Below are 72,089 nucleotides of genomic sequence, written 5' to 3'. Positions count from 1 at the left end.
GAACATATAAAGTATGTCACTTCTCATCCCTTGGCAAGCTAGAAGGGATTTGCAGTATTTTCTGGTTGGTCTCTGGCCATCTCCAATGCTGGGGAAGTGCAATGTCTTTCTGGTGTTGCATTTATCTGGCCCTGTGTTTTGCTTCAAACAGCTTCTAGCAGCTGTTAAAGAAGAGGTCAGCGAGAAACTGTTGCATGACTTGGCAAAAACTAGCCAGGCAGTCAAGAAAAATGGGATTTCCTGCTGCTATGTTTGGTGGTGTTATTCCTGGGTGTATCTTCTGCACACAACTAGCAAGCTCCTAGCTCTGATTCCAGTAAAAAGCAAGAAATTGTAGTTTTGGGTATCAGGACAAAACGGTCAGATCCCCTGTGCTCATGTCTACATGCTTTTCCCCTTTCTTCTGCATCAGTAACTCAGCACAGCCGCCTTCTGTGATGATCATGGACACTTTAACTCACTGGAGAGCCAGACAAACAAGCTTGCAGCTTCTGATAACAGCTGCCTGCTCCCCTCATCTCCATATCCCTCATCTGTTCCCTGCTCATACCCATCTGGTGTTTGTCTACCTGCAGAAGAGTTGATATGTGCTAGTGGCCCCTTGGCTGCCTGGCCCACACAAGTCCCCCTTTCCCTCATTCCTGCTATAAGCAGCTGTGTTCTCAAGAGTGATTTGGACCAATATCTGCATTTTGCTTTACTCCTCACTCAAATCTTCATGCACAAGCCTGTGGGTAAAGGCATGTTACTTTATAAATCCTTTTGTTTGGAGAACAAAAATACTCCCCTCCTTTAGACACTCTAGTGCTGAAATTTCTGCTTATTGACTACCAAGGAACACAACTCCACGTCCTGAGTAGCTGAGACACTAGTTTGCATGCAGTTGATGAGATCCATTGGTGAGTTGAGGTATCTCTGCAAGATTATATATATATATATTTTTTCCCCTTGTATGTGTGTAAAATTCTAAGGCAGGCTCAGTCACTTGGGAAAGAAGTTACCATTCATTCCCCTTGGTTTCCTTAGGCACCTCACAAAATCACAGAATGATAGGAGTTGGAAGTGACCTCTGGAGATCATCTAGTCCAAACCCCATGCCAGAGCAGGTTGCGTAGGACAGCATCCTGGCAGGTGTGGATTCCACCACCTCTCTGGGCAGCCTGCTTCACAGCTATATCACCCTCTGTATATAGAATTTCCTCCTCATGTTTAGAAGGAACTTCCTATGTTCGAGATTGTGCCCATTACCTCTTGCCCTACCACTGGGCATCACTGAAAAAAGACCTCCTTCCTTTTGATTGCAGCAGAAAATGCCACACAATCTGGTCTGGAGAGTAAGTGTCTTTATTTTGTATTAAGACATGAAAGCAATAATAAGGTTGTCTGCTGAAAATGCAGAGTTGAATGAATGTTTATGAAGTGCTTGGCATTACATCTTATATTGGCTGGAATGAGTCAGTCTTTCCAGACAGCCACTGAAGAATTATCTCCTTCCCTTCCTCCTGTCTCCAGACATAAATATGTCAAAATCCCAGACCAGTCCAGGGGATTCATCAGAATTTGCTGAGAGGCAGAGTAGGAGGTCTGAGCTTGTCTGCAACCATTAATAGAGGATGGCACAGAGAGCCAACTTAGCCTTGGCTGTCCAGCAGTACTGTGCCCATGTCTGATCAAGGCTGCTGCTGAGCTGCTGAGGCTGGCAGAGAGGCAGCCAAAGTACTGTGCAGCTACTGTTTGAGCATGCCCTAGAGCTGAGGGCTGCCTACAGCCAGTTGGGGCTTTTCATGCCTCATTTTCTAACCCCCATGTCATCTAAATATCCCATTAAACATCACAACTGTCACCATTCACCAAGCTATCACTCAGCTTTCATTCATGATTCACTTATTCTAACAGGCCTCTATAAAACAACTGACCTAAAAACTTCCCAATCCTATGTAAAGTCCAGGAGTGCTTTGTTCATCCATGCTGGCCTCCTGGCACCCTTGCCCACCTTCTTCCTTCTTGGAATGCGCTGCTTCTGAGCTTGGAGGAGATGGTCCATGAATATTGCCCAGCTTGGAACAAGGTCCAGCATAGCAGCTGGAGGAAGAAATTGTCATCAGTGCATTCCAGGAAACTCTTAGATTGCTGGTGCTCTGCTGTGTTGTCCTTCCAACAGATTGCTCTGGTGAGACCTCACCTAGAGTACTGTGTACAGGGCTGGAGCCCTCAATATAGGAAGGACATGGAGTTGATGGAGAGGGTCCAGAGGGGGGCTACAAGAATGATCAGGGTGTTGAAGCACCTCTGGTACGAGGATAGGCTGAGGGAGCTGAGGGTGTTCAGCCTGGAGAAAAGAAGGCTCCAGGGAGACCTGATAGCAACCTTCCAGTACCTGAAGGGGGCCTACAGGAAGGATGGGGAGAGACTGTTTAAAAGAGCCTGCAGCGACAGGATGAGGGGCAATGGCTTTGAACTAGATTGGATATCAGGAAGAATTTCATCACTATGAGGGTGGTGGAAGAGTGGAACAGTGGAACAGGTTGCTTAGGGAGGTGGTTGAGGCTCTTTCCCTGGAGATATTCAAGGTGAGGCTTAAAAAGGCCCTGGGCAACCTGATGTATTTGGGGATGTTCCTGCTGACTGTGAGGAGGTTGGACTGGGTGACCTTTGGAGGTCCCTTCCAGCCTCAACCATTCTATGATTCTGTATCTGGGTTGTTGAAATCTCCGATGAGGACCAGGACTTGTGAAGACAAAGCTGCTTCTATCTGTTTATAGAGGTCCTCATCCACTTGGTCTTCTTGGTCAGGTGATCTGTGGCAGACCCCCACTACCATGTCAATTTCCCTTGCCTTCCCTTTAACTGGCACCCACAAATTTTCTGTCACCTCTTCTTCTACCCCTAGGTGGAGCTGGTCTTTGATTTCATAGAATCAATAAGATTAGAAAAGATCTCAAAAATCATCAAGTCCAGCCTGTCACCCAACATCTCATGACTACTAAACCATGGCTCCAAGTGCCATGTCCAATCCACTCTTGAACACCTCCAGGGACGGTGACTCCACCACCTCCCTGGGCAGCACATTCCAATGGCCAACAACTCTTTCTAAGTTTTACTCACATTACTGCTCCAGGGGAGAAATGACCCTGTTTACCGGTCCCTACAGCCATCCAATCTTTGGTTATGGATTTCAGTTGATCCTTGGAGGATGCCATTCAGCCCTGTATATATCTCACAGCAATCGTGCATCAGAAATTCTGCTCAACCCAATAAAGGCCCCAAAGGTGAGGGGTAGAGAAGAGGATTCAATTAATGTTCTAAAAAGAAACACAATAAGTTGAGGCCACACCACCCTCTCTTCCCTTGCCTGTCTGTCCTAAAGAGTCTATACCCATTTAACCCCACACTCCAGTTATGGGAGCCATGTCAGCATGTCTCAGTAATGCTGATGACATCATAGCCCTGCAAGCATGTGCATGCCTGTACAGGATCTTGGAGAGGCATTTAAGTTGGAGCTCTGTTGAAGCTGATTTACTGACTGGGCTTCCCTTAACCTGCTCTTCAGGTGCCCTGTTCACAGCCTGCAGTCCAGCTTCAGGCTCAGGGTGCTTATTAGTGTCATTGACTTTGATGTGATCACCCCTTCCCCCAGCAACTCTAGTTTAAAGTTCTTCTCACTAGATGGGAAAGCTTATGTCCAAAGATGTTCTTCCCCTTCTGTGAAACATGTACCAAGGCAGTTCCCAGAAGACCAGATTTCTGAAAGTAAGTTTCATGGCTTAGATAGCCAAAGCCCTGTCTGTGAGACCACTCCCTCAAACATTTATTGATTTTCCCTATTCTGTCATGACTTTCAAAACCCTTCCCCTTAACTGAGAGTAGTTAGAGAAGATAGAGATGTGGCTTGATGTAAGGTCTGGACTGCAAAAGCTAAATCCTTTTCTTTCTTTATATTTTTGCAAACCATTAATGTGGCTACTGAAGTCAATGGATAATTGAATTCATGCCACTATAATTAAGAACCAGATGTTGGCCTGTGATCTCTAATGCTCCATGTACAGCTAATGTGTCATAACTGATAATCACTGAGGAGTATCTCTGAAGAAAGCACACCATAACATTTTAGTGGAGGACACAGCAGTGAAATCAAATGACCTTTCAATCTGTTTATGAGACAGCTGGAACAATGAGCAAGAGAACTTAATCTATATCCCAGAGAGTCTTTACTTCAGTGAAATCCAAAAATACACACAGGCTCCTCAGCTGTCATGGTCCTGTTTGTTTTCCCTCTATGGGTCTGAGCACTTGAGTAGCTTATGTCTTTTACATGGTCAGGGTGGGATCTCATCAGTCCTTCCCCAGAGAAGGATTCATATGTAATACACTACAAGCAGTCCTTGAGCAAATATATAAAATGGAGTAGGATTATCATGATTAGAAAGAAGTTTCTTTGGTATTTTTCTGTTGTACTGCAAATAAAGCTCATAGATGGTTTGCATGCTTGGCTGCTTGCCCTAGTGCAACAAAATCCCACCACGATCTGCCATCCTGTCTTTCTGCAGTAACCAGCAGGTCACATCACTTTAAAATACCATCTCTAACTCTCCTACTCATACCTTGTCCTCACCAAGGTAAGATATCTCCTACATTTTAGCAATGTGACAGTGGTGGATTTGTGGGATGGCGGTTTTGGGCCTTAGGAACTCCTGACCAGATAGATCCTGTATAGAAAATGCAATCTTGTGGTCATAGAATCATAGACTCAACAAGGTTGGAAAAGACCTCAAATATCATCAAATCCAACCCATCACCCAAGACCTCATGACTACTAAACCATGGCACCAAGTGCCATGTGCAACCCCCTCTTAAACACCCCCAGTAATGACAGTTTGAGTGACATAGAGATGTTTCTTCCCCCTTAGGTTGGTGAGGGAAAGCTTGGGATCTACCAAGTCCTCAGATGCATTCAGAACCTTCATCAAGGTTAAGACAGCCGATCAGTGTGTGTGCTCTCTATGTGTGTTCCCTGTGTGTGCTCTTAAGCTGTGGGCCGTGCGACATGCTGTGTGCCAGTTTGACTGCCACTGGCAGATAAAGGCACTGCCACAGATGCTCACCAGATAATCTCAGTCATCCTGTTCACTGGACAATGTGTGCTAAATGTCAGTGTCTACCTTGTTCTGGCTCCCCAGCTGGTGTAACAGCACTGAGCCGAGGAAGCCAGACTCTGGGAGATCTTAAGCTGGCACAGATCCACTGAAACAGGTGGAGCCACCACAAGTCATCTTTCTCTAAGTTTTACTCAAATTACTGCTCCAGGGGAGAAATGACCCTGTTTTCCAGTCCCTACAGCCATCCAATCTTTGGTTATGGATTTCAGTTGTTCCTTGGAGGATGCTATTCAGCCCTGTACATATCTCATAGCAATCATGGGCACCAGAAATTCTGCTCAATCCAATAAAGGCCCCTAAGGAAAGGGGTAGAGAAGAGAGTCACACTCTGAGAGGATATAATTAATGTTCTAAAAAGAAACACAGTAAGTTGAGGCCAAGCTGTCAGCCTGTGGCTTGGACAGCAGCACTCTGTGCTGGGTTAGGAGCTGGCTGGAGGGCTGAGCTCAGAGAGTGGTGGTGAATGGTGCCACATACAGCTGGCGGCCAGGCAATAGTGGTGTCCCCCATGGATCAGTGCTGGGCCCCATACTCGTTAATATCTTCAACAATGATCTGGATGAGGGGATTGAGTCTATCATCAGTAAGTTTGCAGATGACAGCAAGTTGGGGGCAGGTGTTGGTCTGTCAGAGGGTAGGAGCGATCTGCAGGCTGGACAGATGGGCAGAGTCCAACAGCATGATAGGTGGGGGTACTGATTGACAGCTGGCTGAACATGAGCCAGCAGTTTGCCCAAGTGGCCAAGAAGGCCAATGGCATCCTGGCCTGGATCAGAAATAATGTGGCCAGCAGGAGCAGGGAAGTCATTGTGCCTCTGTACTGAGCACTGGTTAGGCCACACCTTGAGTCCTGTGTCCTGTTCTGGGCCCTTCAGTTAAAGAAGGACATTGAGACTCTTGAATGTGTCCAGAGAAGGGCAACGAGGCTGGGGAGAGGCCTTGAGCACAAGCCCCATGAGTAGAGTTGCTTAGAATTGCTGTGGTTGCTTAGCCTGGAGGAGGCTTTGGGGAGACCTTATTGCTCTCTACAGCTACCTGAAATGAGGTTGTAGCCAGGTGGGGCTTGGTCAGCAACCAGCACAAGAACCAGAGGACATAGTCTCAGTCTGTGCCAGGGGAGGTTTAGGCTCGAGGTGAGGAGAAAGTTCTTCACAGAGTCATTGGCCATTGGAATGTGTTGCCCAGGGAGGTGGTGGAGTCACCATCCCTGGAGGTGTTCAAGAGGGGATTGGACATGGCACTTGGTGCCATGGATTAGTAGTCATGAGGTGTTGGGTGACAGGTTGGACTTGATGATCTTTGAGGTCTTTTCCAACCTTAATGATTTTATGATTCTATGATTCTATGAAAGGAAAGCTCTGGTAGGGTCTTAATTTAGATAGTGATTTTGAATTATTGACTGTCAGTATTTTCCTAGCTGGGTGAAGTGTCTCACCACGTGCCTGCATGCCATGTTACATAAGTGTTGCACACTATACATTTCACACTATATGTTGCACACTATAAGTGGCATAATATGAAAAATGGTTTATATCAAATAGTACCACAATAGCACAGGTACACTAAATGCCTTCTCCTGATTCAACATTCAGATCCTTGTGTTTCTCTGTTGTTGCCAACTCTGAAGAAAGTGATGCTGTCAAAATGGTTATGAAAATTTGGAAAGACCAGGTCTATGACCTTGGTCCAGTATCAGAAGTGTGAAGCATTTCTACTGACTCCATCAGATGTAAAAATATTTCAGGTGGTGAAGGGAATTCCTAGGACAGTTTTCTTAACTAAGGCTCAGCCTACATTTTCCTATGCTTGCATTCACTAAATTCAGGTGCTCAACAATATTAGCAGATTCAGGGAATGTAATTCCTGTCCATAAATAGCTTCAATGGCATGAGATTCAACACATCTGAGTGCCAGGTTTTACACATTGGCCACAACAATCCCATGCAGTGCTACAGGCTGGGGTCAGAGTGGCTGAAGAGCAGCCAGGCAGAAAGGGACCTGAGGGTACTGGTTGATAGGAGGCTGAACATGATCCAGCAGTGTGCCCAGGTCTCGTCTCTTCTCTTCTCTTCTCTTCTCTTCTCTTCTCTTCTCTTCTCTTCTCTTCTCTTCTCTTCTCTTCTCTTCGCTTCTCTTCGCTTCTCTTCGCTTCTCTTCGCTTCTCTTCGCTTCTCTTCGCTTCTCTTCGCTTCTCTTCGCTTCTCTTCGCTTCTCTTCGCTTCTCTTCGCTTCTCTTCGCTTCTCTTCGCTTCTTAGGAAGCAGTTAAAAGGACTGTTTTTCTAAAGAGAAAAATTTTCCATTTATTAACTGCCTGAGACAGTGAAGTCACCAATAACAACATCAGTGGCTCGTGTTTTGAAGAAATGCCATAGAAAAACATACAGAGTTAACTTAGAAATAAGAGTTTCACAGCTCATGCAGGTTAAATTATTCATCAGGACAGAAAACTGTAACCATGAATTAGAATAGAATAGAATAGAATAGAATAGAATAGAATAGAATAGAATAGAATAGAATAGAATAGAATAGAATAGAATAGAATAGAATAGAATAAGCCAGGTTGGAAAGACCTTCAAGATCATTTTGCCCAACCTATCATCCAACACCATCTAATCAACTAAACTATGGCACCAAGCACCCCACCCACTCTCTTCCTAAACACCTCCAGTGATGGTGACTCCACCACCTCCCTAGGCAGCACATTCCAATGGCCAATCACTCTTTCTGTGAAGAACTTCTTCCTAACATCCAGCCTAAATAGAGGATAGGTTGGACTCGAACTCTTCCAACCTGGTTAATTCTATTCTATTCTATTCTATTCTATTCTATTCTATTCTATTCTATTCTATTCTATTCTATTCTATTCTATTCTATTCTATTCTATTCTAAACCTCCCCTGGCACAGCTTGAGACTGTGTCCTCTTGTACTGGTGCTGGTTGCCTGGGAGAAAAGACCAACCCCCACCTGGCTACAACCTCCCTTCAGGTAGTTGTAGAGAGCAAGAAGGTCTCCCCTGAGCCTTCTCTTCTTCAGGCTAAGCAACCCCAGCTCCCGCAGCCTCTCTTCATAGGGCTTGTGCTCCAAACCCTTCCCCAGCTTTGTTGCCCTTCTCTGGACGTGTTCCAGCAACTCAACATCTTTCCTAAACTGAAGGGCCCAGAACTGGACACAGGACTCAAGGTGTGGCCTGACCAGTGCAGTGTATAGGGGCAGAATGACCTCCCTGCTCCTGCTGGCCACACTGTTCCTGATCCAGGCCAGGATGCCATTGGCCTTCTTGGACACCTGGGCACACTGCAGGCTCATGTTTAGCCTACTATCAACCAGTACCCCCAGGTCCCTTTCTGTCTGGCCGCTTGATTGAGGATTTCTAACAGGCCCAATGCAAAAAAATAAACACTTTGTGAAACTGAACCAGTGTTGGACTAATTAAATATCTATTAAATGGTTCTAATATCTGACTCTGTTTTCCTTCATCTCTGCAGATGCCTTTGCAGGTTAACATGGGCTGCCCAAAGTGGTCAGGCTTGAGTTGATGTTCACTTCTATTGCTTATTAGTCAGAGCAAGACCAGAGAAGCCCTTTTAGGCAGAAGTTGCTTTCCCTTGGTACGATCAGTGGGCATGAGTTCTGGGTGGCTGGACTCAGGGTAATATAATCCCTGAGTCAACATCAGTGGTGCAGAGGTCTGCCTTAATGTGGGGTTGTAATGGGTTGGGGCAGACCCCCTCCCCACCACGTGCAGAAATAACGACTCAAACAAACAGATTGCAAAAGTGATGGAAAGTTTAAATAGAACAGTGAGTGCGTGCAGAGAACTAGAAATACAGTGACAAGAGAAAAGAACCCAAAACAGACCCAGAGAAATCCCATCCCTACCTGAGGGTACACCCGAGACCCCGAGGGCTCCCTCTTCCCCCTCCCATTGCTAGGCTAGTCTCAGCTGGCCAGATCTGAGACTGCCCATCCCCCCGTGGCCTTGGGCCTAGCAAGGCCCAAAGCCAGGAGATCTCTCCCCCCTGTTACCGACTGACGGAGGAGGAAGAAAAGAGGAAGTGCCAGACCCCGCCGCGAAACTTGTAGTGGTGCAAGGGATCATGGTAGGAAATAACCTAATTTCCTGTGTCCACCCACTGGGCTGGACTTCTGGACACAGGAAACACCCCTGTAGCAGAGGGCAGCCAGCCCAAACTACGACAGGATCCACCCCTTATTTCAAACCATGATGCCTGCACCCAAACACATCATCAAATCAGAAAACTGATGACATGTCCGGTGAAGTCCGTATCTTCATCTGGGCATCCACTCAAACAGTCTCTCAGTCAGGCTCTAGTGTCTGTCCATTCCAGTTCTTCTTCCTTCATCCAATGGAACCTCCCGGCGATGCAGAACTCATTCTCCTGCTGTGCAAGTTCTCCATGGATCCGTTGGGCATCCTGGTCACCTGGAACAGCCTCACGACTTCTCAGCCAAGCCTCTACTTTTCACAAATAATCACTCGGCGGCATATTCTCCACCCCTGGGGCAGGCCAGTCAAAACACTCCAACCCATGACTGCCTTTTTCAATCCATCCAGGGTGCCGCAACCAACCGCTTCCAACTGCGGTCCAACTACACGGATGCTTGTCCGAGGTACTCCGCCCCCCCACTAGGCGTACCCGTACCAAAGCAAGACAGCATCCGGCTGCACACCCCGCCCCCGAAAAGGGAGGGGCTGCACCACAGCTCACTGAGAAGAAGGGAGGTGGAGCCAGGTGCTCGGCGCCATTTTCGGAACTCGTCCGAAAAAGTCGGGGAAGAGACTAGGGCCGGCCCCGCCGCCGCCTGAGCGCACGGCCGGGTCCGCCGCCGCCGCTCGCCACGCAGCAGGGCTCTGCCCACCTCTGCCGCCACGGCACAGAATCAAAATCATCTCCATGCCTCAGACACTCAGACGGCTTCTCCAGCGAAAGCCATACGCGCGTTCTCAGAGCCCTTGAAAACGGCTTTCCAGCTGGAGTCCCCGTCGGCCCCCCGGGGCTTCGGGAGCTGGCTTGCCCGCTCGCAGCGGCTGGCTCTATCCCCGCAGCGAGAACGGACCTGACTCTGATCTGCTCACCACTGCCCCTCCCCCACTTCACTGCCCGCCGCGGAGGAGGGGCAGGTTCCGCGTTCTCAAGCGGTGCCCCTGTGCCGATGGTCGAGAACCACCCCTGCCTGAAATAGCAGGAGAGGGTCTGCGCCACCGGCAGCGCACCAGTTATCCCCCCACAGTCCACAAGAACTCACACGGTCGCCCCGGCAACATCACTTGAGCCCCCAACTGCCAAACCCAAACCGACGCCCAGAACTGAATTTAAACTCTCCATCCTTTGCAATCGATCTGCAGAGTGGGCACAACAGCCAGCCCCACGTTGGTGCGCCAAAAATGTAATGGGTTGGGGCAGACCCCCTCCCCACCACGCGCAGAAATAACAACTCAGACAAACAGATTGCAAAAGTGATGGAAAGTTTAAATAGAACAGTGAGTGCGTGCAGAGAACTAGAAATACAGTGACAAGAGAAAAGAACCCAAAACAGACCCAGAGAAATCCCATCCCTACCTGAGGGTACACCCGAGACCCCCAGGGCTCCCTCTTCCCCTTCCCATTGCTAGGCTAGTCTCAGCTGGCCAGATCTGAGACTGCCCATCCCCCCATGGCCTTGGGCCTAGCAAGGCCCAAAGCCAGGAGATCTCTCCCCCCTGTTACCGACTGACGGAGGAGGAAGAAAAGAGGAAGTGCCAGACCCCGCCGCGAAACTTATAGTGGTGCAAGGGATCATGGTAGGAAATAACCTAATTTCCTGTGTCCACCCACTGGGCTGGACTTCTGGACACAGGAAACACCCCTGTAGCAGAGGGCAGCCAGCCCAAACTACGACAGGGGTGAACCTCTGTAAGGACAACTTCTTATTCCATTGACTAAAATAGTAAAACCTCTCACACAGAGCTAGAACTGAGTCTTGGGGGAGAGGGAAATATTTCAAGTAGGAACAGCTCTCATGTGGCTGCCTAAGAGCAGAATTCCTACTTTCAGATCACTCAGGAAACAACCCTTAAATTCAAGAATACAGGGGCTGTTAGATTATAAAAGCTGTAGATTAAAGTGAAAAAAACCACAACCAACCAACGAACCATCCACAAACACAGAAAACTACAGTAAAGGACAAGACACAGAATTTGTGTAACAACTTCCAACCTGTTGGTTCCTGGAGATGGGGGATGCTGTGGAAAGGTCACAGTGACACACATGTCCAAGCTGCAGCCTGTAGACAGTCTAGCTGTGATAGCTGAGTACTGCACTTGAACTAACAAATCCCATTTCTTCAGCAGAGCCAAACAGTAGGGGTGCTGTTCTGTCCTAGGATGTTTAACAAGGCCTTGTCCCACATATTGGGGTAAGCCATGAGCCTGGGGTAAACATTGTGGGTACCAGGAGAACAGGGACAGTCCCAGACCCCTTAAAGTTGACACCCTACATGGCATGGCACTGAGAAACAGCTGATGGGAATCACTTGGCTCAGAGGACTCAGCCTGTTCTTTCATACTATGGTACATTCATGACTTGGACAATTTGGGGAGATGGGACCTCAGTGGTCTTCATGTAATTCCCTACTAAGGTTTGTATCTATACTCCTGAACATTAAATGAATGCAGCTTCTTAGAAAGTGGCAAGAGCATGCTCAAAATTTCTGGTAACTCTAACTTGATCAGGGGTTTGAGATGGAGGTGTTCATTTTACGTGTTCCATAAAGCAGACCAAAAAGCTTTAAATAAGAAGAAATATATAAAACCAAAGCAAACCAACCCAAAACATGAGAAAGAAAGAAATACAAACAAAAAACAAACACAACTAATCCATAAACAAAAAAAAAAAAACCACCCCACAAACCAAACACCCAAATAAACCCTAAAAAAACTTTAATTAAAATAAAGACTACAGTTGGTTATTCTATAAATAGATAAAATCTCCAAAATAAAACAGATGTAGAGAAGGCTTGTAAGACAACTTCTTGCTTTCATCCTGCTTTGGTTTCCACCATGACAGCAAACCTTTTGTAGTCCTGTTTTGGCCCCTGTCAGCCTGATGCTGTGATCTGCCATGGAGATATTTTTTTGTCCAGAAATTTCAGGCAGGAGGCACAGAATCACAGAATCACCAAGGTTGGAAGAGACCTCAAAGATCACCAAGTCCAACCTGTCACCATAGACCTCATGACTAAACGATGGCACCAAGTGCCATGTCTAATCTCCTCTTGAACACCGCCCTGGGCAGCACATTCCAATGGCCAATCACTCTTTCTGTGATGAACTTCTTCCTAACATCCAGCCTAAAACTCCCCTGGCACAGCCTGAGACTGTATCCTCTTGTTCTGGTGCTGGTTGCCTGGGAGAAGAGACCAACTCCCTCCTGGCTACAACCTCCCTTCAGGTAGTTGTAGACAGCAAGAAGGTCTCCCCTGAGCCTCCTCTTCTCCAAGCTAAACAACCCCAGCTCCATCAGCCTCTCCTCGTGGGGATTGTGCTCGAGGCCTCTCACACATCTATGGAAAGATGCTCATCAATGGAAGATGACTTTTGCACTCTTTTAATGCACTGTTCCTCTGAGGAAGCATGAGGACCGTTGCTGTTCCAAAGGCTGGTGAATGTGCTTGTAGGTAGGTTTCTCTTTTCCCAGACACCTAGAGCTTACACACAAGATGAACAGCTCACATCTTAAAAAGAATAATATCATAAATAAATAATCAAACAAAATGTGAGATGCTCTGAATCTGCCCATGCAGTGTTTTTCTGGGTATCTAAGCACTTTTATGCCATCTTGGGAAAGTTTGCTCCTCAAAAAGTGCTACAGTTTAAATGCTGGTATTTAACAAAGAGCCTGACCCACAGCTCTTTTATTTAATGAAGTAGATTGGTCTGTTTTGACTGCTGGCAGTTGGAAATTTGTGTTAATTACATCTAAGTGCAGGGTTGTACATATTGGCAACAACACCCCCAGGCAGTGCTACAGGCTGGGGTCAGAGTGACTGGGGAGCAGCCAGGCAGAAAGGGACCTGTAGGTACTGGTTGATGGTAGTATGAACACGAGCCTGCAGTGTGCCCAGGTGTCCAAGAAGGCCAATGGCATCCTGGCCTGGATCAGGAACAGTGTGGCCAGCAGGAGCAGGGAGGTCATTGTGCCCCTGGGCTCAGCACTGGTTAGGCCACACCTTGAGTCCTGTGTTCAGTTCTGGGTCCCTCAATTTAGGAAAAATGTAGAGTTGCTGGAAGGTGTCCAGAGAAGGGCAACAAAGCTGGGGAGGGGTTTAGAGCACAGCCCTGTGAGGAGAGGCTGGGGGAGCTGGGGTTGCTTAGCCTGGAGAAGAGGAGGCTCAGGGGAGACCTTCTTGCTCTCTACAACTCCCTGAAGGGAGGTTGTAGCCAGGAGGGGGTCAGTCTCCTCTCCCAGGCAACCAGCACCAGAACAAGAGAACACAGTCTCAAGCTGCTCCAGGGGAGGTTTAGGCTGGACGTTAGGAAGAAGTTTTTTATGGAAAGAGTGATTGGCCATTGGAATGTGCTGCCCAGGGAGGTGGTGGAGTCACCATCACTGGAGGTGTTTAGGAAGAGACTGGATGAGGCACTTGGTGCCATGGTTTAGTTGATTAGATGGAATTGGATGATAGGTTGGACTTGATGATCTTGAAGGTCTTTTCCAACCTGGTTAATTCTACTGTGCAAGATATAATGTGTCCCTCCTCTTTGGATATACAGTTTCTGTGTAGGGACGGGGGTGAGCACACAAGCCTGATGGACTGGGATGCTCTGACCTGACCTGCACTAGTGCTAATAAGTCCTCTGTGTTTGTAAGGAACCTGAATTAATGTTGTTGACAAGTGTGATAGTTTTAGGCTATGCCTTTGAAATTCAGTTACAGATTTTGAGTAGAAAAGTAGAAAAATATAAACCAATCACTATTGGGGGTAGAAGGAAAACAAAAGATTATTCTAAACAAATTCATTGGAGAAATGTCTGAGATAAGAGAAGCTGTATCATAACAGTTCTTACATTTCACTTCCATTCCCATTCACTTTCTGTTCTCTGATCTCAGCTGTTCTGCGTCTGGCTGACCTTGAGATAAGAACCAACACTGCTTTCTCCCAGCTCCTCTCTTTTCTCTCTCTGGTACAGGGCAGGTGGGGGAGGTTTGGGGGACAGTGGAGCAGCTTCCCTGCTCTTTTGGACCAGGCGGGCTTCCTTGTTATTTGCTAATTGTAAATACATGTATAATATTGTAAATCCTGTATAATTTGTACATATTCATTGCATTCCATTGTAGAGTGTAGTTTTTGCTTGTAAATACACCTTCATTTGCTTCTAACTGAGTTGGTCTGGCTTAAAAGTTAATGCTGCGGGGAAATTTCAACCATCCACAACATGTTATAGGCATTGTGATCTCAGATGAAATTAAAATAATAATTTGAGTGGATGATAAAATAGCTCTGGTGGTGGTAAAACGGGCACTTTGGGGAAGTGGAGGTTGTCTACTACGGTGGGTGTGTGGAAGGGCTGCAGCAGTCATCCCAGAGGAGCACCAGGAGGTGGCAGCCATGCTGCTGAGGAGCCTGAGAATTCGAATGAGTCCTTTGCTGTGTGAAAGCATGACTTTGACAAATGTTTAGGATGTGACTCTGGGGAAAACAGGGCAAAAGCAGTGGGGTTATGGAACATTAACCTTGAGTGTGTGAGACAGATCCTCAGGCCAGTTTATGGCAGTTGTGTCTTTAGAGCAGTCCGTGACTGCTCTAAGCAGCAGCTGGAGCAGAGCACATGTGGAAGGTCTATGGGACACTTTCTCAGTTCCTGGTGGATAACAGAGCATGAATTTGAGGCTGTGTGAGGCTGTTGATATGGGCTAATTACCAAGGAAAGAGTGAATTGTGGTCCTGGGGTCTTGCTCATGGCAGAGAGATGCTGGATCATAGGAGCCACTTAACAGGATAGTATGAGCCATGTCTGACGGCTGGGATATCTCTCTGTCACAGTATCACAATATCACAGTATAACTTAGGTTGGAAAGGACCTCGAGGACCATCGAGTCCAACCTATCAACACAGACCCCATGACTAGACCATGGCACCAAGTGCCATGTCCAATCTCCTCTTGAACGCCTCCAGGGACGATGACTCAACCACCTCCCTGGGCAACCCGTTCCAATGATGAATGACTCGCTCGGTGAAGAACTTCCTCCTCACCTCGAGCCTAAACCTCCCCTGGCGCAGCTTGAGACTCTGTCCCCTTGTTCTGGTGCTGGTTGCCTGGGAGAAGAGGCCAACCCCTTCCTGGCTACAACCACCTTTCAGGTAGTTGTAGAGGGCAATGAGGTCACCCCTGAGCCTCCTCTTCTCCAGGCTAAACAATCCCAGCTCCCTCAGCCTCTCCTCATAGGGCTTATGTTCAAGGACTCTCACCAGCCTTGTTGCCCTTCTCTGGACACATTCAAGTGTTTCGATGTCCTTCTTAAACTGAGGGGCCCAGAACTGGACACAGTACTCAAGGTGCAGCCTAACCAAAGCAGAGTACAGGGGCACTATGACCTCCCTGCTCCTGCTGGCCACACTATTCCTAATGCAGGCCAGGATGCCATTGGCCTTCTTGGACACCTGGACACACTGCTGGCTCACACTGCTGTCAGTAGAGTAGGGACTGAGCCAGATCTGCATGAGAAAACCTTACATTTTCAGATGTATCATTTTTTTATTAGAGGAAGGGAGGAGGAAGCAGCATGGAGCTTAATTCCCATTCACCCCATGTTTCTGTGTTAAAGACTGCCATCCTTAGTCCATAAATTTTCTAACTCCTTGACAACAGACAAAAAGTTATCTGCTGAATCAAGGCTTCTGCACTAAAACTTCCAGGAAAGAGAGGGAACAACATGCCATCTCTCACTGAAATGGCTTGCCAATTCTGAGCAGCCAATTGAAAAGGAAACATCAAGACAGAGACCTGCTAAGCCTAGAGCTGGATAGGAGTGGCTGAGAAAGTAATTTTCCCCAAAAGACTCTCTTCCCCAGGCTTGCTCTTGTGCTGGCTTTGTTCCAATATCTTCCTTTAATATTAATATAGAAAACGAAAGCTGGCAGACTAAAAAGACTCCTTTAATATACTACTTCAAGTACTCTCACAGTGTAGTACAGATGGTATTAATGTGGTTAATTGCTTTGCAGCTGCTGTTGGAGATGTTGACTTCTATATACCACAGAAAGTTCAGGTCAGCTCTGCTGAACCAGATGGTAATGTGAAATGGACTAATGCTGGCATCTGCTGCTCCTCCTACTTCTCAGACCCCATACTCAGAGGGCTAGGTTCTGGGGAGCTGTGGGTTAGTGCAGAACCAGGGACAGGGGAGCAGGAAAATCAGAACAACTTTAGGTCAGGGGAGGCTGATCTCTGGATCTGCTGGTATATAGAGTATTGGAAAAAGAGGGTTTGGGATGGTAGGAGTACAGGCAACCACTTCACTGCTGGAAGAGCATGAGAAAGCCTACTTCAGTGCTTAAATTATTCTATCCTGTTCCCATTCCCCCTCCTCTCACAGCAAGCCCATTCCTTTCTTAGTCTTTCTGTCACAGCCTTCCCATTCAGGTGAAACAAGAAGAAAGATTTTTCTCTTAAAATTCAGCAGAAGTGTCAAGGCTTAGCTCCTGGCAGAATAAAAAGTGCCAGACAGTGGCAGGGCAAACATATTAAAGAAATCATATTGTTTCTGGAACTGTAAAAGTGCTACAGACAGCTCTGTATAGAAAGAGCTAAAATGTATGTTCAGGAAAGGCACCAAAAAGGCTGTACCACAGCAGTGCATGCACATCACTACCTGATGCTGGATGGAGAAAGATGAGCCTATACTGCTACTGTGGCTACTTTTGTTCTCCTCTTGCCTGCTTCACAGGCCCTGATTCCTCTTTACATGGGAGAGATGGCATTGAAGGTCAACAAATAAGTGGATCTGGGTGCCATTTCTTTAGTAAAAATGCTGAGGATGTGAGTGATTCTTCAAGGATTCCCAGGTTTTATCACTGGAAGACTTCAGCTCTTACATAATGTTTTAAATGAACCTTCTGCACTTCAGGTGACACTTGAAATAAAATCCTTGCCTCCTGGAGCAATTCTGCATAGCACTGCCTTGTTCTCAGTGCAGGAGAGCTCTGATCTGAGTCACTGTAGGTAGATGGTGGAGATCACACAGGCTGGGAGCTAGGGCAACAGAGAGGAAGTTCAGGCTGCAGCTACAGATCATGGAACTTGCAGAATGTATCTAGGCATATGTGAGGTTAATGAAGAGCAAACCTCAATCCTCCGTCACTGCAAGCAGATTCTATTCTCCCAGACTCAAAGGCTTAAAAGTGGAGTAAATGAATGTGGTGTAAAAGTGAATTGAATTGCCTATATCCTGTGTTCAGGAAATGTATGGACATGGCACTTCAGGTTGGGGTTAATGGTTGTGGTAGTTGATGGTTGGACTCAATGGACTTAAAGGGCTTTTCCAACTGAAACAATCCCATGATTCTATCTTGTTGAGCCCTCCTCTTCCCAGAATTTCAGTTGGAATGAAGGAGAAGGATATAAACCAGTTTATATCCCTCTTGATTTGAAGGATCTCATTCTACTGTTATCTTTATTAGAACAACAACAAAATCAAGCAAGCAACCAACCAAAACCTAAACAAAAAAACCCAAATCTAGTTAGTTTTTTTTTTTTTTTATTGTGCTTTCTCATGAGGAAAATGTTTGTGAGACTGGGCTGAGTATATTCAGGATATGTGCTGGCAATATGCAGCACATACTATTCCCTCTCACCTCCTTGTTTCTGCTGGGAAAGCTCTGCCAAATGGTCTGATACTAAACATTCCTCTCATGAGTGATCCCGGTCTCACTGATTTGAGTCCATTACTTTAATAGGAGTTATTCATCAGTAATGAACCATGCAGTTAACTTGCCAGAGACAGTATTGCTAATTGAAGGTGAGGCAAGAGATCCTTTTAATAGTATTGTTTCTCTTCCACTTGCTTCCAATACCTCTTTTCGCCTCAATGAGATAGGAGTTTTAATTACCTCTGAGAATGATAATTTTATAAAGGCCCTACTTCTTTGTCTGCAGCAGTGTGCCTAAAGATGAGTGATGTTGTATGTCTAGGTCTCTGAGGGAAGCTGAGGTTGACAGGGACGGCGGATTCTTGTTACCCACTGAAACTTTGGAGTAGTAAATGTTTAAAAACATTTCCAGTCTGGCCACTCTGTCTCACTTTGCTTTCTACTGCAAACATTCCTCTGCCTGTTTTCTGTTTGTCACATGGAGAACAGTGTAAGTGGAAATACTAATATCCCTATGAGGAGAGGCTGAGGGAGCTGAGGTTGTTTGACCTGGAGAAGAGGAGGCTCAGGGGAGACCTTATTGATGTCTACAGCTACCTGAAGGGAGGTTGTAGCCAGGTGGGGCTTGGTCTCTTTTCCCAGGCAACCAGTGCCGGAGCAGGAAGACACATTCTCAAGCTGTGCCGGGGGAGGTTTGGGCTCGAGGTGAGGAGAAAGTCCTTCCCAGAAAGAGTTGTTGGCCATTGGAATGAGCTGCCCAGAGAGGTGGTGGAGTCACTATCCCTGGAGGTGTTCAAAAAAGCATTGGATGTGACAGTTGAAGCCATGGTTTAGTAGTTATGAGGTGTTGGGTGACAGGTTGGACTTGATGATTTTCAATTAAAAAAAAAAATGTGTTTCAATTAAAAAAAAAAAAAAAGCTACCTATCAATGAAAAACTTTAGCTTTTTACAAAAAACTTTAATTAATTCTGTTACATATTTGGGAACTGGCTTGGGTTGAAAAGCAGAATGACTTGTCCTCCCACCCCAAGCTTGACAGAATTTATGTAAGTTCAGAAATAATTTTTATAAAGGCTTTTTTTTTTCCCTCCCCACTTCTTGTCCTTTTTTAACCTTTGCCTTTCTGTCCAGAAAGACACTGTCTCTAGATCTTGAGATTTTCAGCTTCACCCAAGATGCCACAAATCTCAAGATGAATTTTATCCTCAGAAGACCTGTAGTCCATGCCTTGGCTTTTCAATTGCTATAACTCCTCAGCTTCCTGGAGGACTTAGGTGATCCCTTTCAATTGGAAATTCATGGGAGCTGAGTCTTCATGTCCCTTAAGTGTTTTTGTTTGTTTGTTTGTATGTTTGTGTGTTTGTTTGTTTGTTGTTTTAGTGCTGTGCATTATGCTAAGAGATGGCTGCAGAGAAATAAAGCTCTTTGCCAGCTTCTTGCAGACAGCAGGGAAGTTTCTATGGAGACATGGCTGCATGCAGTGGATTTCTGTTGCTAGCAGCTGGGGAGGACCAGGCTTGCTGGCAAGTATTAGCTCTTACCTTTTGTCAGGCACACAGATCCAAGCCGCAATGCCACATGGCCTGATATGTGGCTCTGGGTCATGTCTTTTCTAATTAACCTATCTCCATTTTGCCCCCTTGCCCCTCACTGTAATTTTGGTGTCAAGCAGAACTGCTCCAGGAGCTGGGAGCTGTTATTAACACACAGGGGTCAAGACAAATCCAAAAATTATCACCGAAAGGGTAAAGTTTAAAGTTCAGAGGTGAGAAACAGCATGCCAAAGAGCTAAACTCTGTTTAGTAAACTCAGCACTAAACTCTGGGGATACAGAGACATGGTTTAGTCATAAATGTGTGTTTGGGCAGTTCAAAATCTTTTGGAGAAAACATTTTCCTCTTTGTCAAGGACTGTTGCTCTGATGAAGCCAGGGAAGACAGACAGCTGGTGGCTGCCCATCTCTGCCTGTCAGCCTCAGCACGAGCACCATGCCTGCACCTCAGCTGCCTTTAAGGTAGGAGTTAGCTACCAGGCACATGAGAAGTCAGTGCAGGATATTTTTATAACAATTGTGTTTGGTTTCTCTCCAAATGAACTTTTTTTTCAGGAAAATGCCACCCTTATGAAACATAATTCACTGTTGCGTTTTCATATGGTTTTTGCTGCAGTGCATTTGGGGGAGCACAGGGAAATAAATAGCCTGGTGGGCAAAAGAAAGCAGATGTTGTAGTATCCTGGGAGGAAGGCAGCTGCAAACTTACAATGTCTCCCCAGAATCACAGCAAACAGTTTCTATCCCACCACGGAGACACCAGCCCTCAATGGATACACAGGCAACCTGCACAGGAACCATGCATAGTCAAAGGGGTCCTTCCTGGAGACACCATCCCACCTAAGAGCTATTCTGGGCTTCCTGAGTCAGGAATACTGTGTTTTGATGACTTCCACTTTTTCAGTGTTGGTAATGACTGCCTCTGGCAGGTAGTGCAGCAGTAATATGACAGGTCTCTGCAACACTATGATGAATTTTAGGGCAGTAATCAAAGGGTGATACTTTATCTGAGCTGGAGGTGAGAGTAAGCAGATAGTCAGAGTCTTTAAACCAAAATTCTGGCTAAGGTCAAAAGGAAGACTGTATGAACCATTCAGTAGTGATAATACATCATGAACAATCTGTGATGGAAACCTCAGTTTGACCCCTCAGCCAAAGAAGGGATTTTCTCAGCAGCTACAGGGCAGTCATTTTGTGGAGAGCACCTCAGCTCATTGACAGGTAAATGTGAGGGTTTTAATCACCAGATGCTATCTTCAGAATGACCTACAAAATAGTCTAAAAAACATTTGCCAAGCCTCTTCTCCCCACATCTCTGGAACAGCAATGAGTGTGACAGAAGAACAAAGCAAGATGTGATTGAATCATCATTTTTGAGAATGAGTTTTCCCTTACAAGTACTCTGCCATAGTGAGAAAATAACAGTCATGGCAGTGTGACATGTCTGCCCCTTTCCCAATTTTCCTGTCATATTATCTCAAGTTTATGAGCCAAAGAGGTTCATCAGTGTACATGGTCTTTAGGGCCAGCAGGCTTGAGACATGGCCAGTTGTATTTGTGTCTTGGTACTTGAAGGTACTGGACTTCAGCACATACACTTCAACTTAATGTAGGGCCAGCCCTCTAGCTGTTACCATCTCTTTTCTTCCCAGCTATGTTCCATGTGGGGCACATATGTTTTTGTTACCTTAAATGACATGAAATGTAAAAGTAAGGTAAATAGAATTCATTCTGAGGACCAAGAACGTGTCCTTCAGAGGCAGCAAAAAGGTGGTGAATGGCATCTGAGACAGTGTGGGAGGTGAGGGCTGTAGGTGATGGCAGGGCTTGGCAAAAGCAAGGACAAGATAATAGGACAAGATAATAGTACCTGCCAGCCCTAGGAAGGTGGCAATGAGCCCCTTTCTTATCTGATGATCTTTTGGCACAGATTGTGAGTTGAAAGCATGTCACTTCTCTGTCAAGACATGAGTAAACCCATGGAGGGGATGGAGGAAAGTATTATATCTACCACGGATCTCTCAGAGGAAGTATGGTGTTGTATCTGTCAGCTCCTGCTCTTGCAGAGCTATACCCACAGCAGTCTGCCTGCTACATCACAGGCTGTTGTACTAGTTTCCTTTTGCATAATTCAGCAGGAGGTGAAGTATTGTAGTGTGAGATAGGATTGCACATGCCAGAGACAGCCTTGCATATGGGATGCCTCTTATGGTATCCCCTGGCCACTACACAATGGAAAGGCATCACCTTCTCTGAGTACCTCTCATGGTGTTTGTATGCTCAGGTCCTTTATTTTACAACAAAGAGGAAATGTAGTCCTTTAGTATAGCAGTTATAAGATTAATAACTAAAAGAAAACCCACCAGTCATATATATCTGTTCTACTTTCAGCAGTATATGTAGAAATGCTTCCAACAGAGACAAGCTTCCTGTGATTCTTCACTGGGCCACTGGGTCACTTAATGGAGCAAGCTGCAGACCTCATGGAAAAACACAGGAGACAAAACAGATTTTGATATCTATAATGGACCTAGCTTTCTTCTTATGAGTGATACCTGGCCAAATGTTTGGCTGATTCTGCAGTAGTGAAATATCATTGTTTTGGATGACACTGTACTGATTTCTACCTACTAGTGTAAGTCCGGTGTGTCTGTTTTGTGATCAGCTATCTTCCTCAGAGCTCAAGCAGCTGGAATGATCTTAATGCCTCACTTCTTTATCTTTGAATTGGAGAAAATTTGTTAGTGATGTGGTGGTGGGATAATCTTGGAGATATCAAATCTTGAAATTTGCATCCCTGGAAGACAAAAAGAATGCCCAAATGCAAGGGTCTGGGAGTCTTAAGTTGTTGGGGTTGTTTGGGTTGTTGTGAGGTTTTGTGTGTGTGTGATTAAGATTTAGCTTATACTGTGATTTGTAGTTACACCTATTTCTTTACTCAGAGACTTGTGTCATCAGTATTAACTTTGGATTTGGAACCTTGTAACTCGTGTTTCACTCAGGTCTGCAGTGCAAACCCTTTCGGGCTATTCCTCCTTGCTGAGGAAAGCTGTGTGACTGTTTAGGGAAATCAAAGAAATAGCCTATGAAATTTAGCTGACAATGCAGACAATATGATGAAGTATCCCAAAATTTGGCTTGGAAATGCTGCCTAAAATGAATACCACAGTTTCTATGTAGCCATGTGCCATCCATCACTGTCTTGTGCAGTAAACCTTCCATCTAAAATCAGTGGCAGGAGTGATGTTCCTAATGAGAGGGAGAGTCTGGTGCTTTTTGTCCTTGTGGGGGTCAAAAATCTGCTTGGGGCTAGACTCTTGAGCCTGGTGTGGTCATAAAGGGACAGAAAACATATTCAGAAGTGAGTGTATTTCCACATGCACTTAAATATGAGAACTAGATGGTTTAAGGTCTCTTCTCCCACGCAACCAGCACCAGAACAAGAGGACACAGTCTCAAGCTGTGCTAGGTGAGGTTCAGACTGGATGTTAGGAAGAAATTCTTCACAGAGAGAGTTGTTAGCCATTGGAATGTGCTGCCCAGGGAGGTGGTGGAGTCACCATCCCTGGAGGTGTTCAAGAGGGGACTGGACGTGGCACTTGGTGCCCTGGTTTAGTCATGAGGTCTGTGGTGAGAGGTTGGACTTGATGATCTTTGAGGTCTCTTCCTATGGGCGACGGAGATGGGAATCAATACGGCTGACCAATATGATCAAGTATTGTTCCTTTATTGTTCCAGTGTTGCAGGCCTATGGTGCAGGCCTGAGGTGCAGGCCTATGGAGCAGGCCTGTAGTGCAAGTATAGCACAGTAAAGTAAAGCATAGAAGAAGAAGAGACAGGAAAGGCAGAAGTGCATAGCAAGGGAACTGCTACAACTTATATAAACTCGGAGTGCCCTGTTGGCATAGCTCCATTGGTTCCCATCGCACTATTACAGATTATTGGTCCAACTAATGACACGCGAGGTTGTTGATGCAGGTGCATGTCCTGTTGTCCCAAGATAACTGTCCATGTTTATAGCTACCAGTGTCTTGTTTTAGTTACATGCTGCAGGCACAGCACTGTTTTGCTACACTGCTAGCTGGCTCTGCACTTAGGCTGAGCATGGCCTACCAGCATGTCAGGCTCTAGGCCTGCACTGCCAGATTGCTCACACTGCTCGTTGCTGGCATTGCCACATCTTCCAACCTTGATGATTCTGTGGTTCTGTGATTCCGTCAGGTGCAATGGGAATAGAATAAACAGTTAGGAGTTTGATTTTTGGATTGCTGCAGGAGATGTCATCCATAGCAAGACAAAAGATACATGCTAATGCCACGTCAGTGCCTCTGCTCACAAAGTAAACCAAGAATGGTTCTTAGATGGTCCACCTATCGGGGGGAAGAGCTGGGGATTATTTTCAGGGATGAATTGCCCATGTTAGATCCAATGAGACAGTTAAGCATAGAATCACAGAATCAATAAGGTTGGAAAAGACCTCAAAGATCATTAAGTCCAACCTGCCACCCAAGACCTCATGACTAACTAAACCATGGCATCAGACTAAAGTAGAAAAGTAAGGAGAGCAGACTGTCAGTTTTAATTGTTTGTGGTTTTTCCCCCCTCTAACCCAGTAATTACTTCTGTAGTACTAGATTTTCAAGCATTTGGTAGTTCCTTGATGGCTCCTTGTAGCCATCAAAATCCAACCGAGGTAAATCAGTATTTGCTTTTATATCTTCTGTTGCAATAAGAAATATGCCAAAACAACACACAAACTGTGTCTCCTCATTGATTTGTTTGCCTTTGTCTTTTGAACTGCCAAGATTTAAAAATATTCTTTTGTTTTACAAGTACAAGTTTCTAAATTCAATAAACCCAAAATACTTCCTCAGAGGAATCCTCTAATAAAATTTGTGCATTTGGTCTTACTGGCCTATGTTTTCTGACCAAACTGATTTAATTCTAGGCAGAAGAAGTAAAAAAAAGTAAATTATCTCAATTTCTAAGGATGACAACAAAAAGACAGTCAAAAGAGACAGCTGTTTACTTAAATTACTAGAGTTAAAAATGCAATTTTGTTCACAGAATGGTAGAAATGAGAAATTAAAAAGGTCAGTAAGTATCCCTATGATCAAGGCCTAGCAACTACTGAAAAGATATTTCTGTTAAATTTTCAACAGACTAACAATATCTGTGTAGCAGTAGGTTAAACTCACCCTTAGGCAGGGATTCAGCATAAAGTCTATGACTATACTATGACCTACTGATTCATTTTAAGCTCAGGAGGATGAAATCTTCATTCTGGAAACCTAATCCTTTCTCCAGTTTTTCGTGGTATATCCAGGAGCATTATTTTTAATGATATTGGAAACACTTCCATCTGGAAATACTTGCTTAGGAATGCCTTCTCTCAGGCAATATGCAGAGCCTGAAAAGCAAATAATCATCTTGTCTCTGCTTCTTTAGTCTGTACAATGATAGGCATCATGGGTTACCCCGGCTCAAGCGGTAAATTCAGAGTTCCTCTAGGTATGCCTCAGTGACCATTCTGCACTGCCTTGAAAGGCAAGCACCCCTGAGTATCTACTGATGATCTCAATTTTGAGTGGGTTAAGCTATCTACAAAATTTATGTTTATATAAATTTGAGCTCTCTTTCTATTTATCTTGGTGACATGGGCAGTGGCATTGAGTGAACCCTCAGCAAGTAATACCAGGCTGGATGGGGCTCTGGCTAGCTTGATCTAGTGTGGGGTGTCCCTGCCCATGGCAGGGGGGTTGGAACTAGATGATCCTTGTGGTGCCTTCCAACCCTGACTGATACTATGATACTATGACACCAAGCTGTGTGGTGCAGCAGACACATTGGAGGGAAGGGATCCATCCAAAGGGACCTTGACAGGCTGGAGAGGTGGACCCATGACAAGCTCATGAAGTTCAACAAGACGAAGTGCTGGGTCCTGCATCTGGGTTGGGGCAATCACAAGCACCAATATAGGCTGGGCAGGGACTGGCTTGAGAGCAGCCCGGAAGGACTTAGGGGTGCTGGTGGATGAGAAGCTCAACATAAGCCACCAGTGTGCACTTGCAGCTCAGAAAGCCAATCACATCCTGGGTGTGGCCAGCAGGTCAAGGGAGGTGATTCTGCCCCTCTACTCCACTCTGGTGAGACCCCACCTGGAGTACTGCGTCCAGTTCTGGAGCCTCTATCGCAGGAAGTATCTGGACATGCTGGAACATGTCCAGAGAAGGGCCATGAGGATGATCAGAGGGCTGGAGCACCTCTCCTACAGAAACAGAGAGAGATTTGGGGCTGTTCAGTCTGGAGAAGAGAAGGGTCCAAAAAGACCTTATTGTGGCCTTCCAGTATGTTAAGGGAGATACAAGAAAACTGGGGAGGGACTTTTTAGGGTGTCAGGGAGTGATAGGACTAGGGGGAATGGGGCAAAAAAAAGAAATGGGTAGATTCAGATTGGATGTTAGGAAGAAGTTTTTCACTATGAAAGTGAAGAGACACTGGAACAGGTTGCCCAGGGAACTGGTGGAAACCTCTTCCCTGGAGTTTTTTAAGGCCAGGCTCTGAGCAACCTGATCTAGTGTGAAGTGTCCCTGCCCATGGCAGGGGTGTTGGAACTGGATGATCCTTGAGGTCCCTTCTGACTCTGACAATTCTCTGATTCTCTGATTCATCTACAGCTAAAATGAATCTCAAACCATTCAACTGGAAAAATCAATTCCTGCATATCCTGTAGAATCCATGCTGGTTTTGAACAGCAACCCCCATATGTATTCAACATGGGCAAGAAAATGAAGCAAAATTTATTTCCATTTTATAATGAAGTTTGCATTCTAGCAGTGCATGATAGGATTAATAAAGGTGTTTGGTTTTATCTCAGTTCTTTGAAAATTTAATGAAGAGCCACACATACCTTTCATTCATAAACACTTTCTTCTTTGCTCCCAGGAGATAAAAACCAGCCAATGTCTTTCACTTGGGATTTGTTTTGTTTACATTCATAAAGTATTGAATTTGCAGCTACTATACTTTCTTCCAAGACTCATAACGATGCTCATTACTTGAAACAGCATAAAGAAATAACTCATCATTCTTTTCACAGCAAACTCCTGGCCAAGCTCTCAGCCTGTGGCTTGGACAGCAGCACTCTGAGCTGGGTTAGGAACTGGCTGGAGGGCTGAGCCCAGAGAGTGGTGGTGAAAGGTGTCACATGCAGCTGGCAGCCAGGCACTAGTGGTGTCCCCCAGGGATCAGTATTGGGCCCCGTGCTCTTTAATATCTTTACAGATGATCTGGATGAGGGGACTGAGTCCATCATCAGTAAGTTTGCAGATGACACCAAGCTGGGGGCAGGTGTTGATATGTTTGAGGATGATAGAACTCTGCAGAGGGACCTTGACAGGCTGGACAGATGGGCAGAGTCCAAGGGCATGAGATTTACTACATCTATGTGCCGGGTTCTACAAATTGGCCACAACAACCCCATGCAGTGCTACAGGCAGGAGACAGAGTGGCTGGAGAGAAGCCAGGCAGAAAAGAACGTGGGGGTACTGGTTGATGGTAGGCTGAACATGAGCCAGCAGCGTGCCCAGGTGTACAAGAAGGCCAATGGCATCCTGGCCTGGATCAGGAACAATGTGGCCAGCAGGAGCAGGGAAGTCATTGTGCCCCTGGACTCAGCACTGATTAGGACACACCTTGAGAACTGTGTCCAGTTGTGGGCCCCTCAGTTTAGGAAAGATGTTGAGTTGCTGGAAGGTGTCCAGAGAAGGGCAACAAAGCTGGGGAGGCTCAGGGGAGACCTTACTGCTCTCTACAACTACCTGAAGGGAAGCTGTAGCCAGGAGGGGGTTGGTCTCTTCTCCCAGGGAACCAGCACCCGAACAAGAGGACACAGTCTCAAGCTGTGCCAGCGGAGGTTTAGGCTGGATGTTAGGAAGAAGTTCATCACAGAAAGAGTGACTGGCCATTGGAATGTACTGCCCAGGGCGGTGGTGGAGTTGCCATCACCGGAGTTGTTTAGGAAGAGACTGGATGGGGTGCTTGTTGCCATGGTTTAGTTGATTCGATGGTGTTGGATGATAGGTTGGACTCGATGATCACAAAGATCTCTTCCAACCTGGTTAATTCTGTTATTCTGTTCCATTCCATTCCATTCCATTCCATTCCATTCCATTCCATTCCATTCCATTCCATTCCATTCCATTCCATTCCATTCCATTCCATTCCATTCCATTCTAATGTGGCACCAAGGAAGAAGGCTTTTCTTATGAATACAGAACAACCTTTTCTAAAGGTCTGCCCAGGCTGCACCGACATCTATAACTGGTTTTGTGTAGACCTGTCATTTCCTCGAATATTATTAGTTGGGGTAACAGGAGTATTGCTCTGCTGACATAGGGAAAAGTGCAAAACCATAAAAATATCTGTCCAAATATTGCCCAAAGTACCGTAGAGACTCATATCCTGTCTCTGACATAAATCAATAATGTGGATTCTCAAGAACTGGAAAAGAAAAACAACAAACCCCACAAAACCACCACCCCCACCCCCCAGAAAAAAACCCAACATGGCAAGAATGAGTTCTGTAGTCTTTAGGACAGATCTTCATCTCCTATGCTGCATATTCAGAGCATCTAGAGCATCAAGTTTAATTGTTCAGGGTTTGAACTTTTCTCTATGTTTGTCTACCCAGCCCTTTTATACATTTGATCTCCATAAACATTCTGTGACAATGAGTTCCACACTTGTATCACACACTGTGGGAAAAACATACTCTTGTCTATTTAAGTCTGTCCTAAGGCATCTGCAGGACATAATTTTATTTGTAGGGAACATCAAGCTTCCTCACAGTCTCAGACAAAATAGTCATATCATTTGAATTGATTTGGTAGTAGCCAAATGTGATTTTGATTTCTGCTATTTAAATTCTATCTTACCTCATAAATTATCATAGAATCAATATGGTTGGAAAAGACCTCAGAGATCATCAAGTCCAACCTATACTGTGATACCTTCTGACAACTAAACCATGGTTCCAAGTGCCACATCCAATCCTTTTTTGAACACCTCCAGGGAAGATGACTCCACCATCTCCCTGGGTAGCACATTCCAATGGCTAACAGATCTCTCTGTGAAGAACTTTCTCCTCACCTCCAGCCTAAACTTCCGCTAGCGCAGCTTGAGACTGTGTCCTCTTGTTCTGCTGCTGGGTGTCTGGGAGAAGAGACCAGCCCCCTCCTGGCTACAACCTGCCTTCAGGTAGTTGTAGACAGCAATAAGGTCTCCCCTGAGCCTCCTCTTCTCGAGGCTAAGCAACCCCAGCTCCCTCAACCTCTATTCCAACCTCCCCACGAAGGGCAGGGACGCCCCTCAACTAGACTCAGTTGCTCAAGGCCTCATGCAGCCAGGCCTTCACCACCCTCAGGGAAGCAACATCCACAACCTCCCTGGGCAGCCTGTTCCAGATTCTCACCACTCCCATACCAAAGAATTTCTTCCTCAGCTCCAGTCTAACCCTGCTCTCCTTCCGCTTCAAACGATTCCTCCTTCTCCTATTGCTAGACACCCTCATGAAAAGTCCCTCTGCAGCTTTCCTGAAAAACTGCTGCTATCTACCCTTTACCTTCCCAAAGCAAGAGGTATTTTGGGATAGACATTCTGCAGAGAACCCTTTCCCAAACAGTGTGGAGCCCAGCTTTTCCTCTTCAGCTTACAAACCAGTACCTCAGATGCATAGATGACATTCTGCTTTATTTTTTAGCTCCATAAAGTGTTTTATTCTTTACTTTTAACTGAATAAAATAGAAATATTTGAAGGTATCAGGAAAAAACAAAACAAAGAAGGAGAAAAGTAGATGGTCAAGCAAGTACAAAAATGGCAGGATGAAAGCAGCATAAAGAAACAACCAACCACAACAAAACCAAACCAAACCAAATCAACCAACCAACCAAAACCCCAAACAAAAAAAACCAAACCCAAGAAGGCCCTGCAGTAACAATCTGACAGAGGTTTAGGGAAAAGGAAAGACTTTTTCCTAGGGATCTGAGTAGTATTCAGCTGATGGGATTAAATCTTCTGTATCACATAGGCAAGTTCAAAGACACATGGATAAAAACTAGTTCTGTGTAAGCCTAGGAGATTTCTGCCCTTTCATGATTAGCATTTCATCTTCTGATGAAAAAAATAGCAAAAGTTATAGAAAGCAGTGGCTTGCATGTGTTAAGGTCCTGTTCTGTCTCTGATGCCTGAGGAAGTAACTGTAAGAACTGTTACTAATGTGATTTTGCTTCCAAGAGAGGCTTGTGCAGGTTTGTGTGTGTATTTTAAATGTGAGACATCCCCCACAGCAGTGTCTTCTTCATTAGGTCTGCATGAACAGTTAAAAGAAGAAGAAAAAAACCCAACAGCTTTCTTGAATTCTCCCAAAGCCTGAGCTCAAGTTCACCTTGAGCAACAAGAAAAAAAATGTCATTTCTGATTCCACTGTAACTTTCTTGCCAATCTCTGGTCCTCCCACCTGTCAGGAGAGACCTAAATATAGTGTTGTGTTAATGAAGAATATTTGCAGCAGCAGAAGACCAGAATTTCTCACTTCAGGTTTAACCAGCAGCCTGAGGCTAATAATGGTCCAGGCTGCATTTGAAAAATGCCATCTTGTCTTTCTGAAAGGCCTCCTTTCTCCTGGCCTTGCTGTTTCATCAGTGACAAGTCTTACACTTTCCCCAGAATCCCCAAGTACTGTTGTATGTCATCCTTCTGTCACTTCTTGTGTCCTTCCTTCCTATTTTTCCTTTTCCTTCTTCTTCCCTTTCATCTCCTGTTCTTTAACTTGGATCTTCCTTCTGCTTGCATTTCTCTTAGTTAAAATGTAGGAGTAAGGACAACCTTAATTTTATGACAGGTAGCATGCTGCAGGGAAGAAAAGCTGTGAGGCAGCCAGTGTCCTGTCCAACAGGGAGCTGATGGCAGGCTAAGGAGCTACGATGGGCCTAGGAACTGCCAATCAGCTCAGTTTTTCCTGTGAAGCTCATACTGACACCTCTTCCTGGTGAAGTGAGTGTGCAATGTAAGAGATTAAAAACACACTGAGAAAAAAGTATTTTTCACCTTATTTATGAAAAGCAGTGGTCTGTGACAGGGTTTCATCTTTGGTGATGCGCTCAGTCTATGCTGGGGGTTCCTCCACAGCCAATAGAGAGATATGGACACCTTCAGAAAATGACTTATCCTACTTGCCCCATTACCAAGTAAGATCCTTTTTGGAAATGCCACCAATGCCCTACCATCTTATCTGTACAGGGACAGCCATAGACCTATGTCAGCTTACATATCTCAAACTTAAGTGGTTACAGTGAGCCAATTGCAGAGAATATAGAATAGAATATAATAGAATGGAATGGAATGGAATGGAACGGAATAATAGAATTAACCACGTTGGAAGAGACCTTTGTGATCATCGAGTCCAACCTATCATCCAACACCATCTAATCAACTAAACCATGGCAACAAGCACCCCATCCAGTCTCTTCCTAAACACCTCCAGTGATGGCAACTCCACCACCTCCCTGGGCAGTACATTCCAATGGCCAGTCACTCTTTCTGTGATGAACTTCTTCCTAACATCCAGCCTAAACCTCCGCTGGCACAGCTTGAGACTGTGTCCTCTTGTTCTGGTGCTGGTTGCCTAGGAGAAGAGATCAAACCCCTCCTGGCTACAACCTCCAGTTGCAGAGAGCAAGAAGGTCTCCCCTGAGCTTCCTCTTCTTCAGTCTAAGTAACCCCAGCTCTCTCAGCCTCTCCTCACAGGGCTTGTGCTCCAAACCCCTCCCCAGCTTTGTTGCCCTTCTCTGGACACCTTCCAGCAACTCAACATCTTTGCTAAACTGAGGGGCCCAGAACTGGACACAGGACTCAAAGTGTGGTCTAACCAGTGCTGAGTCCAGGGGCACAATGACTTCCCTGCTCCTGCTGGCCACATTATTCCTGATCCAGGCCAGGAAGCCATTGGCCCTCTCGGCCACCTCATCTTCTCCTTCATGCTCACAGCAGAGAAAAAACAAAAGGGAAGCATGCACAATTATCCGGGTGTATTGGGTTTGTGCTGAGCTGGTGATAATTCTCCTCAAAGCATCTTTCTAGTGCTGTGCCTTGCAGAGCTGTAGCTGAGTGTTTTGGCTACTGCTGAGGCGAGCACCTAGTCTGCGCTTTTCCAACATTTCCCCACCCTCACAGGTCTTGTGCTTCAAACCCCTCACAGCTTTGTTGCCCTCCTCTGGAGACATTCCAGAGAACCCATGTTGGAATCCCCAGAAGCAAACTCCTCAGGTAAGGGTGGTGGTTTCTCAGAGAGATAATACTTTATGTGTATTTCTGCTGCCTTCAGAACTCTGCTAGGATCAGGACAGCTGCTGGATGCATCCTATGTCAGGTCAGTCAATTGCCTGCCTGCTTTTTGCAGGTTGAATGACATTTATTCTACCCCTAAACTGATTTGGGGGCCCTGATAGCTCATCCTGGCCAGTACTCTTCCCCTCACCTCAGCTGTGTTGTGTCACAAGGAGAGACAGGATTGACATGGCAGTGCTCCCTCCAGGAGAGGCATGTTGATCAGTTGTAAACAGGAGCTGTTGGATGTATCTGGTGGCTGGAACAGGGTCTGTTGGGATGCTGATGGCAAGCAACAGGACTAGAGGAAATGGTTCGAAGTTACATTAGGGGAGGTTTGGACTGGATATTAGGAAATATTTTTTCATTGCAATGGAATTGCATTGGAATGGTCTGACTAGGGCAGTGGAAGAGTCACCATCCCTGGGGGTGTTCAAGCCAGGTGTAGGCCTGGCACTCAGGGACGTGGTTAGGTTGACCTTTCAGTGTTGGGTCTAAGGTTGATCTTGGAGGTCTCTTCCAATTAGATATATTCTATGACTCTGTTAATTGTCAGTCTAAGGGGCTATGGGCACAAGGAGTGTCAGAGCAGCCTGGCAATGCTTCCAATGCCACCTGTTTTCACCCTGAAAAAAATGAGCCACAGTAAAGAACTGTATTCAGACTAGATATCCCACTACAGGTGCACACACTTTTCCAAACCTGTGTTGGATTATCACTGAATCCGAAAGGTCCATGGCTGACCTGGCATAATTCTGATATGCTTCTGGATCAATCTGCTTCATGTAGGTTGGTCTCTTCTCCCAGGCAACCAATACCGGAACAAGAGGACACAGTCTCAGGCTGCACCAGGGGAGGTTCAGGCTGGAGGTTAGGAGGAAGTTTTACACAGAGAGAGTGATTTGCCATTGGAATGGGCTGCCCAGGGAGGTGGTGGACTCACCATCGCTGTGGGTGTTCAGGAGGAGACTTGACAGGGTGCTTGGTTTCATGGTTGAGTTGGTTGGGTGGTGTTGGATGATAGGTTGGACACGATGATCTTGAAGATCTCTTCCAACCTGGTCTGGTCTATTCTATTCTATTCTATTCTATTCTATTCTATTCTATTCTATTCTATTCTATTCTATTCTATTCTATTCTATTCTATTCTATTCTATATGTGTTTTGTGTTGCTGAGAGATCCTTACAACTAGATCTGCCTGTAACTTGACAAGAGACAATCTGCCTGGTCACCTGCTACCTGCTGGTCTTTTCAAGCTCCTCAGTCACAGAATGACTTTAGATGAAAGGAGAGCATCTACTTCCTAAGTAAGATGGCTGTATGCTGTTTGTATTAATCTCCAAATGCTCAATAGCTTGAATATCTAGGGGAAAGGAAATTATTTTGAGGAGGCTTAGAGTGGTAAAACTCAGTTCACATAGCCTTGCACCTTGTCACTCATGACAGACAGCAGTGCCTGCATTAAGTCAGGCAAGACAGGCACACTAGAAAGTTCAAATTAAACTTCCCCTAAAGAATCTGCTCAGCTTCTGGCACGTTTGAGAGCAGTAGGATAGAGTAATCGTTAACAAGCTTCAGTTTGCATGATCATCCATGTAAGATCTCTGCAAGTTTCTTAGACACAGTGGCACAGTGTTCACTGCATCCTGCCACTGAAGGTGAGTATGCAGCTTCTTAATTCTCTCCCTTTGTAAGTAATTCAGGTCATAATCTGCATTTTAGAGAGCAGCACCACTGGAAGTTAATTAAAAGACAAACTACAACATGAATCATTCTTTGTGCATGGCCCAGCAAAATTAGCAACAGATGCCCAAACAAATCTCTAAGCAGACTTAACTAGGAACCTCTAGCATCAGATCTTTTCTGTTAGAAAGCACTACTGTACCACAGCTCAGGCAACATATATAGTGCTGGCTCTGTGATTTCTCATTGTGCAATGTATTTGGTTCAAACAAAGTAAATATGATTGCTAAGAACATACAGCAGGTAGCAAAATGTCATTCCAGAACCTCAGTTTGCATTAAAGCTTTCACTTGCTTTCTGGATCAAAGCAAAAGGTAGGCAGCTGGCAGAAGTGTCAGGGGAAAGTGACTAACAGCGTCCTGCTAGTGGAAGTTTCCATATGAAAAAAAGATGTAAGATAAAAATTCACACACATCCATCTGGCCCAGAGTGGCAGGTCCTTGGTGCCTGTGTTGTAATTGATGCATTGAACACGATGTTTTTGCCCTTTTCTCCCCAAGTGTGTGAGAAGACACAACCCTCCACAGCTATTCTTTTTATTTGGCTCTCCAACAGAGCACTACTGCATGCTTCCCTTGACCCTGAGACCTAGAAAAGATTGCAGATCTAGAGAGGTTTTCTGATTCTTGCTGCTAACTGTAGTACTCCCCATGCAGCGCTACAGCCTGGGGTAACCCCATGCAGTGCTACAGGCTGCAGACAGAGTGGTTGGAGAGCAGCCAGGCAGAAAAGAACGTGTGCGTACTGATTGATGGTAGGCTGAACATGAGCCAGCACTGTGCCCAGGTGTCCAAGAAGGCCAATGGCATCCTGGCTTGGCTCAGGAATAGTATGGCCAGCAAGAGCAGGGAAGTAATTCTGCCCCTGTGCTCATCACTGGTTAGGCCACACCTTGAGTCCTGTGTCCAGTTCTGGGCCCCTCAATTTAGGAAAGATGTTGAGTTGCTGGAACGTGTCCAGAGAAAGGCAACAAAGCTGGGGAGGTGTTTGGAGCACAAGCCCTATGAGGAGCGGCTGAGGGAGCTGGGGTTGCTTAGCCTGGAGAGGAGGAGGCTCAGGGGAGACCTTATTGCTCTCTACAGCTACCTGAAGGGAGGTTGTAGCCAGGTGGGGGCTGATCTCTTCTCTCAGTCAACCAGCACCAGAACAAGAGGACACAGTCTCCAGCTGTGCCAGGGGAGGTTTAGGCTGAATGTTAGGAAGAAGCTCTTCATAGAAAGAGTGGCACTTGAAGCCAGGTTTAGTTAGTCATGAGGTGTTGGGTGACAGGTTGGACTTGATGATCTCTAAGGTTTTATCCAACCTTATTGATTCTATGATTGTATGGTTCTTTTTTGCTTTAGGTAAAGAATTGTAATCTGGTAATGTGCCAATGTTTACACCCATAGAATTCAGTAAGATTCTGTCAGGCTAATGAAATGTATGGTTAATATTGCCCTGGCCCTCTGAGATCATATGGAGAAGCCACCTGTTTTGTTAGAATTTCTAAAAATTCCATGACAACTAGTAAAGGAGATAAACTGCTGCCACATAAGAAATTAGAATTCTTCTTGCAATCTTATCAAATGCAACTCTATAGCATAGCACACAAAGTATATGTGGGCAGAAAAACTTATGAAGAGATGCTATTTATAAAAAATGGTAACTGGGAGGCCTGATCTGTATAATATTGCAGGATATTAAAAAATAAAACACCTTTCATCCCTCATCAAAAATGCCTTTTTTGCCTCCAGGGGACAAAACACATTATGCAGAAGTTTGAAGACTTGGTTTGTGTTTAGAGGATAGAATCATAGAATCATAGAATCAATAAAGTTGGAAAAGACCTCAAAGATCATCAAGTCCAACCTGTCACCCAATACCTCATGACTACTGAACCATGGCACCAAGTGCCACGTCCAATCCCCTCTTGAACGCCTCCAGGGATGGTGACTCGACCACCTCCCTGGGCAGCACATTCCAATGGCTAACAACTCTCTCTGAGAAGAACTTTCTCCTCACCTCCAGCCTAAACTTCCCCTGGCACACCTTGAGACTGTGTCCTCTTGTTCTGGTGCTGGTTGCCTGGGAGAAGTGACCAACCCCCACCTGGCTACAACCTCCCTTCAGGTAGTTGTCGACAGCAAGAAGGTCTCCCCTGAGTCTCCTCTTCTCTAGGCTAAGCAACCCCAGCTCCCTCAGCCTCTCCTCAGAGGGCTTGTGCTCAGACCTTTCCCCAGCTTTGTTGCCCTTCTCTGGACATGTTCAAGAGTCTCAATGTCCTTCTTAAACCTGCTGAACCTTTGGAACTATTTTTCCTAGAAATATTCCCACCTTGCAAATGACTCCTTTTACAAGTTCTTGATGGTGTAAGAAGAATTTGCCAGAGAATCTTCTCTTTCAGAATGTCTATTTAGAGTGGTTTGTGCTGAACATAAAAGCAATTATTTAGCTCCTGCATGCAGAGAGAGACAACTTGCTCTAATTTATACTGCTTGAAAACTAGATTTAAAGCAGATTAAGTAGTAGCAAAATCTGGTTTGCTGAGTCAAAGGAGTACCCAAACTACAGGAAAAAAAGTTGAGATGCCATCTGGGTATTCTCCCAAAGAGAATAATTACACTTTTTCTGCATATGGAAGGAGTGATAGCTAGCTTTGAAGGCATAAAGAAAAATGGAATAAGCACAAAGTAGAGAGAGTCAAGCAGTGCCAAAGCTAAACTTCAGAGTTTAGGTAGCATCCTTGATTCCTGACAGTCTTTTACATCTTGGCTATACTTCCTTTCTCACAAAATTCCAAGGTTACAGCCAGGGTCTAAAAATATTTGTCAAGCCAGATAAAACCAACAGAAAATGCCCACTAATCTGTTTGGTTTGTAAATTTGTGGAAAGCCAGGAAATGGCACAGGTGTAGGGAGCTGTACATCTTCTCAGTGCCCTGTGGCTGCTGTGCTAGCAGCACCTGAGTGCCTCCACTGATGCCACAGTCTAAAGGCAAGGCTAGTCGAGTCAAGACTATTCCTTCCCATGCCTGCCAGCACTGCTGCAGAGCTCAACACCTCCTACCCTTGGATGCTGGGTTTAAAATCTGTACAGAGATTTTTCCTTTGCAGAAACAGAGTAGTACCATTGCTTTGAGGCACTGACTTACCTTTCCAAGCCCCTGCTGAGTTTTGAACCTTCATGGACATGAGAGACAGTTTGCCCATTTTGTTTTGACAGGGACATCCAGCAGGACCTGGGAAGTGATGCTTGGTATTGAGACACCTCCCACCAGCCCTGACAAGAGAAGAGAAGAGAAGAGAAGAGAAGAGAAGAGAAGAGAAGAGAAGAGAAGAGAAGAGAAGAGAAGAGAAGAGAAGAGAAGAGAAGAGAAGAGAAGAGAAGAGAAGAGAAGAGAAGAGAAGAGAAGAGAAGAGAAGAGAAGAGAAGAGAAGAGAAAAGAGATCATCAAGTCCAACCAATCACCCAACACCATCTAATCAACTAAACCATGGCACCAAACACTCCATCCAGTCTCTTCCTAAACACCTCCAGTGATGGTGACTCCAGCACCTCCCTGGGCAGCCCATTCCAATGGCCAATCTCTCTTTCTGGGAAGAACTTCTTCCTAACTGTGCTGGGTTGAGGCAGCCCCCTTCCCCACCCCTGGCAACAATAAACACTCAGACAAACGGATTGCAAAAGTGATGGAAAGTTTAAATAGAAAGCAGTGAACTTTTACAGAAAAGCAAAAGCAGAGTGACAAAGAAAAATCCCAAAGCAGACCCAGAAAGACCCCATCCCCACCTGAGGGTACATCCGAGACCCCCAGGGCTCCTTCTTCCCCCTCCCACTGCTAGGCTAGTCTCAGCTGGCCAGATCTGAGACTGCCCATCCCCCCGTGGCCTTGGGCCTAGCCAGGCCCAAAGCCAGGAGACATCTCCCCAGTTACCGGCTGACGGAGGAGGAAGAAAAGAGATAGTGCTAGACTCCGCACTGGATCTTATAGTGGTGCAAAGGATTGTGGTATGAAATACTACATAATTTCCTGTGTCCACCCCTGGGCTGGATTTCTGGACACAGGAAGTAAACACTGCAGGGGGGCACCCAGGTCAAACTGTAACACTAACATCCAGCCTAAACTTCCCCTGGTGCAGCTTGAGACTGTGTCCTCTTGTTCTGGTGCAGGTCACATTGTTGAGCAAGGTAGCAGCTCATAGCTCCCGTCGAGTTTTGAATCATACTCCCTGTGAAACAGTGCTTCTGTCTCACATCAAGTGTTAAAAAGGACCTTTTATTCCCACCCCCGCCCTGTCCCCAACCCTCCCCCAACTTGTTTCTATTAATATAATAATCAGGTTTCAGGCTCAAAGACATGCATATTCAAGTTGGAACAATCAAAGAGCTAACTTCAATGGGCCTTTCTTTGCTGAAAAAATTAGACTGGTTTCGAATGACTTAATTGGGGAGAGGAAAAGAAGGGAAGATTGCCTGCATTAGAATCACTAAGCCATTTCTGTGACAGGAATGGGTATTATTATTTTATCTTTTGCCATATACATTATTAATGCTCTTATAAGAGTAGTCACTATTGTATTAATATAACAGTATTATAGTAATGCTATTATATAGCATAGTAGTATTACAGGAATAATTAATACTCCAGTAGAAGGAACTGCTGAGGCTCTGGTCATCTTTGTTCATCATAGTTTTTGTTCATCAAGTACCTGCACCTGTGTATTTAGAGACAGCTTCTAGCCCACAATGTAAACTGTTTTTAAAACAACAAAGAACGGTTGGAGTAGGCTTAAAGTACTGTCTACTTTTCTCTTGAGATGATGGATTAAAAACCCCTTGAAAATGTGTATGAGATGGAGACAATGATGTTAATCAGATCATAAGATGCTGTTCACATCACCTCCCCTCTAAAGTGCTGTACAAACACCTGATCTCCTGTAACTTGCTTCTAGCGTGACTTGGAGAACTTGCTCATCAGACAGGCTTTGATCTTAATGGAATAGTACAATCCCTTCTGCCCAGATAGAAGTTATATCTCTTCTGCTCTGCTCCTTTTGTTGAAAGTCCTAGGAGATGTGATGCATTTTTAATGCCTGCTTCCAGCTAATGGGATAGCCAGGAATTTTCTCTGGGAATTGTTTGTCAACAGTTCTGGGCCCCTCAGGTGGGAGTTGGTCTCTCCTCCCAGGCAACCAGCACCAGAACAAGAGGACACAGTCTCAAGCTGCACCAGGGGAGGTTTAGACTTGAGGTGAGGAGAAAGTTCTTCACCGAGCGAGTCATTCGTCATTGGAATGTGCTGCCCAGGGAGGTGGTGGAGTCCCTGGAGGTGTTCAAGAGGGGATTGGATGTGACACTTGGTGCCATGGTCTAGTCATGGGGTCTGTGTTGATAGGTTGGACTCGATGATCCTCGAGGTCTCTTCCAACCTCAGTTATACTGTGATATTCTCAGACTCTTCCATCCAAACATATGAACAATTTCTTTGAAATGTTACAGTTTTTTTTCAAAGCTAAGTCCAGTTCTGGGCCCTCAGTTTAAGAAGGATGTTGAGACTCTTGAACATATCCAGAGAAGGGCAGCGAGCCGCGGGAGAGGCCTTGAGCACAAGCCATATGAGGAGAGGCTGAGGCAACCAGCACCAGAATAAGAGGACACAGTCTCAAACTGCACCAGGGGAAGTTTAGGTTTGAGGTGAGGAGAAAGTTCTTCCCAGAAAGAGTTGTTTGCCATTGAAATGTGACACCCAGGGAGGTGGTGGAGTCACCATTCTTGGAAGTGTTCAAGAGGGGATTGTATGTAGCACTTGAAGCCTTGGTTTAGTAGTCATGAGGTGTAGGGTGACAGATTGGACTTGATGATCTTTGAGGTCTCTTACAACCTTATTGATTCTATGATTCTAATATTCTGGAGTATGTAGATCTGATATGGGTCATCAAATCTTATGTACACAATCTGCTACTGGCTAAGCTCCCTGGAGTGCACATGAGTCAGGTGGGTCTTGCTCTGTTCAGAATCAAATTGTGACTCAGGCTACTTGGCAATATTTTACTCTTGGGCAGGGATCTTCCTAAAGTTCTCCCAGTCTGAAGGTAAAAATCCTGTTCACTGTGAGTTGTTGCCTGATACAGTGCTTACTCTCTAGGTACTGTTTGTGAAATGCAGTCCACCATGTAAAGCAGATTGCTTGAGGACTATTGTCATATAAAATTAAAATATTATCCTCTGTACTTTACTGTTCCATGTATCTCACCAGCTACAAGCAGGTAGCTCCACACAGGGGTCAAGAGCTGAGTAGGTGCTCAAAGATTGTTTCCTTTGCTCTACTCCTTATCCTACTGGCCAGAAGACACATTGCTGGAGCAGAGAGAGCTTGAGGGATGCTTTATTGCTCTCGTCTAGGCTACAGATAATGAGGAAGGTCTTTAGACTGCAGGGCTGTCAATCTGGCAACTTCTCATCTACATTAAAATCGGTCAAAGGATGCTTTTAAAAGAAAATATAATGAGGGGATGCACTTAGGAAAATGAAAAGCTTGGCTGCTTTTTATCACTTTTCAGGCACTTTGTATCCTTTTCTGATGAGAGCTATTGTCATTCAGGGTAGCTCATCGGTAACTTGTGCTAGAAGCAGATATGGGCTTGGCACCTTCTTCCTCTCCTGGTGACAGCCAGATATACACTCCGCTCGTTTCCTTCCCGATAAAGCTTGCCATCCTGCTCCAGAGCTTCTCATATTTCATTTGGCTTGTCAGATAGGAGCCCCTGGTATGGTCCATTCACAGAGATTATATTTTGTCTTGACATTATAGTATCAAAAGAAATTTCTGAGTTACCTTTCCCTCTTTCTCATTCTCCTTATTCCTGGACAAGCTGCAGGCCCTTCCTTCCAGAGCTCTTCCAAAAGCTGTTACAAGTGCTGGTGAAGTCTTGCTACTCCCTTGTGCAGAGAAAAGGGAAAAGTGCATTTACTGACCATCTTGGATTTCCTGATAAAGATATTTATTGGAAAAATAATATTACCATTCACCACTGGAATGTTTCTACTCACAGCAGAACCTTTCTTGAAAATGCATATGCACCCTAACAGAGTGGAGGTGAGGAAGGAGCTTCCCTTAGAGTTTTTCTGTGCTGTGTAGACTGTAGATTCCTACATGATTTATCCAGAGAAGTTACTCAGTCTGCCCTGTGTCTCAGTTCTCTGTTGATCTATTTTGCCCTGAGTTTGACATATCTATCTTCCAAACAGTGATGGAAGATGGTGATGAAATTTGAGTGGAAGAGGGAAGCCCCTCAGAGCTGCTGTCTTTAGCCATTTAGTTTGAGACAGTAATGGGTGCTGGCTCATCTGCAATCAGAATCTCTTACCCTGCAGGGTAGAACTGGAGGGCTAGCTGGTGCCCCTAGGATAGAGGAGGGTTAAATAAGGGATACAGGAAAAGCTGGAACCTGCCAGCAGACCAGCCTCAGCCCTTGCATAGAATAAGACACACATCCTTGTTTCAGCAGTGGTTTTGCTGTGAAGGTATAATAAATTTGTGACTGTGAACCTATCAAAGAGCATGGAAATAATGGGCCTGTAAGAAGAAACATATAAGCTGTGTAACTGTGATAAGCCCCTTTCCTGTTAAAAACTTCTGCTCCATAATTATTCAGTCAATATTCTGCCAGATTCTAAAAATAAACTTTTCCAGGATGGTTGTGGTGCCTCCATTATCACAGAAATATATTTCAGAATCACAGAATCAGAATACAGTATCACCAAGGTTGGAACAGACCTCAAAGATCAAGTCCAACCTGTCATCACAGACCTCATGACTAGACCGTGGCACCAAGTGCCACATCCAATCCACTCTTGAACACCTCTAGGGATGGTGACTCCACCACCTCCCTGGGCAGCACATTCCAGTATTCAGTATCACTAAGGTTGGAAGAGACCTCAAAGATCATCGAGTCCAACCTGTCACCACAGACCTCATGACTAGAGTAGGGAGGACACTGCTGCTCACTGCAGGCTTGAACTCATGACCTTCCCATTAAGGGTCTTATGCACTACCAACTGAGCCACATCCTGTAGTTCCAATGGCTAACAACTCTCTCTGTGAAGAACTTCCTCCTCACCTCAAGCCTAAACTTCCCCTGGTGCAGCTTGAGACTGTGTCCTCTTGTTCTGGTGCTGGTTGCCTGGGAGGAGAGACCAACTCCCATCTGGTTACAACCTCCCCTCAGGTAGTTGTAGAGAGCAATAAGGTCTCCCCTGAGCCTCCTCCTCTCCAGGCTAAGCAACTCCAGCTCCCTCAGCCTCTCCTCATAGGCCTTGTGCTCCAGGCCTCTCCCCAGCCTCGTTGCCCTTCTCTGGACAGGTTCAAGTGTCTTCTTAAACTGAGGGGCCCAGAACTGGACATAGTATTTATACTACTGTCCTGCTATTGGCACAATTACCAAATGCTAGCTGCTTGAGACCTGACTGTTGGAGATCAAGAGCACTTGTGGTTCCCAATACAACGAGCAGTTAGAAGTGAGGTCAGTCAGGGTCATTATATTTAGCTTCTGTATCACTGGTCTGTTTGTCCAACTGTTTAGCTTGCTAACACAGTTTATTTTAATGCAAAGGGCACTTTGTATGGGTCTGAAAAGATAGGCATTATTTTCCTGTCTGATGTCTGCACTCAGTGTGAGAGAAACTTTCTTCATTACTGCTACACCAATCAGCTGACAGATCACACGAGTGACAGGACTAGACAATAAAAATAAAGTAACCAAGCCAGATAATAGTCCCTTTTCAATGGTGCCACTGTCTTTCCCTGCCTGTAAAGCTGGTAGTTTCTGAAAGGGCTATCCAGCAGCCCATTAAGGAGAACCAGCTCTTCCCTCATTAAAGTATATCTGAAACCACAGTATGGCAGAAACCAGTCTGCCTGAGCTTGAGGGCAGACCAGTCTTAATCAAAATGGGGAAAAGCTGCAAACTGATGTGGCAGTGACCATGCTGAATGACTTGGATGCTGATACTGCACTGGATCTGACAGACCTGGGCAGGCTGAGTTTCCTTCAAGCTGAGAGATGCCATGTATCAGCTAAAGAACCCTGCAAGGAAACAATCCAATAAGTATCCGAATTTTCATCTTCTGCTTTTCATCTTCTCCTCCTAGTTTTCTCTCTCTTCCCTGGAAATTCTGTTGCTGAGCATAGCAAGCAAATACAATTAGGAGTCCTTTGCCACCTGTGTAGAAGTGTGATTACCTCAAAGAAGGGCTTAGAGGTAATACCTTTGACTGATTTAACTGTTCCAGCAGTATCAGAACGTAAAATCTGATAAGAGTAAGCAGTCACTTTATAGTTACATCTACAATGCACACACATGTACACACCATGCTTTACCTGTAAAATTCTTGGTTTTTTTCCTTTTTGTTTTCCCAGTGTTCTCTTGACTGCTCAACCTGTGTCTTTCTGTATCTGTATGGTGTTGGACACTGTTGTAGGACTGGAGCTATAGGAATGCAGGTATCTTGCTACTCTGCATAGTGGCTTTCCATGGAGTCACTTGTTTGATCTCTTCCTTTCCTTCAGTCCTTCTTGCTCCTCTTTCTTGTAGGCACATGACAGCAGGGAAGGACAGAAAAAAGCAGAGCCCCTGACTCTCACAGAAATAGGATATAGACATACAGTCATAACTAAATAGGGAACTTTGGCTGCAACTCAGGTTAAAAATGAGAGTTTATAGTACCTGGAAGAAGGGGCAGGCCACTCAGGAAGACTACAAAGATGTTGTGAAGCTGTGGTAGGGGGAAAATTAGGAGGGCCAAAGGCCATCTGGTACTTAATTTAGTTTCTGTGGTTAAAGACAATAAGAAGTGTCTCTGCAAATGCATTAGCAGCAAAAGGAATACTAAGGAGAATCTCTATTATTTATTTGATGTAGAGGGAAGCATAGTGGCCAAGGGTAAGGAAAAGTCTGAGGTACTTAATGCCCCCTTTGCCTCAGTTGTTAGTCGCAGAACTAGTTGTTTTCTGGGTACTCAGTCCCCTGAGATGAAAGACAGGGAAAGGGAACAAAATGAAACCCTCACAATCAAAGAAGAAATGGTCAGCAGGTTATAGAGCACATAATTTTGAGTGCCATTATGCAGTACATGCAGGACAATCAGGTGATCAAGCTCAGTCAGCATGGATTCATGAAAGGCAGGTCCTGCTTGACAAACCCAATCTCCCTGTATGAGAAGGTATCCTGCTTAATGGACGAGAGAAAGGATATGGATGTTGCCTACCCAGACTTTAGTAAAGATTTTGATGCTGTATCCCACAGCATCCTCATGGAGAAACTGACTGGTCATGGCTTGGATGGGTGCATGCTTTGGTAGGTTAAAAACTAGCTGGATGGTTAGGTCCGAAGAGTGGTGGTTAATGGAGTCAAATCCAGCTGGTGGCCAGTAGCAGTGGTGTTCCCTGGGGCTCAGTACTGGAGCCAGTTCCCTTTAATCAATGATCTGGATGAGGGGGTTGAGTGCACCCTCAGTAAGTTTGCAGATGGTGTGACACCAAGTTGTGCAGGAGTGTAGGAAGTTGCTTGAGAGTAGGAAGGCTCTGAAGAGGGTACTGGACCGGGTTGATGGGCTGAGGCAAACTTTATGTGATTCAAAAAATCCAAATGCTGGGTCCTGTACTTGAGTCACAACAGTCCCATGTAGTGCTAGAAGTCTGTGGAAGAGTGGCTGGATAGCTGTACAGCAGAAAAAGATCCGAGGATGTTGATTGACAGATGTCTCAGCATGAGCCAGCAATGTGTTCAGGTGGCCAAGAGTGCCAACAGCATCCTGGCATGCATCAGGAATAGTGTGACAAGCAGGACTAGAGAGGTGATTGTCCCGGTGTACTCGACACTGGTGAGGCCAAACCTCAAATACTGTGTTCAGTTTTGGACCCCTCTCTACCTCTGAGGTGCTGGAGCAGATGCAGAGGAAGACAACAAATTTGGTGAAGAGTCTGGACAACAAATCTAGTGAAGGGTCTGGACAGTAGCAGTATGAAGAGCAGCTGAGGGAAGTGGGGTTGTTTAGCCCAGAGAAGAGGAGGGTGAGGTGAGACCTCATTGCTCTCTTTAGTTACCCAAAAGGCCTCTTCTCCTAAGTATCAAGTGACAGGGTGAGAGGAAATGGCCTCAGATCACACCAGGGGAGGTTTATGTTGAATATTAGGATAAAATTCTTCATTGTAAGTGTTTTCAGGCACAGGAGTAGGCTGCCCAGGGAAGTGGCTGAGTCATCATCCCTTGAGGTATTTAAAAGATGTGTAGACATGGTACTTAGGGACATAGTTTAGCAGTGAACTCTACAGTGTTAGGTCATTTCCAAAACATTTCTGTGATTGTGTATAAACTGTCCAGGCAGGCTGTCAGCCCAGCTCCAAGGTTTCCCAGCTTCTGCAGCTCAGACTTTAGCAATTGTCAGGGATGAGTAACTTCAGAGCCTGGGTCCTGGCCAAACCACCCTAGGCAGCTCATTGTGCTAATCCAAAACTGCAACTGGGAGGTAGGAAGGGGCAGTGAGAGAAAATCTTATCCCCACCACAGCCCTGAGTTTTTGTTAACTTAAGATTAGGTGAATAATGAACAAACCCAGAAGATTGTCTCTTTTATTTAGTTAGTTTGGGAGTTGTAGCTAGTAATCCATTATTGTCTGAGCAATATATCCCCAGTCCAGCTTCTTATCAGAGCTGCTTAGCTATGCAGTGCACATAAGGATACCCACTGGTATTGATACATAGATTCCCAGCACATCTATTGTGATTTATATGCCTTGCAATTAGCTTTTGCTTTATCTGTAGTCTGCCTACCTCACATATGTGTGCCAAAGAGAAGAAAAAAAGCCACGCTGTGGAGGGAGGGGAGAGGGTCTGAAGAATTACTGAGGCAAAGAGAAAAGCAGTTTGTACCCTGATGAGAGCAGTGCAGGGCTATGTCCTGCCAAGCACTGCTGCTGTGCATAGCATCAGTAGCTCCAAGCTAGCTGTGATGATACCTGCTGTAATGAAGGAACTCTGGGAGATCAGTGAAGCTTGAGGAGACGTAGGGGTGTGCAGGTGGGAGCAACACTGTAATGCTTCAACAACGATGTTGGCATGCTACAGCAACAAAACAGCTGGAAGAGAATTATGAATGGAGGATCATACAATGGCAGATAGGGAAGTTTTCTTGGTACTCTGAAATATGCTGAATTTAGGCAGGCTTGTGCTTCTGCACATCTTTTGATTTGTTCAGGTGTAAAACAGGTCATAGCTGATTCCATCTGACCCTCTGTTTTTTGGGCAGGAGGCAAATAGCCCAGCAGGTAGGACTAATCTAAGGGGTCACCTTCTCCTTCACAGTTACTGTGGATTTTCCCTACAGGCCCTACTCCCTCCTGCAACCACTTGAACATGCAAGTTTCCATCACATGGACTGCTTTTGGCAGCTGTAGGACTCAAGTCCTCTGTTAGCAGGTCAGACCTTCTTGCTGGGGGCAACTTGCTGTCTGCTCATTTCCACAACAAGGACCTGGTAGGTGGCATCTGGGCACATCAGTGGGGTGTTTCCAACACCAGTGTGCTCCTTGGATGTACTGCACTCTCTCAGTGGGTATTGTATAGATGTTGTTAAGCAGATACTTCTTTTACACCCATGTTCTCCTCTCACTAAAAGTACCTATCATGCTCTTAATGCTCTCTAAGATGAACTATACATCACAGAAAAATCTGGGCTATGCTTAAATCTGGAAGGGTCAAGTTTAGCTTACAATTTTACAGGCATAGTCCAATACATCACAGTTAAAAGTCTGCTGTCAGAGCCTCACTCACTGACTCCAAAAAGTTTGAGCTGGCTGCTAGCCTGAGGTCTGCTGAAAAGCCCACCATATGTGCTGTGCCATGGTGCTAAGATTGCTCCTGTGAACACTGCTTGATCATTCAAATCTGCCTTAAGACTTCATGTTGCACTAAAATCCTATAAGAGAAGAATCAGACTGCATTTTGAAGCTTACTGGGGCTTGCTCCAAAGCTTTCAGCAAGATGTTTAACAATAAACACTGTGTGGATGGGAGCTCCTAGTCATTTAACAATTTTTGTTCTCCTTTGTACTACCAAGTGAATAGCATTGTAAGAAAACTTCAAGGATCTGGGCAGGGCTCAGGCCATGGTGCTGGGAGAATCCCCCCCCACAGTGTGGTGGCTCTCAGTATTGGGATCACTCTGCTTTGTGTGTTATGTGGTCATTCAGATGTGAATGTACTCAACAGCAAGAACATACTGCCAGCAGCCCATAAGGGGAGTCCCTTACCTATACCTTTACTCTTTCTGAAACTGTCAGGCAGGGGAAAACTAGCTGGATTGATTCCACCTTGCTGGTTTCACTTGGGATCTGGAGAGCAACATTCATCCTGTACTGCTGTCATCCACTCTTTCCCCCCCCACCCCCTAAATGCACTACTGAGATGTGCCAGACTTTTCTCAACTGTGGTGCTGACCCTGATAGGCTTCTATTGGCATTCCTGGCATTGGTGTGTACTGTTGAGGTGACAAGGAGGCGACAGTGGATGTCCACGATCTCCTACAGTTCCCATGTGAGCAGAGTAAGATGATTTTCCACTCACTGTATATAATCCTTTTACTTTTTTACTGTCACTCTGCCAGCAGACAGTTGGCAGACACAGCTGTTCTGCCTTCATTTTCAACTGCCCTCGGGAAGGAGAAGGGCAGAGGGGCTGGAGGAAGTAGGGGAAGGAGTAAGTCCAGCAGGAAGAGTGCTACTGCAACATCTATTTTTAACACTGCTGTTGGCCTGTGTTGTTTTTTGATTTGTGCTGGGTGAGAGAGATCTATAATTGACTCCATCTGGACTTCTACCTTTAATTACCTCAATGCCACTGTTTTTCATTTAGTATTTGTTACTAGTCCACAACACCCACAACCTTGGATGCTGAGGTAGGCAGTGGTATCTCTTGTCACTGGGAAACCAGTGATTAGTACAAACAGGAAGAAATAGTGAGCTGACAGTACAGCTATGAAAAGGTGTTGTGAAGTCAGTAAGGATATGTAGGGTAAGCTTGCCAGCCGTGGCTGTAATGTCTCTGTAAATTTTTCTAGTAATAAAGACTCCATTCAATTTTATAAGCGTGGTGTCCTTTCACGTTATTATCTAGCACATGAGACATCCACCCAATGATCTAACAGAAATAAATCAGTAAAAGCTCATCATAAATCCCACTGTAACATCTTTATCAGCCTTCTTCACAAGTGGTCTAAATCTGAGTGCCAAGGACTGTAAGATTACACTCCACTAAAGACAGACGTGAATAAGTAAGTACAATATCGCTCTCAAATTGCACTAACAAATCCACTCCCATTTCATCCAAAAAACCTCCCAGTCGCTCAAGATGTTATCAGATTTCTCATTCTTATGGTTTTACAAGCCCACTAGTTAGCCCAGACTATGAATAAAGCAAGTATATTTAAAAAAGTGGGGGTGTGAGAGGAGGAAAAGAAATATGCCACAGAGAAGAAAGATGTATGAGATCTTTATGTGTATCTATCAGCTTGAGGACTCCAGATTAGAATTGTTTTGTTTTGCTTTGCTTTGTTTTACCCAACTGCAATCAAGAATGGACAGTTTAACACTAGGGAAAAACCAGGGTAAGTTTTTCCCAAGTCTTAGTGCATTCAGGCACATGGTTTCCCTTAAAATTGATGTGAACTCCCTAGATAAGTCCCTACCTGGCATAGTGGCATAGAAATACTTTAGCCCAAACCTGCTCCTGTGTCTGATATTTGGAACCTCTTTATGAGCCCGCAGTGTGCCCAGGTGGCCAGGAGGGCCAATGGCATCCTGGCCTGCATTAGGAATAGTGTGGCCAGCAGGAGCAGGGAGGTCATTCTGCCCCTGTACTCTGCTTTGGTTAGGCCGCACCTTGAGTACTGTGTCCAGTTCTGGGCCCCTCAGTTTAGGAAGGATGTTGACTTGCTGGAATGAGTCCAGAGAAGGGCAACAAGGCTGGGGAGAGGCCTTGAACATAAGCCCTATGAGGAGAGGCTGAGGGAGCTGGGATTGTTTAGCCTGGAGAAGAGGAGGCTCAGGGGTGACTTCATTGCCCTCTACAACTACCTGAAAGGTGGTTGTAGCCAGGAAGGGGTTGGCCTCTTCTCCCAGGCAACCAGCACCAGAACAAGGGGACACAGTCTCAAGCTGTGCCAGGGGAGGTTTAGACTCGAGGTGAGGAGGAAATTCTTCACCAAGAGAGTCATTCGTCATTGGAACGGGTTGCCCAGGGAGGTGGTTGAGTCATTGTCCCTGGAGGCGTTCAAGAGGAGATTGGACGTGGCACTTGGTGCCATGGTCTAGTCATGGGGTCTGTGTTGATAGGTTGGACTCGATGATCCTCGAGGTACTTTCCAACCTAAGTGATACTGTGATACTGTGTGATACTGTGAAAATGTGGGACACCTGAGTTTGGCGTCCTTGTAGGAAGTGATCCACACATACCTTGATTCACAGAGCTTGGCCTTATAACTGGCTTGTAGGTAGATACAGGGTACAGATACAAAGAGGTGATTGTTCTCTGCTCTGAAGTTAATTCTCAGTGCATTAGACATTTTAAAAATACCTTTTATTCTCCTGAAAGTGGATGTTGTGTGGCGGCTTCAAGAGTTAGGCTGGGATACAATATTCTGTGCCACCTGTTTGATTTCATCACTGTGGTGGTTTTAGGCTGTGCCTTTAAAATTTTAGTTACAGATTTGGGGCAGAAAAGTAGGAAAATATAAAGAAATCACTATTGGGTGTAAAAAGGAAAACAAAAGATTATTCTAAACAAATTCATTGGATAAATATCTGCAATAAGAGGAGCTCTACCATAACAATTCTTCCCTTTCCTCTTCTCTTCTGATCTCTGGCTGGTTTTTGCTTTGCTCAGGAGAGATAACCTGCTTATCAGCTGACTTTGGCTAAGTCTAACTTCTCTGGTCCCTTCTCTCGTCCCTTTTGTACAAGGAGGTAAGTGGAGGCAGGGAGGAAGAAGCTAGCAGCTTCCCCTGGTCCTTTGCCAGGGGGATCCTTGTGCTGTTTATTAATTGTAAATACCTATAGAACATTGTAACTCCTGCATATTTTGTACATCTTCATTGCATTCCAGTGTAGAGTGCAGATTTTGCTTGTAAATACAGCTTCATTTGCTTCTAACTGAGTTGGTCTGGCAAAATTAATCTTGGGGGGAAACTTCAACCCACCACAATCACCTAAATTTCTGATTTTGTTTCCAAGGAAAGTTCTCTAGATCTCTTCACTTGCACTGACTGCATCTGTTCCACATCTGATGTTCACTCCAGGCAGCTCTTTTTAAGTTCTCAGCACTTGTAATCTGCCTTTGCTCTGTCTCATTACATGTGAGGGAGAGATCAGCTGGCCATGAGCTCTGTTTTCACTTCTCTGTCTTCACCCATTAAATGGAAATTACAGGTATTATGGGGATAACGCATAGGAAACCTTCAGGTGCTGTGATATTTTCACAAATGGACCCATACAGCTTTCTGAAATTGGCAGAAAAGGTGATCTTTTACTCTGGTGGTTTATTGGAAGAAGGTTGTTTTTTTAAACCTCTGCAGAAGATATTAGTCAAAGCCCCATATAAACACAACTGCACGACATCAGGGCCAAAAGAAAACCAGCAGCACTGATTAAAGACAAATTAGCAAATGTTAGTTAATCTTTCAGTGGATGTCTTTATGTTTCTAACTCAGTGTCTTACAGTCATATTGATTCCTGCTGATGGTTTCCTTGCCTTTCTTGATATATTTGTACTATTATAAAGAATACATAGTTTATAAATCTCCCCATACTTCAAGAGTCTAATCAAATAAATTATTTTTTTTTTTTCTTATATAACTATAAAACATTGCTTGGCTAATATGCAGGACAATTGAAGTTGGTGGAGTTTTTTGCTACATTCAGAGTGTAATGTTCATATTCCTGGCCTGCATCAGGAGTAGTGTGGCCAGCAAGAGCAGGGAAGTCATTGTGACCCTGTACTCGGCACTGGTTAGGTCACACCTTGAGTTCTGTGTCCAGTTCTGGTCCCTCAATTTAGCAAGGACATTGGGACTCTTGAACATGTCCAGAGAAGGGCAATGAGACTGGTGAGAGGCCTCGAGCACAAGCCCTATGAGGAAAGGCTGAGGGAGCTGGGGTTGATTAGCCTGGAGAAGAAGAGGCTCAGGGGAGACCTTATTGCTTGCTACAACTACCTGAAGGGAGGTTGTAGACAGGCAGATGTTGGTCTCTTCTCCCAGGCAACCAGCAGCAGAACAAGAGGGCACAGTCTCAAACTGTGCCAGGGGAAGTTTAGGCTTGAGGTGAGGAGAAAGTTCTTCACAGAGAGAGTTGTTAGCCATTGGAATGTGCTGCTCAGGGAGGTGGTGGAGTCACTGTCCCTGGAGGTGTTAAAAAAGGGATTGGACGTGGTACTTCAAGCCATGGTTTAGCAGTCCTGAGGTGTTAGGTGACAGGTTGGAATTGATGATCTCTGAGGTCTTTTCCAACCTTATTGATTCTATGATTCTATATTTTAATACAATCTGAAAATATTGTTCTCCTGATGTTCTCTTCTTTCTCCTGTCCTCTGTGCCCATTTGTTCTTTCAAATGGTACTTTTAACTCATTCTCAGCTGGAGCTGGGTAGACACGTGCTTTTGCCTTACTTCACTGGGTTGCAGCATAGACATTAATGTTGAGCCATCAGAGTCCAATTAGAAGATGATACACTTGTGAAACGTTTTCATTACCTGTGTAGATGCTGACAGTTTCTGATTGAGGCCACTGCACAGAACTGTAGTGAAAATAATCTAACAGGGTTGATTCTGTTTCAGCCAAGAACCTGCATCTTACTGCCAATAACATCTCCTTACACTTAAATGAGTAGAAACACCTGTCCTTTCTCGCTTATCAGAACAGGATAAAAGGAGCCCTTCTGCAAATGAAAATCAGTCCTCAAGTGTCTTGCCTGGGAATTGATACATGCATGCCCCTCAATAACAGCAAATTTGAGAGGAAGAACAACCTGCTTATAGGAGAGTGGATCTTTATGAGGAGACATTGAGAAAATTGTTTGTGAGCACAGGAAAAAGAGAAATGGTTCTGAAAAAAAGTGCAGTGGACTGAACTGTTAAAACACTGCATAACATCCCCTCCCCCCCCCCCCCCATCTTTAAGAAGCCCCTCTGAAGAGAAGTGCTCCCTTGGCCTGTGGGAACATCTCTGGAAGGTTAGAGAGGTGCCCGGGAAGCATTACTTAAGTATAAACTCAAAGGCTGAGTTCGCTTTCCAAATGGCAGAAACAAAGCTCATCTTGGGTTTGGTTCCAGATGGTCCCCAGTAACAGAAAGAATGCAGTTCTTTCTAAGTTTTTCTGTCTTAGTTGCATTATTGAGCCACTATCATGACCTTGGCTTTCTCCTTTCTCTGAAAACTTCTTGGTCTGATTTTTGGGATCCAGAAAATAATAAAATTAGTATACAGATTCCTAAGCTTCTGGTCAGGAACTTACACACTGTCAGGCACCGTGGAGGCAGCCAAACCCTTGGACTGCCAGTGCTAACAGAAAAGCTCATTTCCTTCCATGGCTAGGACAAATGTTTCAGCCTCATTCTACACATTTGATACTTTTGGAGAAACTTTTAAGTTAATTTATCAATCAGACTTTAGAGGTCCAGAAGAAAACCCCAAATATCTACAGTATCTGACTGCTGGACATCAAGTCAGGGGTTTCTCAGTTTTTCATTAGCTGTGGTGCTGATTCTTCTCATGGCTCTCAGCAGCTTCCATCACCCCAGCCCCTTCACCTGTAAAGGAAAATTAAAGTTACTAAAGCCTTTTGTATCTGATTCGATACTGTGTCCAGTTCTGGGCCCCTCAGTTTAGGAAAGATGTTGACTTGCTGGAATGTGTCCAGAGAAGGGCAACAAAGCTGGGGACGGGTTTGGAGCACAAGCCCTATGAGGAGAGGTTGAGGGAGCTGGGGTTGCTTAGACTGGAGAAGAGGAGGCTCAGGGGAGACCTTATTGCTCTCTACAACTCCCTAAAGGGAGGTTGTAGCCAGGAGGGAGTTGGTCTCTTCTTCCAGGCAACCAGCACCAGAACAAGAGGACACAGTCTCAAACTCTACCAGGGGAAGTTTAGGCTGGATCTTAGGAAGAAGTTCTTCCCAGGAAAAGAGATTGGCCATTGGAATGTGTTGCCCAGGGAGGTGGTGGAGTCACCATCACTGGAAGTGTTTAAGAGTGGCCTGGATGAGGCACTTGGTGCCATGGTTTTGGGTGATGGGTTGGACTTGATGATATTGGAGGTCTTTTCCAACCTGTTCTGTTCTGTTCTGTTCTGTTCTGTTCTGTTCTATTCTATTCTATTCTATTCTATTCTATTCTATTCTATTCTACTGATGTTGCAGTAATGCTACCTAGACTGTAGGGCTGATTTGAAACAGCCAGGGAAGTGTGAATGCCCAAATCAGCTTGGCTCAGAGTGAGGTAATTATCACCTGCCCTTCATGTTGTGCAGCACAACCACAGCCACACATCTGAGGTAATGAACTAGGATCACTGAGTTTTTACATCACACAAAGGAAAGAAGAGCCTGAATTTAAATAAGAAGGCTTAGTCTTGAACACAAGTGGCCTTACTTTTTCTTTCTTGATTTTTCTCTTCCCTTATGAAGAGTATTAGCTCCTTGTTTAACAGGCAATTGACACAAAATGAAAGTCATGCTGCTTGGAACTGAGAAAAGCTGGAAAAGAACTTGGAGAACTTGTCTCCAAGTCCTGAAGACATGTCCTTTTTCCTCCTCATGTCTTCTACCTTTTCCAGTCTTTTAATTGTTCATATTAATACCTACTTGGTTATTTCATTTGTCCATAGGTTTTTGTGTTTGGGTTTTTTTTTTTTTTTTTTTTTTTTTTTTTTTTTTTTTTTTTTTTCCCTGGAAATGCTGAATGAATTTTTTACTGTTAAGGCAGTGCCAGCATGAAACTATTCTCACAGAATATGTTGTCCATGCTCAATCTAGACAATCTGCCTGTGAGGCAACATGTTCAGGGATCAGGCAATGGCATGCAAACCAGAGAGCAGCAGGGTAAGAAGCCTATGAAGCACTGCTAGAGCGCTGAGCACTGTAACTTGTTCTTCAGTCCTAAGAATGTTAGTGACTGGAAACTAGATCAGAGACTTTCAGAGCACAAGGAAATTCCAAACACTTAAAGCTGGAGTTAAAGAACCATGCTCTTTGGATAAGACTGTGATTTTTCATGGACTGTGGGACTGGCAAAAGCATGAGGGACAGGAACCTGCAGGTGGCTTCACCACTGGGTCCCATTTATGGGTTCCTATTTCAAGCTGTACATAGCAGCACACCAGATTGAGAGGAATGAGAATATGAATGCCAGAGACAGGAGGTGCCCTGCTATTCATATTCATTCCTTCCTCTGCAGTCCTTCTCAGCAACATGGCTGCAGGTAATTTCTGTCAGTGCTTGTGGGGTGGGTGCTGATCAGGAGCCAGTATGTAGACATTTGCATTCTGTTCCCAGGCCTCTTTCTTCTAAGTACATTTAGCACTTTTACAAGGTGTTAGAGGCTCTATTCTAAGAAAACACTTCCTGTTTATCTACAGGGCTGGTGTAGCAGGGCTGCAACAGTATCAGGTCCTGCCCTGGCACCTGCTAGTTTGCTATCTGGCAGGACTTACTCACCTTCTGCCTATTTTCTCCTCATGCTGATGAAAAATATGCCTGTTTTCAGGGAGTAGCTAGCTCCTGCCTACTGGAAACTAGATCAAGGTGGCTGTTAGCTTTCTTTCACTGCTTAATATTTTTCTGCCCCTGATGATCATAGTCAGTAATGCAACAGTGGTTCCTTAATTATGGGAAAGAGCCTTTCCTCTCCTCATATGTACTTGTGATATGTCCCAGAGGTCTTGACACAGATCATCTCACATGCTGCACTGTAGGGTTGTTCTTCATCTGCTGAATTCTTAAGACACTTGCAGCAAGATTAGTGGTTTTCTTCATCCATCCCACCTCTTTTCCCTCCTAACTCACATCCCTCCTAACTCACATCCAGAGAAAAAGCATGTCTTTCTTGTTACCTTACACAAAAGGGAAACTAAGAAGAAAATCATTCCCAAGTTTACATACTCCTGAAGTTTCTAATAAGAGTGCAGTTCCATAGTTTCATAGTTTCATAGTTTCATTCAGGGTTGGAAGGGACCACAAGGATCATCTAGTTCCAACCCCCCTGCCATGGGCAGGGACACCCCACACTAGATCAGGCTGGACAGAGCCTCATCCAGCCTGCTCTTAAACACCCCCAGGGACGGGGCCTCGACCACCTCCCTGGACAACACATTCCAGGGTTTCACCACTCTCATGGTGAAGAACCTCCTCCTCACATCCAGTCTGAATCTCCCCACCTCCAGCTTCATTCCATTCCCCCTAGTCCTATCACTACCTGAGATCCTGAGAAGTCCTTCCCCAGCCTTCCTGTAGGCCCCCTTCAGATACTGGAAGGCCACAATTAGGTCACCTGGGAGCCTTCTCTTCTCCAGACTGAACAGCCCCAACTCCTTCAGTCTGTCCTCATAGGAGAGGTGCTCCAGCCCTCTGATCATCCTTGTGGCCCTTCTCTGGACACGTTCCAGCACCTCCACATCCCTCTTGTAATAGGGGCTCCAGAACTGGATGCAGTACTCCAGGTGGGGTCTCACCAGGGCTGAGTAGAGGGGGAGGATCACCTCCCTCGACCTGCTAGCCACACTTCTCCTGATGCAGCCCAGGATCTGATTGGCTTTGCGGGCTGCAAGTGCACACTGAGAGCTCATGTTGAGCTTTTTGTCCACCAGCACCCCGAAGTCTCTCTCCTCAGGGCTACTTTCCAGCCAGTCACTGCCCAGCCTGTATTTGTGCCTGGGATTGCCTCGACCCAGATGCAGGACCCTGCACTTGCTCTTATTGAACTTCATGAGGTTGGCTTGTGCCCACCTCTCCAGCCTGTCAAGGTCCCTCTGGATGGCCTCCCTTCCCTCCAGCGTGTCTGCTGCACCACACAGCTTGGTGTCATCAGCAAACTTGCTGAGGGTGCACTCAATGCCACTGTCCATGTCCCCCACAAAGATGTTGAATAAGACAGGTCCCAGGACTGATCCCTGAGGACTCCACTTGTCACTGGCCTCCACTGGGACATGGACCCATTTACAGCCACTAGACCCATTGACAGCCACATGGACCCATTGACAGCCAGTTTGAGGCTTATCATCTGAGAATTAAATTAATATCTCAGACCCTGGGGTTAAACTGTGATTGAGATGCTTACCATACTGATGACAAAAATAATGTGAAGTCTCTAAGCTTAAACTTCAGGAGGGACAAGGTTTTGTATAACTACCTGAGAAAGTGCTGGCAGATAGTGCAGGAGTGAGATCTCATATCTGCAATTGCTTATCTTCCAGACACAGCAACATCCAAGAGGTAGACTTTGTCTCTTAGCACAAGGTTGAATCCACAGTCAAGAAAAAAAAATCTACACAGTGGGCTGTTCAGAGAGACTTGCTCCCAAAGCCACCATTCACCCTTCAGAAGATCTCCACTGCAGGACCTGGGCTGCAGCTAACCAAAGCAACCTGGATTAAAGCCAGTTTGCATTTTAAATCCTTTCAGCTACTCTTTCCCCTTTTACCTAAAACTGTCTTTCCCTGATTTCACAAGCACAAAAAGTCAGCAGCAGATAAGGGAGACCTTATCACTCACTACAACTGCCTGAAAGGAAGTTGTAGCGAGGTGGGTGCTGCTCTCTTCTCCCTAGTAAAAACTGGTAGGATAAATGGCTTCAAGTTGCAGCAGAGGAGGTTTAGATTGGATATTAGAAGAAAATTCTTCACTGAAAGGGTTATTGAACACTGGACTAGGTTCCCTAGGGATGTGGTTGAATCCTTATCCCTGAAGGTGTTTAAAGAGATACAGTGATAAGGGATATGGTTTAGCACCAGGCTTGGTAGAGCTAAAAAATGGTTGGACTCAATGATCTTAAAGGTCTTTTCCAACCAAACCTATTCTATGTTTCTATGATTCTATAATCTCTCTTCTCTCTGTCAGCCTGCTAAGATTAGCAGCAGCCACACCACTGTGTCTTTTTGCTTTCTATCTAGTAGCTAGGGCAGAACAGACAGGTTCTTCTTTTTTATTTCTTTCACTTAAAATTTGCTCTCTTTCTGTTCTCTGATAAATTAGCAAGGAGTTTTTGATGGTGAGTCTTTTACCCTTCTCTGCTCTTAAATCCCAGGGCTACTGAGCAGTGACAATTTAAATGAGTGAGATTTCTGAGAACTGATGAGTGCAATTTTAAATGTCTCATTGAAACACACAACCAAATGCTCCTTAAAGCTGCCTGCAGGACAGCGATGTTCTTTGTGAATTCAATGGCATTTTTTCCATTCTGAGGAATTTGATTAACTCAGTGAAACTCATAATGCCAATGGGCTGTCAGTCTCTCTGTTGTTTGTCATGGACTATCTCCTGTGACTACTACCAACAGCCACTTGGATCCCCACAAGTCCATGGGACCAGATGGGATCCATCCTAGGGTGCTGACAGAGCTGGCAGAAGAGCTGGCCAAGCCACTCTCCATCATTTTTCAGCAGTCCTGGCTCACTGGAGACGTCCCAGAGGACTGGAAGCTGGCCAACGTGGTGCCCATCCACAAGAAGGTCCGGTTGGATGAGCCAGGGAATTATAGGCCTGTCAGCCTGACCTCAGTGCCAGGCAAGATCATGGAACAGGTCATCCTGAGTGCAATAACACAACACTTACAGGATGGCCAAGGGATCAGGCCCAGCCAGGATGGATTTAGGAAGGGCAGGTCCTGCCTGACCAACCTGATCTCCTTCTATGATCAGGTGACCCACCTGGTGGATGTGGGGAGGCCTGTGGATGTAGTCTACCTGGACTTCAGCAAGGCCTTTGACACTGTCCCCCACAGCAAACTGCTGGCCAAGCTGTCAGCCCATGGCTTGGACAGGAGCACACTGCGATGGGTTAGGAACTGGCTGGAGGGCCGAGCCCAGAGAGTGGTGGTGAATGGTGCCACATCCAGCTGGCAGCCAGTCACTAGTGGTGTGCCCCAGGGATCAGTGCTGGGCCCTGTGCTCTTTAACATCTTTATTGATGATCTGGATGAGGGCATTGAGTCCATCATCAGTAAATTTGCTGATGACACCAACCTAGGGGCAGGAGTTGATCTGCTGGAGGGTAGAGAGGCTCTGCAGAGGGACCTTGACAGGCTGGACAGATAGGCAGAGTCCAACGGCATGAGATTGAACACATGCAAGTGCCGGGTTCTGCACATTGGCCACAACAGCCCCATGCAGTGCTACAGGCTGGGGTCAGAGTGGCTGGAGAGCAGCCAGGCAGAGAGGGACCTGGGGGTGCTGGTCGATGGTAGGCTGAACATGAGCCTGCAGTGTGCCCAGGCAGCCAAGAGGGCCAATGGCATCCTGGCCTGCATCAGGAACAGTGTGGCCAGCAGGAGCAGGGAGGTCATTCTGCTCCTGTATACTGCACTGGTTAGGCCACACCTCGAGTACTGTGTCCAGTTCTGGGCCCCTCAGTTTAAGAAGGATGTTGACTTGCTGTAACATGTCCAGAGAAGGGCAACGAAGTTGGTCAGGGGTTTGGAACACAAGCCCTATGAGGAGAGGCTGAGGGAGCTGGGGTTGCTTAGCCTAGAGAAGAGGAGACTCAGGGGTGACCTTATTGCTCTCTACAACTGCCTGAAGGGAGGTTGTAGACAGGCAGATGTTGGTCTCTTCTCCCAGGCAGCCAGTACCAGAACAAGAGCACACAGTCTTAGGCTGCATCAGGGTAGGTTTAGGTTGGATGTTAGTAAGAAGTTCTATACAGAGAGAGTGATTTCCCATTGGAATGGGCTGCCTGGGGAGGTGGTGGAATCACCATCATTGGAGGTGTTCAAGAGGAGACTTGATGAGGTGCTTGGTGCCATGGTTTAGTTGTTTAGGTGGGTTGGATTGGTTGATGGGTTGGACGCAATGATCTTGAAGGTCTCTTTGAACCTGGCCTAATCTATTCTATTCTATTCTATTCTATTCTATTCTATTCTATTCTATTCTATTCTATTCTATTCTATTCTACTCTACTCTACTCTATTCTATTCTATTCTATTCTATTCTATTCTAGCTGTTGTCTGATACTTGAATGACAAAATTTATAGAATCATAGAATAGAATCATAGAATTAATAAGGTTGGAAAAGACCTCAAAGATCATCAAGTCCAACCTGTTACCCAACACCTCATGACTACTAAACCATGGCTTCAAGTGCCATGTCCAGTCCTCTCTTGAACACCTCCAGGGCTGTTGACTCCACCACCTCCCTGGGCAGCACATTCCAATGGCTAACAACTCTCTCTGTGAAGATCCACCTTTCAAATATTTCAGTGGAATGCAGAATTAGATGCCTATTGTGGTGCACTTCTATAATTAGTAGCAAAGCACCAACTGACCCCTTCCTGGAATTTGCTTTTCTTCCTCTACCTGTTTACCTTTACTGACTACTGAATGTATTAAAAGCACTTCCTCCCAAAATGCTCAGTGTCTACAGGGACAGATTGGGCAATGATAGGAAAGTTTGACTTCTTGTTGGCTAATGGGAAATTATTATTGTGCAGAACTGGAGGAATTTTTATCTGTATCTGCCAGGCGTTTCCTCTATAACTTGAACAAATCCCCCGGACCAAACTCAGGTCACCTATTTCACCAAAGCAGATGATTAAGTGCTTCCTACATGCCTCAGGCTCAGGACATGCCAAATGTTTCATCCCACCTTCTCTGCACCACTGGGTCTCTGTCCAGGAACACCTCCACAGTCTTATAGCAGCTCCACAGGGACAGAGAGGGAGCATCTTAGGAAAGATGTTGAGTTGCTGGAATGTGTCCAGAGAAGGGCAACAAAGCTGGGGAGGGGTCTGGAGCACACACCCTATGAGGAGAGGCTGAGGGAACTGGGGTTGCTTAGCCTGGAGAAGAGGAGGCACAGAGGAGACCTTCTTACTGTCTACAACTACTTGAAGGGAGGTTGTAGCCAGGTGGGGGTTGGTCTCTTCTCCCAGGCAACCAGCACCAGAACAAGAGGACACAGTCTCAAGCTGCACCAGGGGAGGTTCAGGCTGGATGTTAGGAAGAAGTTCTTCATACAAAGAGTGATTGGCCATTGGAATGTGCTGCCCAGGGAGGTGGTGGAGTCCCCATCACTGGAGGTGTTTGGGAAGAGACTGGATGGGGTGCTCGGTGCCATGGTTTAGTTGATTAGATGGTGTTGGATGATAGGTTGGACTTGGTGATCTCAAAGGTCTTTTCCAACCTAGTTAATTCTATTCTATTCAGTATTTGTAATGCCTGCTGCAAGTGCCTAATGAGGATGGTTGCCTAGCCCTCGTGCCATCACAGCCTAGGATCTGGATTTGTCTTATTAGATCCAGGTGTTTCTGCTGTTTAGAAACTGACATCTGCACAAGTCACTGTATTACATTGTCAGCATAGAGAACTTTTATCCCTCCTTTACCTGACCTGCCTCATACTCCTTCTTTAGGCTGAGAAGGATGGCACTCTGGAAGCACCTATTTCTGGTCATTGGCTCAACCTCAGAGGCCTACATTTGTTCCTGTGAAAACCATTCTCTGATCCTCTGTTCAGTCATATATCAAGCAAAAAGCATGAACTGACTTCTGCTCTCACAAGTTTCAACATAGTTCCTCAAAGCTTGTAGCAGATGAGACCTTCAGCTCTGACTCTCTCTGCAGATTTCATCCTTTTTTAACTAGGATAGGCTCAATCTGTGCCCATGTCTCATTTACACTCAGGTGTAATCAAGGATTTAAGACATTCTGAGGTTGTGTGTAGAAGTTAGTGATGACAAAAATAGGGCAAATATAACATCTCAGGGGCAACCAAGGATGAGACCAAGAAAATGCTAAAGAATGAGGGGGAGTGATAGACAGCTGGGTTGGAAAGCATTTTCCTGAATTCAGGAGCTGGCTGAATTTTACCTAGCTGGGACTGTATGGAAGTAGGAAGGGCATTTTTTTGCCATGGAATTGCTCAAGAAAATATAGTTTCTTTTATTCAGGATCATTTCTCCATCTCAAGCCCCAAGAAAAGAGAGCTACAGACTGTTTAGAAGGGCTTGTAGTGACAGAACAAAGGGCAATGGCTTTAACCTGAAGCATGGTAGGCTTAGGGTGGACACAAGAAAGAAGTTCTTTAGAATGAGAGTGGTAAAATACTGGAACAGGTAGCCCAGGGATGTGTTTGAGGTCCTGTCCCAGGGCAGCCTCATCTAGTTGGAGGAGTCTGTGCTCACTGCAGTGGAGTTGGACAAAATTACACCTGGGGGTCTCTTCCAACGTGATGCAATATGTAAGTCTAGGAATTTCTGTCTTGTCATCAGTAAGTCACTTCTGTTGTTAGGCAGAGTTTGTTTTACATTCTTCATTTGGGCAGATGGACATGGAGTCCTGATGGTGCTGGACAGAGGAGGTACTCAAGTGTTTGCTGGCCTTAGGGTGAAACACAAACTTGTAGGAACCTAATGTCGTGCTGGTCCCTGTGGTTGTTTCCAGCCCACTGTGAGTGCTATGATAATGAGCCTGGTGGGGTACAGAGTGGTCACCATCTTAAAATGGTGTGAGGATCAGGTATAAAATTCAGTTAGGCAAAGAAAGAGAGAAATGGACTTGAAAAGGATCCTCCACTCCACCTTGGAGCTTAAAAAATTAGAAAAACTCTAGTATTTTCCAACTCCTAGCTTCTTTTAAGAAAAAAAAAAAAAAAAAAAAGAGGTATGGACGCTGGCAAAATATGGTTGCTTGTGTCATGATGTCTGTCATAGAATCATAGTATCAATAAGGTTGGAAAAGACCTCACAGATCATCAAGTCCAACCTGTCACCCAACACCTCATGACTACTGAACCATGGCACCAAGTGCCACATCCAATCCCCTCCTGAACACCTCCAGGGACGAGGACTCCACCACCTCCCTGGGCAGCACATTCCAATGGCTAACAACTCTCTCTCTCTGTGAAGAACTTCCCCTGGCACAGCTTGTGACTGTCCTCTTGTTTTGGTGCTGATTGCCTGGGAGAAGAGACCAATCCCCACCTGGCTACAACCTCCCTTCAGGTAGTTGTAGACAGCAATAGGGTCTCCCCTGAGACTCCTCTTCTCCAGGTTAAACAACCCCAGCTCCCTCAGCCTCTCCTCATAGGGCTTGTGCTCAAGGACTCTCCCCAGCCTCGTTGCCCTTCTCTGGACATGTTCAAGAGTCTCAATGTCCTTCTTAAATTGAAGGGCCCAGAACTGGACACAGGACTCAAGGTGTGGCCTAACCAGTGCTGAGTCCAGGGGCAGAATGACTTCCCTGATCCTACTGGCCACACTATTCCTGATGCAGGCCAGATGCCATTGGCCTTCTTGGCCACCTGGTCATGCTGCTGACTCATGTTCAGTCAGCTGTCAATCAGTCCCCCCAGGTCCCGTTCTGTTTGGCAGCTCTCCGACCCCAGCCTGTAGCACTTCATTTCGCAGGTCATACTGTAGCTACTTTGCCAAGATGCTGACAAGCATTGCTCTTAACTTTTGGGACTATGTCTAGAGCCTGCAAAAGAATTTTTGAGTCTGGGGTATAAAACAACACTACTGTTAGATGAGGTAATACAAGAAATTATCATGCACTATTTTTCATGTTTTTTTATTCAAGTGAAATATCACAACTATGACCCACGAGTTCAGGAGCAGAATCTCAGGATTTTCATTCGTGCCGTTCCTGGGCTATCTCTGGAGACCAGCAGTCTGAATAGAATAGAATAGAATAGAATAGAATAGAATAGAATAGAATAGAATAGAATAGAATAGAATAGAATAGAATAGAATAGACCAGGTTGGAAGAGACCTTCAAGATCATCTCATCCAACCCATCATCCAGAACCACCTAATCAACTAAACCATGGCACCAAGCACCCCATCAAGTGTCCTAAACACCTCCAATGATGGTGACTGAGGTATTAGTCTCTTCAGTAATATGTACTGTTGAACCTGACTCTGTTGGTAGCCAGAACCTGAGCAGTACAAGTTAAGCTGCATAGTCAGCAGCAGAGGGAACTCTAATAACAGCCTACAGAGCTGTTATTAGAGCAGCATCAATAACTTCCTTTTACACCCACACTGTAGATGGGCAGGAAAACAGTACATTGATGTAATCTTCAGAAGGGTTGAGCACACGGGTTTGAAATGAAAAATAAGAAAATGACATTTTTTTGAGAAACAATTTCAGTTTCATGTGAGTCAGCTGATGCTTTCTCTTCCTATCTTTGAGCTCTGATTTTATTTTATTATTCATCCAGCTCTTTTTATAGACAAAGATAATGCTTGTATGTCTCTCTTTATTACTAAATGCTGAATAAATACAAACTGATGTTTAGTTAGTTCATGTTGAATAATTCATAGATGAGCAGCATCTAGGATTACTTTTTCCCCCTGTTCCTGAACTGCCCACAGACAGAATATTTTTTGTTTGTTTCCCTTTATTTCCCCTCCCTCCTGGTTTTGTTTGCTGATGAATCGTATCTGTAGATAATCCTTAATCTGCATCTTTGCTAGGAATATGCAAAATTTCAACTAGGTGATGCTTTTAGCTTGACAGATGTCATACATTTCTATGCCATACTCTTGTGACATGCATTCACATTTCTTTCTTTGCTCCAGTGATCTTGTCTCTGAAGTTGCTTGTGAGCAGTAGGGGAAGAAAATGAGGTGAATTCACTTAGTCATTCTTACTATTTACATTATGGTGCACTTTAGGACTCCAGCATAATTCATGGATTCACATAGCTAGATATTTTCCATGAAGTCAGTAGGAGGTAGTTTTCATAGTTTCATAGTTTCATTCAGGGTTGGAAGGGACCACAAGGATCATCTAGTTCCAACCCCCCTGCCATGGGCAGGGACACCCCACACTAGATCAGGCTGGACAGAGCCTCATCCAGCCTGCTCTTAAACACCCCCAGGGACGGGGCCTCGACCACCTCCCTGGACAACCCATTCCAGGGTTTCACCACTCTCATGGTGAAGAACCTCCTCCTCACATCCAACCTGAATCTCCCCACCTCCAGCTTCATTCCATTCCCCCTAGTCCTATCACTGCCTGAGATCCTGAGAAGTCCTTCCCCAGCCTTTCTGTAGGCCCCCTTCAGATACTGGAAGGCCACAATTAGGTCACCTGGGAGCCTTCTCTTCTGCAGACTGAACAGCCCCAACTCCTTCAGTCTGTCCTCATAGGAGAGGTGCTCCAGCCCTCTGATCATCCTCGTGGCCCTTCTCTGGACACGTTCCAGCACCTCCACATCCCTCTTGTAATAGGGGCTCCAGAACTGGACACAGTACTCCAGGTGGGGTCTCACCAGGGCTGAGTAGAGGGGGAGGATCACCTCCCTCGACCTGCTAGCCACACTTCTCCTGATGCAGCCCAGGATCTGATTGGCTTTGCGGGCTGCAAGTGCACACTGAGAGCTCATGTTGAGCTTTTTGTCCACCAGCACCCCCAAGTCTCTCTCCTCAGGGCTACCCTCCAGTCAGTCACTGCCCAGCCTGTATTTGTGCCTGGGATTGCCTCGACCCAGATGCAGGACCCTGCACTTGCTCTTATTGAACTTCATGAGGTTGGCTTGTGCCCACCTCTCCAGACTGTCAAGGTCCCTCTGGATGGCCTCCCTTCCCTCCAGCGTGTCTGCTGCACCACACAGCTTGGTGTCATCAGCAAACTTGCTGAGGGTGCACTCAATGCCACTGTCCATGTCCCCCACAAAGATGTTGAATAAGACAGGTCCCAGGACTGATCCCTGAGGGACTCCAATTGTCACTGGCCTCCACTGGGACATGGAGCCATTGACAGCCACTCTTTGGGTGCGGCCATCAAGCCAGTTCCTTATCCATCTAGTGGTCCACCAATCAAACCCATGTGTCACCAGTTTGGAGACCAGGATGTGGTGCGGGACAGTGTCGAAGGCTTTGCTCAGGTCCAGGTAAACGACATCAGTTGCTCGCCCCTCATCTATTAATTTTGTCACCTGCTCATAGAAGGCCACCAGGTTGGTCAGGCAGGATTTGCCCTTGGCAAAGCCATGCTGACTGTTCCCAATCACCTCTTCACTATTCTTTTGAGCGAGTAGTGACTCCAGGAGGATCTGTTCCATGATCTTTCCAGGCACAGAGGTGAGACTGACTGGCCTGTAGTTCCCTGGTTCCTCCTTCTTGCCCTTTTTGAAGATGGGGGCAATGTTTCCCCTTTTCCAGTCTGTGGGGACTTCACCAGACTGCCAGGACTTTTGAAATATAATAGAGAGGGGTTTAGCAACCTCATCTGCCAGTTCTCTCAGTACCCGTGGGTGTAACCCGTCGGGTCCCATGGACTTGAACACTTTCAGGTTCTTCAGATGATCACGAACCTGATCTGCACTTACAATGGGCAGTTCTTCCGCCCCGTCCCTGGCTTTGACTTCCATAACATCAGGAGTGTGGCTAGAGGCCCTTGCAGTGAAGACTGAGGTAAAGAAGTTATTAAGTACCTCAGCCTTTTCCTCATCACATGTGACCATGTCACCATTTTCCTTTCTGAGGGGGCCCACACCTTCCCTAGTCTTCTTCTTCCCATTAATATACCTGTAAAAGTTCTTAGTGTTTCCTTTAATCTCCCTGGCTAGATTCAACTCAAACTCTGCTTTGGCTTTCCTAACCAGGACTCTTGCTGCTCGGGCAGCTTCCTTGTATTCCCCCTGTTCTACCTGTCCTTCCCTCCACTTCCTGTAGAGTTTCCTTTTAAGTAATAGTGTGTCCAGTAGCTCCTTGCCCATCCAGGCAGGCCTCCTAGCATTCTTACCTGCTTTTCTCTTTGTTGGTACACAGAGCTCCTGGACACAGAGGAGGTGGTCCTTGAATACTGACCAGCTGTCCTGGGTCCCTCTTCCCTCCAGGGCTTTGTCCCACGACAGTTTGGCTCGCAGATCCCTGAAGCGATCAAAATCTGCACGCCTAAAGTCTAGGGTCGTGAGCTTGGAATACTTCCTCCTGATTGCCCTGAGGATGTTAAATTCAACTGCTTCATGGTCACTGCAGCCAAGGCCGTCTATGAGCCTCACATTGCTTACCAGCCCTTCCCTGTTGGTGAGAACAAGGTCCAGCATAGCACCATTTCTTGTTGGTTCCTCCACCATTTGGAGGAGGAAGTTGTCTTCTATGCAGTCCAGGAACATCCTGGATTGCTGGTGCCTTGCTGTGTTGTCCCTCCAGCAGATATCCGGGTGGTTGAAATCACCCATGAGGACCAGGGCTTGTGACCTGGAAGCTGCTTCTATTTGCCTATGGAGGGCCTCATCTGCTTGGATCTGCTGGTCAGGTGGCCTGTAGGAGACCCCCACAGTAATATCTTCTTCCCCTGTCCTGCCTTTAATTGGTAATTCTTACCAAAACACTTTGCATGGAGTAACTAAGTTATTTAAACTGGTACCACCCCAATTTAAATCCCTCTTTTAAAGTGTGAGGGCCGCAAACTGCCCACACTGGACTTGTTGGCCCTGTGTGAAGGTGTAAGACTTTGGAAGCTCTTCTGCTCTGGGTGCTAGAGCAGAAATTCCCCTGCAAATTGTGGAGAGGACCAGAGGAGCACAGTGGAGCAGGTATTTCCATATAGTCTGCAGGGAGGAAAAATGAGAGAGCAGCTGACAGGGGATCTGGCTGCTGGCCACGGTTAACTCACTAGAGAGCTGCACAAAGCCCTTGGACAAAACTGAATACAATTGCCAGCCTCAGCTTTCTTAAGCAGCCAGAAACAGAGAGAACAAGTGTCTTTAGAATAGAATAGAATAGAATAGAATAGAATAGAATAGAATAGAATTAACCAGGTTGGAAAATACTTTTATTTCACTCTCCTCTGTGGATTTTATAGCCCTAGCTGTCAGGATGGAGGAATATCCCATCTGCACTTCATACTAGTTCTACAGGTTTGTCACAACCAGAAATGCAGGAATTGTCTTAAGAAGAAGGACTTAAACACAGGATTGTTCCATCCCTCAAAATCCATGAGCTGAAAAGGCAGCCTCCTTGTTATTTCCCTTTTTGGCCAAGTGAATCTTTTATTTATTTATGCCAGAAGGAATAGCAGGCTGTAGAGAGCTCAGATGCTCCCTTGGTCTGTGTTTTGGGTACTGCCCTAGAGCTATGGAGGTGGCTCTGATGCAGCTCACTGAGACTCCGGTTTCTGGGTCACTGTTCACCACAGAGCTTTCTCCCTGTTGTCTAGAAGTAAATTGCTTTTCCTTTTCCAAAGACTGTTCTAGTAAATGTTTTCACAGTACATCTCTGAAATCGACTGCTTTCACACTACATCTTTGAGCTCAGCTGCTTTGGCATACAGAAGACAGCCAAGCTTTTGAACCTTGATGGGACATCAGCATAAGCCCTCTCAAGACCCTGTCACTTGAGGCCATAGACAGAAGTAGGATTTGGTGTGAGACAGGGGTTTAAGTATTGGAAACTAAGGAACCTCTTAAGGTAAGGCACTAGATGAGCAGTAGTTTTGAGCATCATGGAATCTTCTTGTACCCCACTCTAAGTGCTTAGTTTCCTTTGTTGATCTGAACAGAATTAATTTATTCACGGTAACATAAGGAAGAGGGAACTGGCTCTACATGTCCTGAACTGCAGCCCAATTGCTTACACATGAGGTTGTTCCAAAAGTATCTGTGGAATCATTTTGATGCTGTTGCTGCAGATACTTGCCTAAGAGGAAGGAACAAGGAAACAGAACAAACTGAATCCAGTGGCCAGAGCAGGCACAGAGACAGGAACTACAATTTCTACCAGGGAGAAAAGAGGGTATGTAGCTGAGATCAATTCTGTCTTGAAGGTAGAAATGCACAAGAGGTAACTGTGCCCCACAGTTAAAATCAAGAACCATACCACGCAGCATTAGTGCCCCTGGCACCATGATGCAGAGGGAAGACAAAGAGAAGACAGAGAGGACTGAGGACCCCATCCAAAATACTAAGAAGTCCAGGATCAGCAGGCACATATTCAGCACTAGAGGTTGTCAGGAAACCTCCACACATTCAAGTACTCATCTACAGAGATATTTATTAATAATAATCATCACGGGTGGGCTAGGAGCATGAGAGAGGTGGAGAAGGAGTATGTGAAAATATCTATATAAAAGAAAAATGAGTTTTCTGTTAGTAAATTCTTTCAGAATAGTATGTTTCTGAACTCTGCCTATGAAACTCATGATTAGGCTCAATTAGGTTTGTGCTGAGAGGAGGCAGTGACTGTCAGCAGGAAGGAAATACCCCTGCTCTTATTGCTTTTTGTGGCAAGATTAGAAGCGGCTTCTTAGAAGTGTGAGAGAGCTTCCACTGGCACATTGCAGGTTATAAACAAGGAAGATTTCACTTCCTATCACCATCTGACTAATTATACCTGCATAGTTCAAATGAAAATGTTCTGAGGTGTCCCTTCACAGGCAGAGCAGGAATGCAAGCCTCTGCTATGTTATCTCTTCTCTTATATTTACATTTGGTATTCATGAAGAGGAGCAATGAGTAGGGCAAGCAAATGCTGGGCAAACTCTGCCCCTGTCTTGGCATTTCAGCCCTAATCCATATAGGAGTATGCTGATGTGACCTGACCTTAGCTTCTGTGTTGTTGTTTTCATTTCAAAGTGAGCCATAATTAGTCCCATAGCATTTGTGAGCCCCACATGCCATGTTATTTGGAAATGCAGAACATCAGGAATGCCAGAGAATTTATGAATAGGGAAGTCTTGTTAAAGAAATATCCTTAAACTGGAGCCATGTGCTGTCTGCACCTTGTCTTCCAAAACACAGACCTTCTGCTATGCCAAGATCCAGAGTCCTTTCAGAACATAATACAAAGTAAGAAAGTATTCCTTAGGATATATTACTGCATAGGTTTGTAAAACTTGACTTCGAAGTATATATTGGTTAGGAATGGTCCACCTTCCTGCTGGGTGCTGCAATGGTTGTGCAACTTGAAGGTTAGATTTATAGTCTTAGAGCTCTTGTCCAACCTTAACGATGCTGAGGGAGCTGGGGTTGCTTAGCCTGGAGAAGAGAAGGCTCAGGGGAGACCTTATTGCTCTCTACAACTACCTGAAGGGAGATTGTAGACAGGAGGGGGTTGGTCTCTTCTCCTGGGCAACCAGCATCAGAATGAAAGGACACAGTCTCAAGCTGTGCCAGTGGAAGTTTAGGCTTGAGGTGAGGAGAAAGTTCTTCACAGAGAGAGTTGTTAGCCATTGAAATGTGCTGCCCAGGGAGGTGGTGGAGTCACCATCACTGGAGGTGTTCAAGAGGGGATTGGACGTGGCACTTGGTGCCATGCTGTAGTCATGAGGTCTGAGGTGACAGGTTGGACTTGATGATCTTTGGTCTTTTCCAACCGTACTGATTCTATGATTCTATGATTCTAAGTACAGTGATTAATCAGTCACATTTCTGTGCATCAGAAACTTCAACAAAGCTCAGACACACCCACTGCCAGTGCAAACTTATGTTGTTTCAACTGCCCTTTGAGGGAATTGCAACCCATGCAACACTTACTTGAAGCATTCAATGTGTATTGGTATCAGAAACTGCTCAAGGAGAAAGCTGCTATTAAACTACAACTCCTGCAAAGGCTGTTTCCATCCAACTTTCTAGGAGGACTCTCAAACCAATTCCTCTCCTTGTCATCTGGTACCTGGGAGCCTTACAGTAGCAGCTTCATTATTCTCATATCAGTACAGGCAGATATTATTTGTGAGTGAGTGACTTTGGTTCATATGCTGATTGCTATCTTATCGCAGGCTCCAGTCAGAACCATTTTAATGAAGCCCAGACAGCTGAGTTACTAAATCCAGAGGCAGCCAAGTGTAAAGGAGCTGGAGTTAGCTGAAGAGACAGTGCTAGAATTCTTTGGCCTCTTCCTCTAAGCGGCAGCATGGCTGTGGTTGCTGCTCTGGAAGAAAAGGCTAATGCCTAGAGAATCTGTGAAGGGCAAAGACTAGTTTAATGACCAAGGTATGCTGCTTATAGTCTCAGCATTAAATTTCATTTAGTGGGTCACTAGAGTTTTGTCCCACAGATTTGCTCCCTTGACTGCTGCAGTAGCATGAGTGTGAGAGGTTAAAATATGATTCTGACACAAAGGTAAATGTCCCTATTAGAGCATGTTACCACACCACAAGAGCTTATGACACAGATGCACAATTACCTACTACTACCCTGGATAAAACAAACTCTCTTGCAGGTGAGGTCTTACAGCTAAGCTGAGATCCTCCTCAGGTTTATTCCACAAGAATGAGTTTTATTTTGGAAGCACTCCATTTGGAAAAGCAAGAAGAAAAGGGTTGTACTCCATTACAGTGCACACATTCCTTGCTACCTATGTGGCTGCATGGAGGAGAGCAAGGTCATTCCCAGATTTAGTGAGGTCTTGAAACACTAGAATAACTGTTGTTTGTGGGAGGGGCAGGTCACTGATCTCGGATATCTGTTTGTGGGTGTCACAAACACTGTACTTTCCGCACAAAGGTGGAAAGCTCCATGCTTCTGTTCCATAAAACAACCAAGATTTTGATCTGACCTGGTAAAATCTAAAGCTTCTCCTGCTCTGATAAAAGACCACAATATTCACCCAAGATGGTGGCAATCCCTAAGAATCTGTTCTCTGTTGTGGTTTAAATCCAGCCAGCAGCTAAGCATCACAGAGTTCAGCTCCTCCCAAGGTAAAGCCCTGAGCAAATGTTAATAATACATATGTCTTTGTAGATCCATTTTTGCAGTGGATGTAAAAAAGTTTGTGCTGCATGAGTCACATGAAAGAGGAGGGAGGGTAGGAGTGAGATGGCCACATCATATAAGACATGAAAATGTGGGGGATGGAATTAAAATAAACCCTATGGATGTACAGGGGGAAAGTCCGTCTTTCCTCCTATAAGGGAAGACAGTTCTCAGCCTGCAAATCTTCTCACTTGCACTTCAGGTTTAAATTTCTTTGTATTGTCATAGAGAAAATTCTTTCCTTTATAATCTTCTTGCTGGCCTATAGGTAATTGAACAGCACATCCACACAGTAAACCCTTCAAAAGGAATTACAAGGATTACATATCTCATATTCACCTTGTTTCACCCTTTTCAGATGTTAAATGCAAGGCATCAGTTTCTTCCTAATCCACATAACTCAGATATGTGGACATTTCTGCCAAGACACCTTCCTCCTATTCCTTCTTTGCCTAGCAACAGATTCAGGAGAGAACTAGCTGGACTCAGAAAGTTATATAAAACTTAGCTTGACAAGCAGACATGGCTTTTGAAGGGGGAAAACTGGGGTCTGGAAAAAGAAGGAAAGGAAAGTGGGAAATAGATACAGAGATGAATCTTAGAGGATTTGGATGGTGACAGAGATCATGGCCTCATCAATATGTTGGTATACATTAGTTCTAGTATTTTCTGAAATGAGCTAAACAGATAAACATGAATCTCTCCACTCATTGCTGCCAAACCTGGAATAAAGAACAGTGTGCTCACATTCTACAGGTATGAAATACCTGCAGATACAAGGGAGAGCAGTAAGTATAATTAGTGAAGGAAGTTCATGGAGGTAAACTAAAACTGACATTGAATTAGAAAAAAGGAAAAGAGTTTCCTAAATTCTTCAAGCCACCACCACCATGAAATGTATCAGTGCAGTTTCCTAATGGAGTACAAATTCCGTTATCTCCTTAGAAGCTGGAGAACATATAGTGTGACTAAGGTTGGAAAATCTTTACCTATATGAGAAAACAAAGGCAGTAAGAAGCCTTTTGGAAGAAGTAACTTTCCCCTAAAGTGGCTGCCAGCAGATATATATATATATATATGTATATATATATATGCACATATGCACATACACTTAGAATCATAGAATCAATAAGGTTGGAAAAGACCTCAGAGATCATCAGGTCCAACCTGTCACCCAACACCTCATGACTACTAAACCATGGCTTCAAGTGCCATATCCAATCCTTTTATGAGCACCTCCAGGGACGGTGACTCCAACACCTTGCTCAGCAGCACATTCCAATGGCAAATTACTCTTTCTGCAAAGAACTTTCTCCTCACCTCCAGCCTAAACTTCCCCTGGTGCAGTTTGAGACTGTGTCCTCTTGTTCTGGTGCTGGTTGCCTGGGAGAAGAGACCAGCCCCCACCTGGCTACAACCTCCCTTCAGGTAGTTGTAGACAGCA

The sequence above is a fragment of the Melanerpes formicivorus genome, unplaced genomic scaffold, assembly GCF_026170545.1.
Source record: "Melanerpes formicivorus ecotype bairdi unplaced genomic scaffold, bMelFor1.0.p_v2 SCAF_43, whole genome shotgun sequence".
Classification (NCBI taxonomy): Eukaryota; Metazoa; Chordata; class Aves; order Piciformes; family Picidae; genus Melanerpes; species Melanerpes formicivorus.
The sequence above is the reverse complement of the archived record's forward strand: the minus strand, read 5'-3'. Positions refer to the sequence as shown.